This window comes from Coregonus clupeaformis, chromosome 30 (assembly GCF_020615455.1).
Source record: "Coregonus clupeaformis isolate EN_2021a chromosome 30, ASM2061545v1, whole genome shotgun sequence".
Classification (NCBI taxonomy): Eukaryota; Metazoa; Chordata; class Actinopteri; order Salmoniformes; family Salmonidae; genus Coregonus; species Coregonus clupeaformis.
Genome location: NC_059221.1, coordinates 52,991,459 through 53,056,763, shown reverse-complemented (window position 1 = coordinate 53,056,763; position 65,305 = coordinate 52,991,459). Strand labels below are relative to the sequence as shown.

The 65,305-nt window shown below is 44.2% G+C and overlaps 4 protein-coding genes and 1 pseudogene across 7 annotated transcripts; 2 read left to right on the top strand and 3 right to left on the bottom strand.

Moving 5' to 3' along the window:
• Window positions 1-13,697: 13,697 nt before the first annotated feature.
• Window positions 13,698-20,866, top strand: LOC121570537. Of its 3 annotated transcripts, XM_041882007.2 has the most exons (11): window positions 13,698-13,793; window positions 14,000-14,089; window positions 14,933-15,963; window positions 16,088-16,158; window positions 16,331-16,474; window positions 16,742-16,816; window positions 17,012-17,129; window positions 19,361-19,497; window positions 19,659-19,843; window positions 19,937-20,062; window positions 20,173-20,866. In XM_041882007.2, the coding sequence occupies exons 2-11, from the start codon at window positions 14,063-14,065 to the stop codon at window positions 20,518-20,520; spliced, it is 2,262 nt and encodes a 753-aa protein (XP_041737941.1). In that variant the 5' UTR covers window positions 13,698-13,793; window positions 14,000-14,062; the 3' UTR covers window positions 20,521-20,866. The 3 variants fall into 3 exon arrangements, with proteins under 3 accessions (XP_041737941.1, XP_041737942.1, XP_045065297.1); XM_041882008.2 differs by having other exon boundaries at window positions 13,698-14,089; window positions 17,018-17,129; XM_045209362.1 differs by having other exon boundaries at window positions 13,698-14,089.
• Window positions 20,867-27,578: 6,712 nt separating this feature from the next.
• Window positions 27,579-46,374, top strand: LOC121569574 (annotated as a pseudogene).
• Window positions 46,375-46,613: 239 nt separating this feature from the next.
• LOC121569573 (complement C1q-like protein 2) lies at window positions 46,614-47,670 on the bottom strand. The gene is made up of 3 exons (XM_041880652.2): window positions 47,567-47,670; window positions 47,247-47,387; window positions 46,614-47,184 (listed from the first exon to the last, which is right to left on the bottom strand). Exons 1-3 carry the CDS (start codon window positions 47,625-47,627, stop codon window positions 46,898-46,900), a joined length of 489 nt encoding a protein of 162 aa, XP_041736586.1. The 5' UTR covers window positions 47,628-47,670; the 3' UTR covers window positions 46,614-46,897.
• Window positions 47,671-47,815: 145 nt separating this feature from the next.
• On the bottom strand, window positions 47,816-54,077 carry LOC121570218 (protein HP-25 homolog 1-like). The gene is made up of 4 exons (XM_041881700.1): window positions 54,035-54,077; window positions 51,293-51,433; window positions 49,329-49,574; window positions 47,816-47,865 (listed from the first exon to the last, which is right to left on the bottom strand). Exons 1-4 carry the CDS (start codon window positions 54,075-54,077, stop codon window positions 47,816-47,818), a joined length of 480 nt encoding a protein of 159 aa, XP_041737634.1.
• A 1,649-nt stretch (window positions 54,078-55,726) lies between these two features.
• LOC121569575 (coenzyme Q-binding protein COQ10 homolog, mitochondrial-like) lies at window positions 55,727-64,870 on the bottom strand. Of its 2 annotated transcripts, XM_041880654.2 has the most exons (6): window positions 64,690-64,870; window positions 62,952-63,104; window positions 62,502-62,694; window positions 60,709-60,807; window positions 56,674-56,727; window positions 56,467-56,557 (listed from the first exon to the last, which is right to left on the bottom strand). In XM_041880654.2, exons 1-5 carry the CDS (start codon window positions 64,767-64,769, stop codon window positions 56,680-56,682), a joined length of 573 nt encoding a protein of 190 aa, XP_041736588.1. In that variant the 5' UTR covers window positions 64,770-64,870; the 3' UTR covers window positions 56,467-56,557; window positions 56,674-56,679. The 2 variants fall into 2 exon arrangements, with proteins under 2 accessions (XP_041736587.1, XP_041736588.1); XM_041880653.2 differs by lacking the exon at window positions 56,674-56,727 and having other exon boundaries at window positions 55,727-56,557; window positions 64,690-64,868.
• Window positions 64,871-65,305: the final 435 nt, after the last annotated feature.

Genomic DNA, 65,305 nt, shown 5'->3' with positions numbered 1-65,305 from the left:
TTTTTGTCCTGAATACGTATGGGGCAAATCCAACACATCACTGAGTACCACTCTTCAAATGTTCAAGCATGGTGGTGACTGCATCATGTTATGGGTATGCTTGTCATTGGCAAGGACTGGGGAGTTTTTAAGGATCAAAATAAATGGAATAGAGCTAAGCAAAATCCTAGAGGAAAACTTGGTTCAGTCTGCTTTCCAACACACAACAGACACTGGGAGACAAATTTCCCTTTCAGCAGGACAATTACCTAAATCACAAGGCCAAATATACACTGGAGTTGCTGGAGTTTTGGTGGGCGGCCCTCTCTTGGCAGGTTTGTTGTGGTGTCATATTCTTTAAATTTTTTAGTAATGGATTTAATGGTGCTCCATGGGATGTTCAAAGTTTCAGATATTTTTTTATAACCCAACCCTGATCTGTACTTCTCCACAACTTTGTCCCAGACCTGTTTGGAGAGCTCCTTGGTCTTCATGGTGTCGCTTGCTTGGTGGTGCCCCTTGCTTAGTGGTGTTGCAGACTCTGGGGCCAATCAGAACAGGTGTATATATACTGAGATCACGTGACACTTAGATTGCACACAGGTGGACTTTATTTAACTAATTTTGTGACTTCTGAAGGTAATTGGTTGCACCAGATCTTATTTAGTGGCTTCATAGCAAAGGAGGTGACTACATATGCACGCACCACTTTTCCGTTATTTATTTTTTAGAATTTTCTGAAACAAGTTATTTTTTAAATTTCACTTCACCAATTTTGACTATTTTGTGTATGTCCATTACATGAAATCCAAATAAAAATCCATTTAAATTACAGGTTGTAATGCAACAAAATAGGAAAAACGCCAAGGGGGATGAATACTTTTGCAAGGCACTGTATTGACTCAGGGGGTTGAATACTTATCTAATCAATATATATTAGTGTTTTATTTTCCATTAATTAATTTATTTTAGAATTGTCTTTCTACTTTGACATTACAGAGCATTTTGTTAAGATAGTTGACAAAAAATGACAATGAAATCAATTTTAATCCCACTTTGTAACACAACAAAATGTGGAAAAAGTCAAAGGGTGTGAATACTTTCTGAATAGCCCCTGCACGTAAGAAAGGGATAGAATTGGATTACCAATTTCTCACCTAATCTACATCAAGAAATGTACAGAGGTAGACTTGATGATGTGCAGGGCTTGAACAGTTTGTACTCGCTGAAGACCACTCTGAATATTTCTCCTTGTCAGATAAGATCTATCGTTTGTCTGTCTTGTAGGCTATCTCGAAGAGAAAGAGGGGGCAGTGTATAATAATAATATGCCATTTAGCAGACGCTTTTATTCAAAGCGACTTACAGTCATGCGTGCATACATTTTTTGTGTATGGGTGGTCCCGGGGATCGAACCCACTACCTTGGCGTTACAAGCGCCGTGCTCTACCAGCTGAGCTACAAAGGACCTCATGGCATGGTACAGTATAAGTACTAGGATTGTAACAACTGACAGGTACAGTATGTGTGATTTAGGAGAGCAGAAGAGACCATGCCTTGTTGGGGAAAAAATACATAAATCTACCTGTCCCACTTCTGCTCTGTTCCTCCACACCTCTTTGTGCCTCAGCCCTAGTTCCCCCTGCCTTTTTCCTCCCTGCCCCCCCCCTTCTCTTCCCCTCTTCACTCAGATGAATGGGGGGAATGCAGTGAGTCAGTGGAGCAGCGTCGGGCCTTGGCCCAGTGACAGTCTCCTGTGAGCTACCTCACTTCAAAGGGCCGCTGAAACCCGACTAGCTCCTTGTAAACAGGGCTGCCTGGCCTGAAGGCCCGCTTCCTGCGCTTAACTCAACTTAATGGCTGGCTTGTTTGGCTTTTCGCTGAAGCAGAGAGAGACGAATGAGGAGAGAGAAAAGAGAAGGGGGGAGGTGGGCGGGGAGGGGTGGTGGCAGGTAGGGTCTAAGATTGTTACAAGGGGTGGGCGGGGAGGGGGTTTGGAAGGTATTTTGGAAAATTCAGTTTAATAGGGGTGCTTTTCTTCTTCCTCCCAAGGTAAAAAATAAGGGTATAAAAGGAGTATCAGGATAGGGAAAGATGTTGTTGCCATATTGTGAATCTGTAGAAGAAAAACTAATATTTTCGGAACCTGAAAACTAAACAGAAACAGATGCCCAGATTCACTTTTCAGAATGTTTGAGTTTCGCCGGCAAAGCTCGGTTCAGGAAACCTGATGTCTGATAGCGTGACCCAGCAGGGAGACTGCAGACCTTTACATGGTTTATACCTGATGGCTATTGCACATTTGTCCTTTTGTACTATATGCAGAGGTATGATGACTATCACCCTGTACACGGGTCTCACATTTACTAGATAGAGACACAGCTATCAAGCTGCATTTATTACCGACACAAAACAGTTGCAATCTATGTAGACCTGATATTGTCTGTTTTTTGCGCGCTATTGACCAAGTCTCTTCTAGGTGGTCTCAGCTAAGCTTGTCTATGCTGTGGATTAGCTCTCTTTCTTTGTTGGTCTGAGAGTGAAATCTGCCATGCTGCCATATTCTCTCCTCAAGGGCAAGAAGGGACAAGCAGAGGATTGGGCAGAAAGAAAGAATGCTCTTCCAGAAAATGTTAATAATGTGATCTCATATCACCCTGAATGAAAGAAGCCCTCGGAGTCTGTTAACAAAGATGGATCATGTTGTTTGTCTGAAAAAATTGACAAATAATGGGAGTGAAAAAAGTAGCTCTCTGTGAAAGTTACACAAGAAAAAAGATGCAGAAAAGGTACAAAAAAGACCTAGACTTGGGTCTGTTACTAATCAAGTCTTGCTCTGATCTCAAAGAGGAGTATCATGCTCTGAGCGCTTATGCTCAATTAGTCATAGTCAGACATTAGCCCTGCTAAATGAGGGCAGTTTAGATTTTCCAGCGCTCCCTCCATATCTCTGGATCTCGTTTTCCCCTTGAAATCAAAACAGGAAGTCCAATATGTTCCCTCTCCTCCTATCCCCTGCATGGATTGCTTCCTGAGGCCGCCATATAGATTTGGGGGAGGGGGAATCAGAGAGTTGGCAGGAGAAAGTAGGTTAAAATGTGCATTTTCAGTTTCTATGTTACAGAGGCCCTCCGCTTCGATATAGTGATATCCTGTTCGGTCACGGTGCTTCTCTTTGGGCAGACCCATTGCAAATTGCCATGAAATACAGTTCAACATAATGAGTGTTTTGAATGTCCTGTCCTGGTTTTATCAGTATGCTGTGAGAGTCTTTGTGAACATAGTTCTAGATTTATTAGGCAGCAGTAGAAAAGTTCACAGATTCCTTGGCTGGACACTATCAGGGGGAAAGACACACAGAAAGTGAGGGGAATGGATATTTGGAAAGCCTACTCTCAACTCCCCGACTTTGGATGATCTTACCGACTGGCCACTCAGTCAAGATAGTCCATGGTCTGTTCTGGGCTCAGAGGATTTGTAACTTAACTACAGCAGTAGGGAAGGGAACGGAACAGAAGCGGACAACAACTGTGGTGGCAGAGCCTCTGTTACAGCCAGACTCACTTCCTCCACCCCCTCCTTGGCTCACTCTCATGCCCCACACACACCATTTGTCTAGGGTTTTATGACCCACAAAGGCCATTCAGAGGTTGCTTCAGTGAGATAGATGGGTGGGGCCCAGGCTAGGCACACATACACAAACAGAGAGAGAGTTAATAAATACAGAGTACTTTAAAGGGGCCAACTCTTCCTCTGTGCGTCTGGGTGTGGTAGAGAGACGGTCGAGAGAGAGAGAGAGGGAGTCTGGGTGTGTGTGGTAAAGAGAGAGAGAGAGGGGGGGAGTCTGGGTGTGTGTGGTAGAGAGAGAGAGATCCACGAAGAATTTGAAAACAAACCCAATTTTGATAAACTCCCTTATCTGCTGGGTGAAATCCCACAGTGTGCCATCACAGCAGCAAGATTTGTGACCTGTTGCCACAAGAAAAGTGCAACCAGTGAAGAACAAACAACATTGTAAATACAACCCATATTTATGTTTATTTATTTCCCCATTTGTACTTTAACTATTTGCACATTGTTACAACACTGTATATATACATAATATGACATTGGAAATGTCTTTATTCTTTTGGAACTTCTGAGTGTAATGTTTACTGTTAATATTTATTGTTTATTTCACTTTTGTTTACTACCTACTTCACTTGCTTTAGCAATGTTAACATATGTTTCCCATGCCAATAAAGCCCTTAAATTGAAATTGAATTGAGAGAGAGAGAGAGAGAGAGAGAGAGAGAGGGGGAGTCTGGGTGTATGTGGTAGAGAGAGGGTAGAGAGAGGGTAGAGAGAGGGAGTCTGGGTGTGTGTGGTAGAGAGAGGGTAGAGAGAGGGTAGAGAGAGGGTAGAGAGAGGGAGTCTGGGTGTGTGTGGTAGAGAGAGGGGGAGTCTGGGTGTGTGTGGTAGAGAGAGGGAGCGCCCCGGAGCTGCTCCATCTGCTGCACAGAGTGGTGCTGACAGCTGCGTTACAGATATTTTGGGAGCCTGGAGTTCGCCTGGGATAATAATGGGCTTGATTTGGAGGAGAGAGGGGGGTTGATACACAGCCAGACACCACACTCTTTACATAACCATGCCACTCTTAGCTAAACTCCTGGGGCCATGGCACGAGTATAGGTTAACAATCAGGTGATGAGAATACAAACAGAGCAATAGGGATAATTCTTCTAGTCAATTTCATCATCTTCTATTGTGTTAGTGCCACTGACTGTGAATTATCTCCTATAATATGAAACTCCAACAACTCTCAACATTTAACTGTTTTGCTCCTGGCAGTACATGAAACAGTCGTATACAACTCTAATCCAACCTGTATACGACCCAGCCAGTTCTGTTTGACTTGGTTTCCAGCTCAGATTGTTGTCCTGACTCCCGTGGCACAGAGCCCTTGCAAAGACAAACACAAACACCAGTGGTCAATTGGGTTGAAGGATTGGGGTGAAAGCACTTACTGTCCCACCTCAGTTCACAGGAAGCCCCCTGTCTGACGTAGCTGGGGTCACTGGTTAGAGCTCACTGCCTGGCCTTCTGAATCAGCCCTTGTCTCTATAGTAGCTGTGTGGTATAGCACAGAGAGCTACTATGGCAACTCCACTGACCTGCAGACCTGAAACTGAGAGAGGGCGGGGTTCACGGGCTAGAATAGACCTCCACGACTGATGTTAAGATTTAGGCATTAGTTAGAGTGTAGGTTTAGGCTTAAGGTTCCAAAACATATGAAATGGAGCAAAGAGAAGATTTGTTTATTTTTTTTAGAATATATCCAAATAATTACATTAGAAAACATTGAAATTTGACATTGTAGTTAAATGTCACAATTACAACACTCATGTCATCTAATCACAACACTTTCTTGGCATCTCAACTTAGTTAGTTCTAAGTTGTATACATCTGAAATGAAAATATATGTTCTATCCCTTCTATTTCTACGGTTCCTCTCCTCTGTGATTCTGCAGGCTCTGGAACCCTTCAGGCTCCAGGTGATCACTAATTTCTCCGGCTCCTTTCTGGCGAGCGCCAATCCCTGTTTTAATGGGAGCCTTCTTAACTGCTCTTTCAGAGGAATTTACAACCTTGGCCCTCACCGCTTGCTCACTTGGCCCACGAGAGGTGAGGCAGGAGAGGGAGGGGAGCACACTGGCGCATTGTCCTGACACAGCCAGGAGTGGAAATGTACCGCCAGAAGCAAGGTGGTGGACTGGTGGCAGTGCTCATGCATGTGTTTCTGTGCATGTGATTGCATGAGTGTGTGCGTGCCTGTATGTGTAAGTGAGTGAATGAGTGAGTGAGTGGATAAAGGAGAAGGGCTGGAGCTCTGTAGGTTCTCTGTAATTTCTCCCTCCCTGTGCAGCGTAATCACTTCCATCTGGGCCCTGCCCAAAGAGAGAGAGAGAAAGAAATGGTGGAGTGGCCTCGTCAAGGAGGTGAGAGTTAAATACACACACCCATATCATATGCACACACTCATAAATAACCCATATTCTAGCAGACACACAACACCCACTAATATACACATCCAGTCTACATATTCTCATTCCAAAAACACTCAGCATAAGAGTTACTAACAGTAGCACAGTCACTTTCTACAGTTTTCAGACAAGTAAAAAACACCCTAACAGTCATGCCCAGTCTCACACCACTCATAAAATCGTTCTGTGACATTATTACGTTTGCTACTATTAGCCCTCTGATCCAGTCATATCAGAAGAAGAAAAAACATTGACTCTCATTGAAAACTTTAGCCCACACTATCAATAGAAATTGATTGAACAAATCTTAGCATTGTGTGGTTATGGTAAGGGCATAAGACCGCATTTTCTAATTTCCTTCCATCAATCCTGAGGTTTTTCCTTCCTCTTTTTTGGGGTGGTTCCGTCTGTCCTGCTGCACATGTTGATCTGTATGTTGGAAGGCCTTGGGGACAGACAGACAGGCTCTCCAGACCAGATGTTCATGGTCAACATGCAGCGTAACTAATAATAATGAAATATAAAACAGGCCCTTCTGCACGCCAACCCGTCTGCCAAGCGGACCGCTCAGATAGATCTCAGCTGTACCGCTGACCACAGGGACACCTAAAGCAGGCCAATCCTAATGCTGAATGAGGTCTTATCAGTTCTATGTCCTCCTTTACCATCCTTCAGATAAGAGGCTGAATGAGAAAATGAAAGTAAAAAGAGAAAAATAAAGGTGAAAGGAGAGATGCCGTGTGATCTTATCAGACAGAGAGAGAACGAGAGAGAGAGAGAGAACACATTCCTGAAGCGACTGCAGGCTACATACAGACAGTGAATAGAGGCCCCGAAGGCTTGGATTTAGTGGTGTGTGCTGCCTGCCAGTGCTGCTGGTTTGAACATTTCCTCTAAAACACAAAAAAAGAGCAGCAAATATCCTAAATTACTCCATGCCCCCTTGGCCCACATTACAGTATTAAACATTATGAGGAGAAGGGGAGGGGAGATGTGTGACTTTACATAAGAGTTATTCTACCTCTAGTGAGCAACACCCCCTGCTGTTCTCCCATGCCCAGTCAGTCACACTGGGTTAGCTCACTTCTACATGTCCTGTTATCCTTGGTGACACAGGGCAGCCACTCTTGTTATGGTTTAAGTACAGATACAAATGTGTGCTAGTGCTGATCATTGTTTTTCTTCTGCTGGGTCAATATGTCTAATTACTAATAAGGGTCCTGAAATCCTACAAATTGGGGTCGCTGGCCTGGGTGTTGGCTGAATGTGTTTGACAGCACAATCCTCAATAACAGAAGACTTACTGGGAGCACATCCAATTTCCTGGGGATGCTGAGTACTACTACTGACCTAGTTACTGACATTGCAGGGCCAGGTAGAGCAGGAGGCAGGCCCCACAGCAGACAGACAGCAGTCTCCTGTCTCCATCGAAGCCAGCCAGAGGCCCAGTGGGCCTGTTTCACTGCAGGCCAGGGAGGCCAGCCTTCAGCCCAGCCTGCCGCCATGGGAGAGGTCAGGGGCCAGCATCTGGCTGATGTGTTACACTTGGATCCATTGACAGGCAGGGTGGGGTGCAGTAAGAGTGCTTGTAAACACCCGGCATAAAATGTGAGTTTGTTATTAAGGCTGCTGTTCAGATGGGGGTGGGGTGTGCTTGGATGGAGAGCGATGGTGGTGGTGGAGCTATAGCCTTAGCTGATCCCAGCTGTCTGAATAAACTCTAATTATCACCACCACCCCTTGGAGGTGTGGGGAGAAAATGTTCCTAGTGAACCACCCATGAACAACAGCCTCACAGCCTAAACAACATGGGAGACTGACTGTGTGTGTGGCAGGTGACTGCCTCACCTCCTGGGCCAAATGGCCTGGTAAAACATGGCAAACACGGAATGCAGACAATCAAAACGACAACAAAAACAAATCAACTCAACAATGTGTGAATTCAAGCTGCAGTGTTATTCCTTCATCCTCGCCTCCACCACCATAAAAATGCTGAACATTCCAGAATGAAAACAACAACAAAACAACCAATCACTGATAACAATTCAATATTGGGAAAAACAATAGGCTGCACAGGATCTAAACTGCATTATGATGAAGCATGGTCACAAGTCACAGCATTCTCCCCCTATTTACAATAGTATGGGCATTGTCATGGGTAAATGGTTTTAGCATCGGTCTGGATCGTTCCCTCCCTCCTTAACTGAAATTCTCATACACCTCTCTCTTCTTGACGTCCCGAAAGAGCTTAATTCCCATGATGCATCCCACTAACTGATGATAAAAATGATAATAACACAGTAAGTACAATGATGCAACATGTGACCTCAGTAGGACACCTTATATGTTTTTTTTTTTGTCATTTAGCAGACGCTCTTATCCAGAGCGACTTACAGGAGCAATTGCTCCTTGCTTAAGGGCACATCGACAGATTTTTCACCTAGTTGGCTCGGGGATTAGAACCAGCGACCTTTCGGTTACTGGCACAACGCTCTTACCCACTAAGCTGTTGTTGTACCTCTATGAGCCCCAGTACAATGCAGGCGGCACACACACACACACGCACACGCACACGCACACGCACACGCACACACACACACACACACACACACACACACACACACACACACACACACACACACACACACACACACACACACCACACACACTCTAGCACAAAGTGTTGTGAAACCTCTCTTCCAGTGACTTAATGAACTATGTCTGTCCTTCTGGGGCCACAGTGTCTGCAGTCAGAGAACCAGCTGATAAACATCAGGAGTATATTGACCGTGTTTACAGTTTTTTTCAATTGTTTAAGCACAATTTTGAAAACAGGGCCCGGTTTCTCAAAACACTACACACAATTAGCACAACCCTACACCATAGTAACACAACACTTCAGATCATTTGCAAAATGGAACACTTTTGTCAAAACTATACACGACTTCATAAAAACAATATTTTGTTACCATACGAAACACACACATTTCATATGACTTCAATCTTTTTGAACCAGTTACACACTGCTGTTGCTAACCTAAAACACTTTTAGCAAGTCTAATTCTCAGTGATTAGAGTACTGTAAATGAAGTACACAGAGAAAGTGCAACTATACAAACACTACACAAGACCAATGCTGCAGACTGAGGAAAATATCATTTATTTCTCTCCATATACCCAAATCAGTCAACATGTCAACATGGAGAATCACAACAAAACATGTCCCAGTTTTCATGCTACTACAGTAGTGCGCATAACACTGTTAGCTCAGCAAACAACAGACAAACGTAAAATACTGTATCCAGTACAGGTTACAATTACAGTAAATAACAACAACAACAAACATAAAAAATAATCTGAAAAAAACTGACAATATTGTACAGAAAATACTACAGTAAACATGCTATACATTATCTCTTCGCCTAGCTGGATCTGGCCAAAGAATTTTATCAACATCACAAGCAATATCCTTATTAGCAAGACAACGCGGGAAGAACCGTCTTGAATGTCGAATCCATCCTTGCACAGCTGCGGCGTCGACTTGGTCACAGGCGTCCTCCATGGCCTGAATGAGGGGTACCTGAGCCTGGGGCTGGAGATCGTAAACCTTCCACCGCCGTGCAGAGAAAAACTATTCGATAGGGTTTAGAAACGGAGAGTATGGTGGAAGGTATAGTACTGTCAACTGTGGATGGTGTTGAAACCAGTTCTGGACCAAAGCAGAGCGGTGGAATGACACATTGTCCCAGATGACAGTGTATTGCATCTGGTGCATTTCATTACCTGCTGTGACGATGTGGTGCAATCGGTCCAAAAATACGAGAATGTGAGGTGTGTTGTAAGGGCACATTTTGGCATGACGGAGGAGAACCCCATGCTGTGAAATGGCAGCGCAAAGGGTGATGTTACCCCCACATTGCCCTGGGACATTGATTATAGCCCTGTGGCCAATGATATTTCTGCCTCTCCTTCTTGCTTTTGTGAGGTTGAACCCTGCCTCATCAATATATATGAATTCATGCAGGATTTCCTCAGCATCCATCTGCAAAACTCTCTGAAATACAGTGAAAGACAAGATTGTGTAGTTCAGGATAGGTCTAGTATACAGTCAATGTAAAAAAGTAATGTGTGCAGTATGCAACATCACAGTGCTAAAGTGAACAATACAAACCTCCACATACTCATGCCGCAGCCGTTTGACCCTCTCTGAATTCCGCTCAAAAGGCACTCGATAAAGTTGTTTCATTTGAACCTGATGTCTTTTCAGGATGCGTGCCAGTGTTGACTGAGAGACTTGATGGACATTATTGAAAATGGCATGGTCACCGATAATGTTGGCTTGTAGTTCTCTGAGCCTGATAGCATTATTGGCCAAAACCATGTTTATTATCTCTCTCTCTTGTTCTTGCGTGAATATGGGCCCCCTTCCTCCTTGTCGTTCCCGACCCTTAATCCTATGTAGAGAATAATACATGTAACTTACTCTACAGGAAGGGGTATCACAAGTGCTGATATGGTGCATACAATAAACGGCTGATTACTGTAACTGTAGACAGATCTTCTTTTACCTGTTTTCCCGTCGAAAAGTCCTTATGACAGATGCCACTGTATATCTGCTAAGATTTGGCTGAACTCTCAGTCCAGCCTCCCTCAGCGTCAATCCGTGGTTCACAACATGGTCCACTAGTGTTGCACGAATGTCATTTGATAAGTTTGGTCCTCTTCTTCTTTGTGCACGTTCTCCTCCTGCTTCAGGTCTTCCTCGACCTCTGGCTCGGCCTCTGCCTCTTCCTCTACCTCCTTCTCCTCCTCTGTGTACTCCTCCTCTCACCCTCACTCTTCTTCTGACTCCTTCCATTTTGGTTGAAGGCAGGTGAACCTACCTGCTGCATTTTTATAGAGCTTAAACCTGTTTGGTGTGTCTACAATTTAGCAATCATTTGTTTGTGCACCTGATGGCTGTGTTTAACAGATTGGCTCATAGGTGTGGTAATTTGACAGTCAGTGCTTTGGAATTGCAAGGACGTGACATCATGATATACTTCTGTGTCTGATGTATACAAGTGTGTTTAGTGTTTTGCAAATCACTGTGTGTAATGTTTTAAAAATAGTGTGAAGCTGACAATGTGCTTACAGTTGTGCAAATCTAGCCTTGTGTTTTGCTCCTTGAGTGTAAGGTTTTGCTAATTGGGGAAAAGTTTAATTTTAGTGTGTAAGCAATCGTAAAAAACTGTAACTTTATCCTCCCAAGTCACTGCTTGTCTTACCTGCTGAATTGCAGACCTCCAGGATCTGAGCTAAGCATGACTAAAACCTTGTTATTATGGGTTTTAGTGAAAAGACTCAGGGCATTTTAAATAAAGCCTCATTACTCTTTAGGGCCCTTAAAATGTCTCATCATTGTCACAGCAATTCCCATGTAGGAAATCACGATCACTTTTTTGTTAACCTGATCTATGGCCTTTGTAACCCCCTCGCCCTTCCCTGTGCTGGTTAATACTGACCCTCTGGTAGATGTTGTCTGTGGTGACGACTTTCACACAGGCCACAGAATCCACATGGCAACAGGAGTGTGGCAAAACACTAATATTCCCATGAGAGCTCTGCAGGAGCCAGTCAGTGTAGTTCTCTGCACCACAACAATGGAACTGAAACACACATACGCACATAAACAAACTTTGATAGTGTATCTCACAGACACCATTCCCCTGGTAAGGAGTGAATAGCACCCTACTTACAGCATCCTGTAGGTCATCGATGGCAACCTTATCCCTGGGGCTGTGCTTCATGATCACCTCTTTGGCTTTCAGTGTGATCCTTCTCTCCACCTGCAGAGGGTGCAAATGACACACAAAGCATTTTCACCCTTGTCAATCAAGCAATACTAGGTGAATTCCCTGGAAAACATACAGTGATCATCCAAGACTGCAGTAGGTTGAGACAGCCGAACAGAGTCATGTTCACCTTGTTTCTGAAGACATAGAAGAGAATCCCAGACACTATCTGCAGGCTGAGGATCAGCATCCGGAAGCCTAGAGTACCAACAATTAAGATGTTACTCTCCAAAAGCATAATGCAAACGTGGCAGAGCTAGGACAGGTTATGATTCAGTATGTGAAGATGGAACTTGGCATATTAACTGTTCTCCAAAACATGAAGCCCCAAGTTACCATATCTCACACTGTGCTGTACTTCCCACCAATCCAAGGAGCAGACGGCTGTCGGACCACGCCCCAATGCTACCCAGGAAGACCAGCAGGGAGACGATGATGCCCACCACTATGAGGAGGATGGAGGTGTGAGACAGGCCCTGGGACATGTGGGTGAAAGACTCCACTTCAGTGTAGGTGGGACATTAACACATATAAACACATGCCATATAATCACAGGTTAGTCAAATAACTGTAGTTTTCTCAATACAACCTTTAAACCTTTTTAAAGGTGCACTCTAGAGCAATTGGAGTCAGTCAGGCACATATGAGTCAGCGGTCTAAATACCAGAGCACCTGCCCAAATGTGTTCTATGAAAGTGCCCCTGGAGTGATCAGGACAGGTAATGGTGTATATTTGAGGACATTGTGCATGTAAGAGGGGAATGTATGACTTACCCAGAATAGAGTGTTTAGGAAGATAAAGATGAACTTAATGCAGGAGAAAATCATTCTTCAGAAATATTTTGTTCCAAACTGAAAAGTATACAGACATTTTGAAGTCAACATTCAATATTTCTCATTTCATAGTCACTTCTCTACTTTTGCATTACTTCTACAACTTTGCCTCTACCTACTTACCATTTGTTTTGTACTAATAGGCTAAAGAAAATATCAGTTAGGGTAGGTACACTGGAACATTTTGTATTTCATTGAGAGTTTTGACATATATGCATGCCAGTATAGATATATAACACACGAAAACCACGAGACTCACCTGAAATGTGTGCAAACACCTGGAATTCTTTAATAGGAGGAACAATTAACATGACATTTCTGTAGCTTCAAATGTCTATATTACTTGTCAGAGAGAGAGAGAGAGAGAGAGAGAGAGAGAGAGAGAGAGAGAGAGAGAGAATATGCAAAATAAGTTATTTGGATAAAGCAAGCAGACTGCATCAGCTAGGCCTATCCTTGGAATGATTCGGTTGACATAATCACTACAATGAACTGTAAAACAAACTGGATATGATGGGTGTAATTTCGTGACACTGTTACATGTCAGAGAGAGCGCTGAGTCTCGAGACGTTGATCTAATTGAATTAAATAGAAACAGAAATAAAAGAGAACTAGGAGGGTATTCACGATTGTTCTCCTCTGTCTCGTTTTATTTCGGACTGTTATTTCTGACGGATTGTTTTTGTCAACAGTCCGTGATGTCCTATCGAAACAAATTGTTTAGGCTGGGTAAAGTTGCCCCTAGACGTTGATCTTGGGCCAGTTTCGCATTTCCCCTACTAATGGTTAATGTTAGGATTGGTAAAGGGGAAGCTGTTGATCCTACAGCAACGATGTAGCCTATTGAGCGATGCAAAGAGCTTTTAAACAGTTTCACCAGGCACCAAGTCGGACTCAGAACTGCAGAAAATAGCAGTAAGAGATACGGTGCGTCATTGTTGCTACTTAGGTCACAGTTGTTGCGCGTCATATTCCCCACATATTCACTTGGAAATTCCATCCTTTGTCCATTTGGTACAGGGTGGAATTCGGGATCAGAGGCCCTGCCACCGCTGTTGCCGGAGCCTCGGTTATTTTTCCATCTCTGGCCTATGGCGTATTGGTGATCATGCTCTTTTAAGAGGTTTGTTAAAGCTATGCATTGTATAACAATAATCCCCCTTGTTCCACAATAGCATATTCGTTTACCAATTCCAAACATGTTTTCAAAGTATTCTTTTGGGAAATTCAGGAATTTGTTTGGTAGTGGTATTGGGTTATGTGAGATTTTAAATGAGAGCACCACCTGAAGCCTTATTAGTAGTTTAGTAAAGGCCTATCACTTTTTAGTTCAGCCCTCAGAGGCAGGTGCAGCTCAACTATTTTCCTACCAAGCAGTCATATCATCAAACAATGGAGGAAGATTGGAGCTGGAAAGAGGCAAGTCAAGTCACATACACCTGTAGGGCATGATATATCACAAAGCTATGTTATAAGGTTACATTCACATTATGTTTTCTACATCTTTGTACATAATATCTCAATACCTTATTCTGGGATGGGTCTTACATTTACCTCTATCACCCCTCCCCCTCAGCTATATTGATATATCAATGAGTGTTGTATGTTTGGGTATGTTTACCAGTGGGGGAAAAGTACCCAATTGTCATACTTGAGTTAAAGTAAAGATACCTTAATAGAAAATGACTCAAGTAAAAGTCACCCAATAAAATACTACTTGAGTAAAAGTATTTGGTTTTAAATATACTTAAGTATCAAAAGTAAATGTAATAGCTAAAGTATTCTTAAGTATCAAAAGTAAAAGTATAAATTGTTTCAAAATCCTTATATTAAGCAAACCAGATGGCACCATAGTTTTATTTTTTATTTTTATTTGTTTTACTGATAGCCAGGGTCACACTCCAACACTCAGACATAATTTACAAACAAAGCATGTGTTTAGCGAGTCCACCAGGTCAGAGGCAGTAGGGATGACCAGGGATGTTCTCTTGATAAGTGTGTGAATTAGACAATTTTCCTGTCCCGCTAAGCATTCAAAAAGTACTTTTGGGTGTCAGGGAAAATGTATGGAGTAAAAAGTACATTATTTTCTTTAGGAATGTAGTGAAGTAAAAGTAAAAGTTGTCAAAAATATAAATAGTAAAGTACAGCTACCCCAAAAAAACGACTTAAGTAGTACTTTCAAGTATTTTTACTTAAGTACTTTACACCACTGATGTTTACTTTGCTAGTGACATTTATTGGAGTGTTTTGCTCTCTCAGGAGGCCCAGAAGAAGGTGTCAAGGTTCCTAGTGAAGCTGAAGCTGAAGAGTCATTCTAGGAGCTCTGATGACAGGTCCCGTTTGGCTTCAGAGCGAGCTAACGCTGAAGTCCGCCAGTGGGCAGTCATGCAGCCTTCGGCAGAGGGCAAAGCTCACCACAGCTCGCAGGGAACTATCCATAATAACTCACCGCAGCGCTCCCCACCCACCGGCACTAATAAGAGTTGCAGAGGGGCAGAGGGATCTACGTCCCCAGAAAACACTGACAGCGGCAGGAAGAAGATCAGGTTCCCACTCCTCTTCACCAAGACAGCCGTGGCTGTGACCACCACCAACCCCCTTGTCACTCAGAATGACCGGCCCAGCGTGAAGCTTTCTGCCAAGACAGAGAAGGCACGTAAGATGGTGAGGGGGGCCAGTATCCCAGAGGAGATTGGTGTTGGAGCTAAGATCATGCAGAAGACCTTACCGGCCATATCCAAGTTCAGCTGGTCACGGCCCAGTCCAAGTGAAGGAGATGACAAAGTCCAGGGCAAAGTCAAAGACTTCCGCAAGACCAAACTAGGTAAACAGGAAGAAGATAACATCCCGCCAATAGCCAAAGAACCCAGGAGGAAAGGGTCCTTCCATGGAGCAGAGCAAGGCAGAGGCAGGGACTACAGCAGGAGGAGGGCGCCCCTCTCCTACGACATCCAGCACAGACTCAACCAAGCCATGACAGATTCAGACAGACTCAAACCTAGAGAGGTCACCAAGAGAAGCAGAACCATCCAATGTGAGAATCTCCAGCAAAGGCCCAACCGACAGATGCCAGAGTTGGAGCGATTCAAACCCAGGGATATCACCAAGAGGAGGGGCATCATTCACTGTGATGAGCTGCACCAAAGGCCCAACCAGCCAATGCCAGAGCCAGATAAAGCCTCCCTGGTTAAACTCCCAGCGATTCCACGGCGGAGGGGCTCCATCTCATATGAGAAGTACCAGAAGCTGAACCAGAAGATGCCAGTCAGCACCATCAACACATCATCACTGTCAGTACCTACCCTCTGCTCCGTACTCACCATTCATACCTCATACCTATTATATTTTCTATTCCCCACAACTGTCACTGTTATTCCCGAACACCACTATCTGCTTGTGCCTGTTTGCTTGTAGGGGAATTATTCGTATTGAAGACCTGGCAACTATGGTGCCTGACGAACCCCTGATCGATGCCCAGTCTGATGGTAAGTAGCATGCATACTGTTAGCCTGTCTTATATTGTCAACTAATACTACAAATACTACCTACGAATACAAAATATTTTTTTTTATTAATGATGATCTTCTACATGTATTTTAAAGTGATGTTCCTATGTTATGTGCAACAATCATCTATTGTATTTTCTACCCCATGTAGCCTTCAAAGAAGTCTTTGAGCAGTTTGCGAAGAACAGTGATGGCTATATCAATGAGGAGGGCCTGGCATCCACGCTGGACAGAGTGGGGATCAGTATCAGTCCAGAGGAGGTGAAGAAAGCCCTGCAGAAGGCTGACTACGACAGTATGTTTCTGCCTCAGTATCTGGAATTACACCCAAATATAATAATGTGCTTTCCTTATAAACATGTTAGAACAGAATACATAAAAATCGTTTGTGTCCCAAATGGCCCCTTGTTCCCTATATAGTGCACAACTTTTGTACCCATATAGGGCTCTGGTCAAAAGTAGTGCACTATAGGGAGCCATTTGAGGTGCAACCATACATATTCCCTTAGTTGACATGAGTTGACAGGCTGGCTGACTGGCTGTTTTTGTTTCTTGGCTTCAGAGGATGGCGAGGTGGGGTTAGAAGATTTCCTGCATGTGATGGAGGACAGCCAGCACTTCTCCAAGTGTGTGAAAGGTGAAGATCCCCGACTAAGATTTTGCCTTCACTAAACATATCTGGATTCAAATATAAATATGAACATATGACTCACAGAGCTGCCATAGCGTTTGTGAGACTGTATTAAGATGGTACTTACTTTCCGTTCTCTCACCCTCACACTCCCTCTCTTTACCTCTCTCTCACTCCATTCTTTCCCTCTTTCTCTCTGAGCTGAAGGAGCGGACCCATCCCAGTCTGTTAAGGTGTGTGAGACAGTGTTTTACAAGGCCCTGACCAAGATGCTGGCTGCTGGTATCCTGTCCAGTGGTACTACAAGAGAAATAGTACAGTAAGCCATTCGAAGTCATTCTACTTTCTTTTCGCATATGAATATCCGACCAACATCATGTGAAGTGTACATGAGTGTGTCACGATCGTCTAATGAGGGAGACCAAGGCGCAGCGTTGCGAGCGAACATATTTACTTTAATAGTTAAAGCACAACACTCAAAATACAAAACAATAAACAACGAATGCGTGACGTCTATGGTACAACACGAAACCACACGAACAAAATCCCACAACCCGAAAGAAAAACATACAGATTAAATATGGCTCCCAATCAGAGACAACCAGCCGACAGCTGACACTCGTTGCCCCTGATTGGGAGTCACACCGGCAAACATAGAAAATAGACAACCTAGAACACCCACCAAAAAAACAGAAAACATAAAATGAACACACCCTGGCTCAACATAATGAGTCCCCGAGCCAGGGTGTGACAGTACCCCCCCCTAAAGGCGCGGACTGCGACCGCGCCTAAATACGAGCAAAAACAGGGGGGGGCTGGGTGGGCATTCCTCCTCGGCGGCGGCTCCGGCTCCGGGCTTGATCCCCACTTCCTCTCCAACCCCCCAAAGTACCCCTGGTCCTGTCTAGCCCCGCTGGCCGGAGCCGGACTGACGACACGCGCCCCTGGCTTGGTGCGTGGAACAGGAACGGACCGGACCGGGCTGACGATACACACCCCTGGCTTGGTGCGTGGAGCAGGAATGGACCGGAATGGGCTGGCGACGCGCACCACAGACTTGGTGCGGAGAGCAGGAACGAGCCGGACAGGGCTGACGAAACGCACCACAGACTTGGTGCGAGTAGCAGGAACGGGTTGGACCAGGCTGGCGACTCGCACCCCTGGCCTGGTGCGAGTGGCAGGAACAGGCTGGACCAGGCTGGCGACTCGCACCCCTGGTTTGGTGCGAGTGGCAGGAACAGGCCGGGTCGGGCTGGCGACGCACACCGTAGGCTTTGTGCGTGGAGCAGGGACAGGCCGGGCTGGGCTGGCGACGCACCCCGTAGGCTTTGTGCGTGGAGCAGGGACAGGCCGGGCTGGGCTGGCGACGCACACCGTAGGCTTTGTGCGTGGAGCAGGAACAGGCCGGGCTGGGCTGGCGACGCACACCGTAGGCTTTGTGCGTGGAGCAGGAACAGGCCGGGCTGGGCTGGCGACGCACACCGTAGGCTTTATGCGAGAAGCTTGGATGGGCCGAACTGGGCTGGCGACGCGCACCACAGACTCGGTGCGGAGCGCAGGAACGGGCCGGGCTGGGCTGTCGACGCACACCGTAGGTTTGGTGCGGGGAGCAGGAATAGACCGGACCGTACTGGGGACACACACCACTGGCTCTACACCGGGATCTGGAACGGGCCGGACCGGACTGGCAACACACGCCAGTACCTCTCGCCGTGCCTCTACGCCTTCCATCCCCTCTTCTACCAGTGGCCCCCGTAACCTGGCGGCCTCCTCTGCAACCCCGCTGGACCGCTCCATAGCGGCCTCCTGCTGCCCCGACGTCGTGAGCCCCCCCCTAAAAATTTTCTGGGGGTCTCTCCTCCCCGTGGACCAGGCCTCCAACATTCTCGCCCACCTCTCGCTCCTCTGTCTCCAACCCTCTTCACTCAGCTCCTCAATGGGCTTGACCCAGTCGAAGCTGCCACGGAGATCTATTAGCGATGGCTCCTGGACACGCTGCTTGGTCTGGTCTTGGTGGGATTTTCTGTCACGATCGTCTAATGAGGGAGACCAAGGCGCAGCGTTGCGAGCGAACATATTTACTTTAATAGTTAAAGCACAACACTCAAAATACAAAACAATAAACAACGAATGCGTGACGTCTATGGTACAACACGAAACCACACGAACAAAATCCCACAACCCGAAAGAAAAACATACAGATTAAATATGGCTCCCAATCAGAGACAACCAGCCGACAGCTGACACTCGTTGCCCCTGATTGGGAGTCACACCGGCAAACATAGAAAATAGACAACCTAGAACACCCACCAAAGAAACAGAAAACATAGAATGAACACACCCTGGCTCAACATAATGAGTCCCCGAGCCAGGGTGTGACAGTGTGTACTAACTGTATGTCATCAAAGATTATGTAAGGTTATCAAGATAATTTTCATGGAAAAACAGCATCTTAAGAATTTTCAGTAAAAGTTATCTGTTTAAACAGAATAATACATTCTTGTGGTCAGCTGTGTCAGCCATATTTGACTGTCCCCTACCTCTGACCAGGTACTACCATAAAAAGACTCTGAGGCTGATCCGGCTGGCCGTACGACCAGATGGGGATGTTCTCACCTACTACACCAAGGGAGCTCATCTGCTAGGGCTGAAGAGCAAGCAGCTCCTCAAGTACATCCAGCCAGTGGGTGAGCTAACATATGATAACACCCAGCACATACAGTACTCCTTTCTCCCTCCTCCCTATATTCATATTGAACTGCTTTAGCTTTCATACTCTCCTAGTCAAATCTACTGTATATTGATTGGCAGAGGAGTGATGAGGGACTGTTGTTGTTTTGATGTGCAGAGACAATTGCCCAGAGCCAGAAGGAGAAGGACAGCCCGTACCTGAGGCGTCCCAGCCTGAACGTGACCTACACCTCCTGGGACCCCCGACGCATGTCCCTGAACCCTGCACAGAGGGTCAAAATGGGCCGCATGAAGTCTGTCAAGACCTGGAAGACCGTTGAGATCGAGGATCGCATCAGACAAGTAATTTTCGAAAACATTTTCACATATTGAATTATGTGAGAAATATAGAAAGGCAGCGAAAATATGTTGCTAATCTTCTTGTATTTGTACCAGCTGTCAATCAAGCACCCTGGGATGGAAAAAATGGAGATGATCACACCTGTGAAGATGAAGGTGAACATGTCCATGAAGGAGAGGGACCACCTCACTTACAATGAGATCAACCAGATCACACAGAAGGTAAGACGGGATGTGAACTGAATGTATGACGATATTGATGCAGTCAGTCTCACATTTAAGTTATCTCTGTCTCTCTGTCTCTCTCTCTCTGTCTCTCTCTGTCTGTCCAGTCTAAATCAGGTCTGAAGGGGTACCTGAAGGACCTGACCCAGCTGAAGCGCAGGAACATGTGGAACTCTTGGGGCTCCCTTCAGTGTTACTGTGTCCTCCACAGCCGGAAGGACTTCCCCAAAACCTTCACCACCTACTCCTGGTCCTGGAGCGGCTGTTGCAACATGATGGAGACTGGAGACCTGGGCGCTCCCTGTAGGTCCACCCTACGCCCCCGTATAGCCAACCACTGGAACCCATCGTCAGGAAGCAGCACACCTCGTCCAATCATGGCGGCCAAAAAGAGAAGACCCCGGCGGCGACCCCCGCTGACAGGAAGAGCAGTACCCTGTAGAAAAGAGGAATAACACCAATAGCAATCATAACAATATTGATATGATCAATTACTCTAACCACAAAGATCCCACGCCCCACTTCCTCTGACCACAGTATCCACTCCCCCACCCCACCCCTCCTGATCCCAGTCCCTATGATGACTTCGACCTGAGCAGCTATAGCTATGAGTGCAACAACCCCCCACGCTATGTGTACAAACAGGACCGGCCCCCTAGCTGATCTGTTGCCCTGGCCCTAACTGACATTAGCCCCACCCTGAGGCCCATGAGAGAGGGAGGAATGGAGGAGAGGACATGCAGTGTCTCCCTGCTCAGCAGAAATAAACCCATCATCTCTGAATAAATAGGAGAATGAGTCAAACAAGTGTCACTGGTTTGTTTTTCGGTCTGCTAAACATGGGAAAACTGCACCATGCAAAGGTGAGGAGGAGGAGGGATAGATAGGGAGGGATCTGGGGTCAATGTGCATGAAACCATGAAGGTAACTGAAAGAGTGATATGGACAGGGGGAAGTGGCTGTGCTTTAGGTGTCCAATGTGAATAGCAAGATAATGGGTTAAGAAAATATGGTTCAGAGCTAAAAATAGATAAATATTGCCTGGATGTTGTGTCCAAACAGTCATTTCCAATAACTCCCACGTCAACAGCCACTTCTCCACTCCAGACATCACACATTAACATCAGGCTATGCCTAAATCTAAGGGTCCTACAAGGCCAAGGCATTGAGCCTAGGAGGAGAGCCAGAACTACTTATCCCCTTGGCCTGCTCCAACTGGCTGAGGTACAGTATAGTCTGCTGATTAAGTCCCTGACTGGTCCAGGTCCTGATAGGGTTGAGTACTCTGATATCAGGCCCAGTTGAGGAAGGGGTCAGTGCTGGTCGGATCCATTCATTATGAACAGTCTCAGTCTAATGTTAACCAGATATGCCTGAGACACACACAGAGACACAGTGTACGTTAGCCCTCCACCCGGCTCCCATTAAGAAGATGATGGGTAATAAAATAAACCACAGTGAAACAGGGAGCTCTGTTGTTAAAGCTGTTGTGCGTGCATGTGTCTGTACATTTGGCGATATTACAAATGAGCAGTGACACTGTTTACTCAAACTAAGCATACTTGGCCTGATGGCCCCAGTCATCCTGTAAACCAGATGCTTTGGCTTCAGCAGTTTCATTTTCCTCTCTTCTGTTTACTGTATGCTGAGACCAGATCAGCACTATTATGGCAAATACAACAGTTTGGGCTCAATATTTCTCAACTAATTGGATAGTAGGACATTAGTCCTGCCTGGGAATTTCACCATCTTTTTCTCAAAATAAATCAATAATTGTTTGGAAATCTAAAACTAGGCAAGGCTGGCCTGTGTCTTTCTCTGGATGTCATGGGGAACGAGAGAGGGCCCCCTGGTGCCTTTGACTGGTTCCTAAAGGATTATTGTTGTTTGACTGAGACAGCCTAAAATGGTTTACCACAAGGTGGTGCCAGTGTATCAGCCCATATTGTCTGGTTCATTCACATCACTTCCTCTGATAAGCTCATTGACTTGATAATGACTTTCATTTTTCTCTGTCTTGTTATAAAGAAGATATACATTTTAGGTCTAATGAATCTACCCTTTAGTATAGTAGTTTATTACTGTTGATATGAAGTAATAATATACTGTAGTAGTACTCAAAACTCTTTAAAATGTTACGCTTCATCAAACTCCTGTTGACAGATCTGTCAATATCTAACATCCCTTGTTTGTAACATGATCTTAATGTTGTTAATGATGTTCACACCAGGCTATTGACTTCTGAAACCACTTCCTTATCCTCACCAGATGTTATTTCCACAGAGGAAACTTATATTGATGTGTTGTTCACTAATCAGAGGTGAAGTCCAAGCAACATCAGCCTTGTGTCGGGCTTCCACCTATTCATCTGTTCTTTCTCAGCTTTCATTATTGCACTCTGTATCTGAGAATGCAGGAAGGTTTCAGATCTTTAGTATTATTCGGTTTCTCTAATTTTCAGTTCTCAGTTCTCTCTCTGTACCTATTTAGTTAACTCATTTTCTTTTTGTGGGTGTTCCTTGACTTAGTAAATGGAGACAACATATATCACGTACACATTTCCAAAAATGTGAAAATACCAGATTCTTACCCTCAGCTGCGTATCTGGCATCTCTCTTTAGAGATGTTCCTTTCAAAGTGACTGAAAGCAGCACCCGCTGCATGTTTATCTCCAGCCACATCTAGATGATGTTTAGACTGAGGAGACACTCAGCCCCCCCAGGAGAGATATAAAGGCCATTTAGACTTATCACTGGAACTGTACATTTAGATAGCGTGAACGTTAAGAACCTGCATGCCAGGTGGGTGAGGACAGACATAACAAATGTAAACCATTTAAAAGTAATTAGATCAATTGGTGTCATTGGTGCTGTAAAGTTTATATTGTCTGTATGGATGTGGCTCCTCCCATGAATTACCCAGGAGCCTCTCTGTCCTGTGTCGTTAGAGGCTCCCGCTGATGAATGAAGCATTATCACCCTCTGTTCTCATAACGAGCTGCTTACAGCATGACTTGCCAAATGTTTATCCAACTCTGTACTGTATGCTATCCATCTATCAACACTGCACTGATTCAAACTCCTGTGTAGGCTTTTGTTAGGGAGCCCAATTTTGTTAGGGAGTACAAATAGTGTTTTTTGTGTGGATTCTGTCCTGCATAATAGGGCCTATATGAGTGGTCCTGTGTAGTAGCAAAAAAAAGCGTATAAATCGGATGCCAAATTAGACGTGTGGATGTGTGCACGGTCTACTCTGTGTGTGTCTGTGTGCGTTTGGCCTCACACTGAGTGTGTTGTAGCTGTGTTGTGGTTGGAGGAGGTAAAAAGTTTAGACAAGATGTTATTTTATGGATTTATCAAAGAGCCCATATTACCTAGTCACACTCTCGAATCTGCCTGCAACCTGGACTCAGGAGTAGACGTAACATAGTAAACTAAAATCCAGACACCGAAATTAATATGATATGTTACGTTTGGTATGTTATGTATTAATTTGTGGATGTCCATCATCCATTTCGTATGATATGTTACAAATCACAATTCATATTATATGTTACAAATTGCAATTCGTACAATATGTTCAGAATATGCAATACGTATGATATGTTACGAATTCCAATTTATTGTGGCTAATGTTAGCTAGGTGGCTAGGTGGCTTACGCTAACGTTAGCTAGGTTAGGGCTTAGGGTTAAGGTTAGGAGTTAGGTTAAAGGTTAGGGGAAGGGTTAGCTAACATGCTACGTAGTTGCAAAGTAGCTATAAACTAGTAAGTAGTTGCAAAGTTGCTAATTAGCTAAAATGCTAATGTTGTCCGTGATGAGATTCAAACACGTAACCTTTGGGTTGCTAGACATTAGCGTTATACGCCAACACATCCACCCCGACCAACCACCCTCCTTTCATTTTTGCCTTAAGCAACCTTCTGTCTTATGTAGCCACACCAAATGTAACAAATCATACTAATTTTAGTGTCACAGATTTTCCTTTACTATGTTACATCTAGTGTATTAGACCAGCCTGGGAATATTTACTGTCCTTCTAGTAATGCATCTCAGCTTCATTCTCAAATTGGCTTGTGAAATAAAACGACAGACTGCCTCATCTATGAGGACTGAGGACACAGTGTTGCATAATGCCATTCACATTAATCTTGTAAGTCTTAAGTCTAAGTCCTAGTGGATCCCACTAGAAGGGATTCTAGGGATTCCTCCCTGCCTGTACACAGGGTCTGTTTTTACTATAGTGCTGTCATTCTAGTAGAAATGTGATGGTTAACAGAGTAGAGTTTAGCATGCACCTCCTAGCAGCGCATCTTGAAACATGCAGACCATCCATAGTCTTTGCTTTATTTCAGTTACTGTACCAATGGGTTGTTGCAATATGACATGTATTGCAAGTGGTGTAATTCCAATTTTGTCTTGGGTTGTCAAAGTGTAATCTAGCAAGAATGTACTTATATCACAACATCGTAGCTAAACAGCACCTCCTCACAATGTCCCCTCTCTCTCTCTATCAAATGTGTTTGCTTTGGTAATTCTTATCCCAGATTCTACAGAAACCCAAACAGCCCATCTCATCATAGACCTTGAACATGGCAATCTTTCTGTGTGGTTAATGATGTGGAATTTGGGAGGGCAGGAGCAGGCAGGGGAAGAGAGGGGATCAGAGTGATATTGAGTGAATGATCTACTACAGTATCACTGCATAATGGTATTTGAAATCAGGGCAGTGAAACACAAATGCTCTGTGTGTGAGAGGGATGCAGAAGCATTAAGGAAGGTATTAAGCAACTATCAGTAAAGGTATCAACAGTTCTGGGAACAGTTTCAATAACTATGCTAGACAACCATCTGTTGTATTTGTTGTTGCCAGTGCAGTACACAAGACTGCAATACAAGACTTACTGTCGTCAGGTTGACATATTGTAGTGTAGTTTACTGGCTTACTGTGCTGCATGAGAGAACTGACTAGACCTAGATCTACATAGGTCATATTACTATTACCAGGGATGCTCATAGTAATACTGTCTGCATAGTGAGGCTTCTTCTCTACTGAGCCATGAGGAAAGGGAACGCACCCAGAGAGCTGCTGGTTGCTTTAGTAGCAGCCGTTTGTTCTAGCGCCTGTGTTACCATGGACACGACTCAATGTGGAGAGATTTAAAGTGGCTGTCCCTCTGGGGTTTATATTTTGTTATAGGGGCGAGGCTGTTGTGTTCAATGCTCTCACCTACCGGTGTGAAATTATACATACAGTACCAGTCAAAAGTTTGGACACACCTACTCATTCAAGGGTTTTTCTTTATTTTTACTATTATTCTACATTGTAGATGTCACGCCCTGGCTCTGGGACTCTGTTATGTTGAGCCAGGGTGTGTTGTTTCTATGTGTTTTGGGTGCTAGGGTTATTATCTAGTTCATTTGTTTCCATGTTGGCCGGTGTGGTTCTCAATCAGAGGCAACGTGTATCAGCTGTTGCTTGTTGTCTCTGATTGGGTACCATACTTAGGCAGCCTGTTTTCCACAGTGTGTTGTGGGATCTTGTTCCGTTTGGTTTGTATTGTAACCGTAGGACTTCACGTTTCGTATCGTTTGTTGTTTTGTTTTGTGTGGTGAAAATAAAAGTATGTTCGCATTCCACGCTGCGCCTTGGTCCTCTGTGTATGACGATCGTGACAGTAGAATAATAGTAAAGACATCAAAACTATGAAATAACACATATAGAATCATGTAGTAACCAAAAAAGTGTTAAACAAATCAAAATATATTTGAGATTTGAGATTCTTCAAAGTAGACACCCTTTGCCTTGATGACAGCTTTGCACACTCTTGGCATTCTCTCAACCAGCTTCATGAGGAATGCTTTTCCAACAGTCTTGAAGGAGTTCCCACATATGCTCAGCACTTGTTGCCTGCTTTTCCTTCACTCTGCAGTCCGACTCATCCCAAACCATCTCAATTGGGTTGAGGTCAGGTGATTGTGGAGGCCACGTCATCTGATGCAGCACTCCATCACTCTCCTTCTTGGTCAAATAGCCCTTACACAGCCTGGAGGTGTGTTTTGGGTCATTGTTCTGTTGAAAAACAAATGATAGTCCCACTAAGCGCAAACCAGATGGGATGGCGTATCGCTGCAGAATGCTGTGGTAGCCATGCTGGTTAAGTGTGCCTTGAATTCTAAATAAATCACTGACAGTGTCACCAGCAAAGCACCCCCACACCATCTCCTCCATGCTTCACGGTGGGAACCACACATGCGGAGATCATCCATTCACCTACTCTGCGTCTCACAAAGACACGGCGGTTGGAACCTAAAATCTCAAATTTGGACTCATCAGACCAAAGGACAGATTTCCACTGGTCTAATATCCATTGCTCGTGTTTCTTGGCCCAAGCAAGTCTCTTCTTCTTATTGGTGTCCTTTAGTAGTGGTTTCTTTGCAGCAATTCGACCATGAAGGCCTGATTCACGCAGCCTCCTCTGAACAGTTGATGTTGAGATGTGTCTGTTACTTGAACTCTGTGAAGCATTTATTTGGGCTGCAATCTGAGGTGCAGTTAAAGCTAATGAACTTATCCTCTGCAGCAGAGCTAACTCTGGGTCTTCCATTCCTGTGGCGGTCCTCATGAGAGCCAGTTTCATCATAGCGCTCGATGGGTTTTGTGACTGCACTTGAAGAAACCTTCAAAGTTCTTGACATTTTCCGGCTTGACTGACCTTCATGTCCTAAAATAATGATGGACTGTTGTTTGTCTTTGTTTTTTTTAGCTGTTCTTGCCATAATATGGACTTGGTCTTTTACCAAATAGGGCTATCTTCTGTATACACCATACCTTGTCACAACACAACTGATTGGCTAACACATTAAGAAGGAAAGAAATTCCACAATTTAACTTTTAATAAGGCACACCTGTCAATTGAAATGCATTCCAGGTGACTACCTCATGAAGCTGGTTGAGAGAATGCCAAGAGTGTGCAAAGCTGTCATCAAGGCAAAGGGTGGCAACTTTGAAGAATCTCAAATATAAAATATATTTTGATTTAACACGTTTTTGGTTACTACATGATTCCATATGTGTTATTTCATAGTTTTGATGTCTTCACTATTATTCTACAATGTAGAATAATAGTAAAAATAAAGAAAAACCCTGGAATGAGTAGGTGTGTCCAAACTTTTGACTGGTACTGTACGTAACAGAGATGTCACACACATCCAAATTTCAGTCACTACACTGATAAGTGAGCACTCAAACAGTAAGACAGGTGAATGTGAGTAAATCAAACACTTGACAAAGCGACCTTTAGCTGTGTGTGTGTATGTGTGTGGATAATCTCTCTCTTTCTGTAGGTGTGTGTTTCTATTGGCTGTGTGAGAAGGGGACAGAGATACACAGACACACTGATAGGGACAAAGTGAAAGGGAAGAAGAGATAGAGAGAGGGGTTTGAGGGAGGAGACTAACTAAGACTAAACTATGAGTTGGCTGTGAGTATGAAAGAGCAGCAGTGAGAGAGAGAGGGAGAGGAAGCTTGATAAGCGGCTTGGGAAATGACTGTTGATGTTTGTGTGTTGTATGCAGAGACATTGTGGTGCCGGACATGAGCAGTGACAGCAGCTCCAAGAAGCGTTATGTATCAACCCTCAGGATGTACATCGGACCCACCAACACTTCCCCTGGGCAGGGAAAAAACGTCTTGGCAGCCAGGACCACTTCTGCTACTGTCACTAGGACTGGGATAGACACAGTCTCTGGTACAGGTAAGAGACAGCCATAGTGTGTGTGTGTTCAGTCTGTGTGCATGTTCAGTGTGTGTGCGTGTTCAGTGTGTGTGCGTGTTCAGTGTGTGTGTGTGTGTGTGTTCAGTGTTAATGCGTGCGTGCGTGCGTGCGTGTGTGTAATGTATGTGGTGGTGGTGGGGGTGGGGGGGGGGTCTAGGAGTGTAACTATTGGCATTACTGTCTAGTTGTTCGGGTCAACATTGTAATAAACAAGTTAGAACAGACGTTTATCTCAGAGATTGCACAGCTGAATGAACCCTAACCACACACCATGACAAAGCATTCACTTTCATTTTCAGACAGCTTGTTTTACATGACAATGATTTTTATTAGTTTTGTTTCTGCTTACCAGGTTGATATTGCAGATGTTAACATCTTCTATTGTGTTTGGACTCTGTACTTCTTGAGTACTGGCTTTTGTTTTGTCGTTGTTTATAGTTACAGTGCAGAACTTCCACTGCTATCCACCTAACAAAATGTTTGAACATGTATGTATTGAGATGTATTATGTGTACTTCCTTATACGTGCACCATCAAAGCGCATAGCATGTACAGTATTTAATGTATTTTCTGATTTTCCTAATTAGCATTGGCTTCATGCCCATTACCTGAGAAGTGAAGGGTGCAGGAATCTACATGCTCAGTTGTTTGTGAGTGCATTTAAAGGCCATGCTGTTAACGGTTCTCGTTTTGAACAACCTGAGGGAGGGGTTTGGAGAAAAAACATGAGTCCCCCCGCCCTCAGCCTCCTTTATACATGTTTTGTGATTGTGTTTCTCTCAGAGTGTAGTATCCTAAAAACCTGTGATGGTGTATGACATTACTGTGACAGTTCCATCCACACTTGAAAGTAAAAGAGGCGTATAAGCAGAGTGCAAATTATATCGTTACATTCGGGGGGCTCAATTATTTATTACATTCATTGATGATGTGATAATCACAGCTAAGTCAGTTCTAGAAGGCAGATGGATTTTGGAGGATCTGGAAGAGCTCACCAAATGGGCCAGAATGGAGTTCAAGCCTGAAAAAGGGAAGTGTCCAGAAACGGTACCAATTCAAGATTGGAGAGGAGACCATCCCCACCGTCAGGATGGGTATGGTCCTGGGGAAGTGGTAAAGTTCTCTGGTCTAGAGGCACCAAGGTGGTCCACCTCGAGCCTGGGGAAGTGGTACAGGGCTGAGCTCAATGACAAAGAGAGTGTGAAGGAGATGCTCTTGCAAGCCGACACGTGGATGACATCTCTGAAGAAGAGCGGCCTACCAGGCAAGTTTAAGGCATGTGGCTACCAACACAGGGTACTTCCCAGACTCCTCTGGCCACTGCTTGTCTATGAGTTACCTCTTTTAACAGTGGATGCACTAGATAGGAAAATTAACAACTTCCTCAGGAGATGGCTGGCGGTCCCAAGAAACTTCTCCTCCATCTTCCTGTACAGCACAGACAGCAAGCTGCAGCTGCCATTTTTGGTAGAGGAGTACAAGGCAACAAAAGCACGTCAGGCTATGATGCTGCGGGACAGCAAGGATGAGAGGGTTCGCCAGGCAGAGATTGAGGTCAAAACAGGTCGCAAGTGGTCAGCTAGCAGAGCGCTCACGGAGGCGGAGGAACGGCTGCAACACGCTGACATCGTTGGGTCGGTAAACCAAGGCAGGCTGGGTCTGGGATGCACAACCAGGCCAAGCTGGAAGAAAGCAGGTCCAGAGGAGCTTCGTGGCATGGTGCAGAGGGAGGTCCAAAAGGCTAAGGAAGAAAGCAGGTCCAGAGGAGCTTCGTGGCATGGTGCAGAGGGCGGTCCGAAAGGCTAAGGAAGAAAGCAGGTATGTCAGAGCTGTAGCCAGGAAAGAAACAGGGCAGCTGGACATGCGTGCGAGAGAGGGCACTCACCTGGCAAGACATCTGGAATATGGAAGGGCAGCGGATTACGTTTCTGCTTCTCTCTGTGTATGATGTGTTGCCCACACCAACAAACCTCCACACATGGGGGTTGGCAGAGAGCCCCACCTGCACACTATGTGGATGACCAGCCAACCTGGAGCACATTTCCTCTTGACAAGCAGGTCTGACCGATAAAAAATTCAGGTGGCGACCAAATACCTACTCAGGACTGGTCACGGGACTGGAGCAAGCAAGGAGAAAGCCGAAACAACTCACTCAGGGCACCTGTTTCATCCACTTCCTGTTTCAGGAGAGAGCGCAGCAAAGGGAACAAGGACCAAAGGGATCCTTGTCACAGCAGGTGACTGGGAGATGTGGGCCAACTTCAAGAAGCAGCTCCAATTCCCAGAGATGATAGCCAGCACAAGCCTCAGACCAGATATTGTTCTCTGGTCTACAGGCACCAAGCATGTGGTCCTCATCGAGCTCACAGTGCCCTGGGAGGAGAGGATAGAGGAGGCACATGAGCGGAAGCTTGAGAAATACCAGTTCCTCATCATTGAGTCAGCAGAATGGATGGAGAGTCTGGAATCTACCAGTTGAGGTCGGCTGCAGGGGCTTCGCAGGCCAATCACTCTGGAGAGCCCTGGGGCTGCTCAGCATGGAAGGAGTGGCAAGGAAGAAGCTAGTGGCTGACGTCAGCAAGCAGGCAGAAGTGGAATCCCGTTGGATCTGGCTGAAGATTAATACCAGGGATCAATGTTAAGATGGAAATCAAGATGAAAGTTAGGTTGTTGTCAATCAATATGTATTGTTGCATAACACATGGCAATGCACAGAACGGATTTACAGTTCAGATACTGTGAGATGTTTTAGTGCCGAGATGTTGGCTGTGTGCTACTGCTGTCTTTATACTAATTTGGTGGTCTGTTGGAGAAACACAGAGGAAGTGTTTCAGTGTTTCGGTTGCAGTTGTTTTTGTTCAGGCTTATTTTCCCAATATACTGTACATGTGTGGGTTTGGGCTATTTGTGTCTGTGTTGTAGACAATGTAGTAGGTGTGAAGGCATGCTGGAGTCTTTCCTGTAACAGGCAGAGCTGATAAATACACTTCTAGATGAGAGATGTGGTTAGCACATTAGAGCAGAGGAAGAACAGAAACACAAAAGCAGTGATGAGGAAACGTTGTCAGTAATGCAAGATGACAGGCCTGGCTGAACACCCCGCTGTTAGTGCCGGCAAGCTGACCAAAAGTATTTTAGCAGCTGTTTTCCTCCTGTGTGAGAAAACAGAGTGGTCAAATTCCACCCAAATTAGTAGGTCTATCGGTATCCAAAAACAAAGTGCTGAGTGTTGATTGATTAATTTCAGAGCACATGCACAAAGACGTTACATGTACATGTGGTTGTTTCACATGCCAGAGCAACACAGCTATAGGAGCCTGCTTATCAGGCTGTCATATAACAGATGGCCTGCTGTATGAATTTCAAATGTGCTTATGATACTCTCTGTCCCTGTCTCTCACCCCCTTGTCGCCGGGCCCTGCACCATCTCATCCAGGGGACAGCTGCCCCACACCAACCCCACTCAGAGGTCTGGATCCACCCCTGTTCACAGAGCCATTGGAGGACTGCTCGGTGGATGAAGGAAGTGACATCACACTCCGAGGGGTTATCACAGGAAGTCAGCCGATCAGTGTGTCCTGGCTGCACAATGGTGAGCTGAGAACAGGCCTTATTCTCCATGTCCTGTACAGAGTTTGGCTCTATGCCATTAGAATTCAACTTTATGAATTTGACTTGGAATTTGAATAGAAAATGTCATTAAAATCAATGTCCAATATGACATTTTATATCCTTGAACACCCAAACAACTAGCTAATTTGAGGTAAATAAAAAACACATTTGCGTCACTCTGCTGCCCTGCCCTGCTGCCCAGGTCGCAGTTGTAAATGAGAACTTGTTCTCAACTGGCTTACCTGGTTAAAGGGAGGTAGCTCAGTTGGTAGAGCAAGGCGTTTGCAACGCCAGGGTTGTGGGTTCGATTCCCACGGGGGGCCAGTATGAAAATAAAAAAGAATAATGTATGCACTAACTGTAAGTCGCTCTGGATAAGAGCGTCTGCTAAATGACGTAAAATGTAAATGTTAAACAAAAGTAAATATTGCAAATTAGTACAACCTTGTGATGTTTTTTAGTTCTTTATATATCACAACATTTTAGTCATTTAGCAGACGCTCTTATCCAGAGCAACTTACAGTTAGTGAGTGCATACATCATTTTTTAATTTTTCATACTGGCCCCCCGTGGGAATCGAACCCACAACCCTGGCGTTGCAAACGCCATGTTCTACCAACTGAGCTACATCCCTGCCGGCCATTCCCTCCCCTACCCTGGGCCAATTGTGCGCCACCCAATGGGTCTCCCGGTCGCGGCCGGCTACGACAGAGCCTGGATTCGAACCAGGATCTCTAGTGGCACAGCTAGCACTGTGATGCAGTGCCTTAGACCACTGCGCCACTCGGGGGGGTCTAAGGATAAGAAACTACTTTCAAGTGACACTGCTCACGCTCCGTTAACACCTTCATTACATTTTCATTTTAGGACAGTGGGTGTTCACCCTCCCACATACTCTGTTTTTCTCTCTCTATGCTTCTCTCTATTTCACATTCATACTCTCTGAGACGAACAGACACACACACTGAAGCTGAGGACTAGTGGCAGTGGCCTGAGCTCTGAGAGAGTGTTTCATGTTGCTGTATCTGGGTGTTCCTGTGGGCAGGTGAGGCTGTGTTTTTTGGGATGCCCCTCTTCGATGGCAGTGAGACTAGGCTGGTGGTGAGGGAGTGCCTACCTGAGGACGCGGGCGCCTACACCTGTGTGGCAGAGAACCGAGCGGGCAAGACCTCCAGCAGCGCAGCTGTGTGTGTGAGAGGTAAGACAACACACACACACAATGCTGAAATGAGCTCAGATCACTGGCGTACCACACGCAGCCCCGCGAAACTGTAGTATGCCACTGGCTCAGATGGTACAGCCGGTGGCTTTATTTTGCATGAACACCAACAACACAAAGGGTTAACTGCACTGCAGTAAGATTTTAGATTCTGATGTTGTGGTTTTTTCTTTTGTCCCTTCTGTAACGGGATACGAAACTGAAATTGTCCCCTGATGGAAACAATCCAGACTTTGAGACCATCTGCGGAGTCCTAAACTCAACTTCACACACTTCCCCTCCCCTCAACAACAGCATTGTGGAAAACAGAGGCTCAAAGTTACTTCTGTCATCCAACAATGACAGTGTCTTCAGACCAACTAGCTCGAACACCCCGAGCCCAGGAGGAACCCGAAAAGGTAAAACATGAACTCATTAGAGACGATCTCTTATACACTGAGTGTACAAAACATTAGGAACACCTTCCTAATATTGAGTTGACCCCCTTTTGTCCTCAGAACTGCCTCAATTAGTTGGGACATGGACTCTACAAGGTTTCAAAAGCGTTCCACAGGGATGCTGGCCCATGTTGACTCCAATGCTTCCCACAGTTGTGTGAAGTTGGCTGGATGTCCTTCGGGTGGTGGACCATTCTTGATACACGGGAAACTGTTGAGCGTGAAAAACCCAGCAGTGTTGCAGTTCTTGACACATTCAAACTGGTGCACCTGGCACCTACCATACCCCGTTCAAAGGCACTTAAATATTTTGTCTTGCCCATCCACCCTCTGAATGGCACATACACAATCCATGTCTCAATTATTATTTGAAGCGGATTTAACAAGTGACATCAATAAGGGATCATAGCTGTCATCTGGATTCACCTGGTCAGTCTATGTCATGAAAAGCGCAGATGTTCATAATGTTTTGTACACTCAGTGTATATATCTTTCATATTGTATACATCTCTTTAAAGCAGGCAAGGTTATTTTTGCAAAAATGCTACATTTACTTTTGGCTCATTTTCAAAGACATGAATATGCTTTCTGTCCAACACACTATGGGTTATTACCTGGTTATGGTTCACATGAACCACATCAGTCATATTTGGCATTAATCACTTCAACCAATCAATGCTTAGTTCAACAAAGGAGTGTCTGTATGGAAGTCCCATCCAGCTGACTGCCTTTGCACCGTTTCCCTTGTTCTGTATTACAATGCTGCTTTGATCTGCTCTCTCACTGCTCTCTGTACAGCACCATGTAGGGGAAGAGACAGTCCACTGTAGCATAGTTAAACCTAGAGACAGTGGGTGTGTCCGAATACCCATACTAGCGTACTACAAACTAAAACTGCATACTCATTTCGACGTTTCAACTAGTAGAATTCACTCATCTTTACCGACTCATGTGTTTGACAACAGCTGATAATCAAATAAATTGACCTCGCTGTACCAAAGTGAACGAATGACGAGAGTCAATGCAATCGCGCATTAGATGACAAAATGTCACATACTATAAGACATTATTTTTTTAGGAAACTATTTAGTACGCTGGTATGGGTACTACAAAAACTGTAATTGCTAATTTGCTACGTGAGGCTTATTTGATCGAATAGTAGTTTTGCAATGGTTAGGTTGTTATGAATCCACTGATAAGTGGACACACGTGGCATTTTCGGCAACTCACCCCAAAATTACCAGTTGTTCCTGTTGTCATAGAGATAAAGGACTCATCATGGAAATAACCCATTTTAGCATGGACGTTGCCATTGAGGGCTTCCACCATTTTAAACTAGTCAACTGGGTGGGGATTCCTATGCATTGGGAGCAATCAGCCAATGATGAAGGAAATGTACTACTTTAAAATGGAGATGCCAATGCTGTCACAGACACTATAATGGCACAGATAAAAAGATGAGCCCTCTATTTATCTCTATGGCCTGGTGTTCACACGCATATCTGCCTTCTCATTGGCTAGAATGGTCCCACCTGATCTCGCCTCCTCCCGTCTGCCTTCCATATTTGAGGACATCTATTTCCATTGTTAGAGCGTTCACTCGAATATCTTGTCAATATAATAGACAATCTTTGGTAATGGTCCAGAGAGAGCTTAGCCACGCCCTCCCACACCCCTATCACTAACTACCTGCACCTGTGATCTCATCTCGCCTCACCTCCGTTCCACCAGTCTCCACAGAAGTCACGCCAAAGAAGAGAGCCAGCTCAGGGACAGGTAAGATACACACTAGTCTTTCTCTCTCCCTTCCTCTGTGAGCAAGCCAAGAGCTGCACCTGTCTCTGGTTCAATGCATTTATTCTGTATGACATTTCCAGTTGCTGTCCTTGCTTTCATCTATTGTGTTTATATCAACCCACAGCTTTTAAATCATATTGTCGTCCAGCCTCAGATACTAGAACTACACATTTAGTTTGACCCTTTGTACTCTTCTGTATTGTCAGGGTGTGTTGTGTTGCTGTAGTGAGGGACTTCGCTCTGGTCTGGGTAAGGCTAGAGTGTTTTTGTGTATGAACTGGGTAAGGGTGTTACCAGGTAGACCCATAAAAGCATGTATAGTTCACGCGGGCCACCAGTTGCCCATCCCTGACTTAATTGCATACGTTTGTGTAGATAACTTGTAACTTTGTCACTAGATGGTGTAGGTTTATGTCGTTCAGTGGATTGCACAGAAGCTGATTTGTTATAACTTAATGTATGCTGACTGTCCACTCTTATCAGTTGCCTCTAATCTGTGTGTAAGAAAGAGGAAAGTTGTTTACAAGTAGACCGGTAACTGAATAATTTTATTCAATTTGAAATGGAGTGATTAATATAGAGCTATTTGTTAGGCTAGATGGACATCAGTTGAATGCATTCCATGGGAGGTTTTGTGACGTCAGTCCTACTTGTCTCAAAGAGAAAGTGCTTTATACACTCACACCAATTAAAACACAAGTGCAGCTTTATCTTAGTGGTTCTAGTCAAATCTACCATACTGATTTGACTACTGACTGGAAAGAGGCTGTATCCACAAAGCCCTTCGGGCTTTGCTCTTAAAAGGAATTATCTTCTGTAATGTAATGTCAGGGTTATAAGGAAGTTATCTGTACGTGGTTATGAATTATATCTAACCATTTCTATCTTCAGCATACTTGATAACAGTATTGACAATTCATTTACATTGAAAATGAGTGTTTGGTCTGTATGCTTGACCATGTTATGTACTAGTGTGTAGGCGTTTGTAGTTGAACTTGTTGGATACTCATGGTCTCATAAGGACTGCTCCTACTTGTGTGGTATGTCATCTGTGTTTGGTCATGAAATCCTGCCTTTGTTTTCGGTTGATACATCAGGCCCACCATGAATCGTGGTAGTAAGGGTTGCTAGTGATGAGAGGAACTTGCGCGCGTGTGCACAGACAGACAGACCTACAGACAGACGTAACCACGCACGCACACATACACAACAGTCGTACTAACAAACAGAACCACTCACACACATACAATAACACTTACATGTACAAAAACAAACATAGTTGTTCTCACACACAGTTAATAATGTTTTGTACCCAAATCATTCTTGTGGCCCCTAGTCAAAACTCTGAAGTTGGTTTTACCCTGTCTTTCACAGCCTCGTTGCAGTTTAAAGATCCCCCGTCCCTCATTGAGGCACGGCTAGGAGAGACAGCCCATCTGACGTGTGTGTTCAGTGGCAGTCCACCTGTGGTGTCCTGCTGGATACGAAATAAAGAACCGGTACCAATATTATTTTATTATTATATAATTTTCGAATGAGTGAACAAATATCACTAGCCTTCTTTTCGCAGCCTTCTGAACATGTGAGTGTACAGGTTGTGTCTTTCTTTGTCTAACTCACTCTCTCTGTAGGTTGTAGATGGGTCTGAGTTGTGGGTAGAGAGCAGTGATCAGAGCAGTACGTTGGTGATAGCAGAGCCAGGACCTGAGCACGCAGGACGCTACACCATTGTAGTACGAGACCGCAAGAGCTCGGCGCAGCACACCGTCGTTCTTTCTGTCATACGTAAATAACACTCGCAAAACATTTCTGTGCTTTGTGTGTTTTTCTGCCGAACCTGTTTGTAACCTGTACCGTGTCTTCCTGGTCCCAGAGCGGCCCCAGTCCCCAGCCTCCAGCCCTGTGGTGTCTCTCCTCTCTGTCTCTCCTCTCTGTTTGGTCCTGTCCTGGTCTGGGCCCTGCTACGACGGAGGCAGTGCTGTCCTGGGCTATGTGGTAGAGGTGAGGAGAAAAGGCCCCGCTGAGTCTGGGGACTAGAGTGAGCTCACAGCCCATTGCAAGAGCACCTCTTACAAGGTGCGCTCCGGGCTTGAGCCCCAGGCGGAGTACTGCTTCCGGGTGAGGGCCTACAACGTGGTGGGGGTGAGCGAGCCCAGTGAGGAGTCTCAGCTTATCAAGATGGAGCAGAAAGGTGAGCCATGTCAGTGTCTAGTTGATTGGTTCCAGCAGCAGTAGTATAGCATGTGGCTCAGTTGATAGAGCATGGCGCTTGCAATGCCAGGGTTGTGGTTTCGATTCCCACGGGGGACCAGTACGAAAGATGTATGCATTCTCTACTGTAAGTCGCTCTGGATAAGATGACTCAATGTAAAATGTTAATCTAGCTTGTTTATCACATGGACTTCATGCCTTCAGCTGCAGACAGGAACACATTGACAGGATTTTTCGGTCTGTTTCCTATAGATTTGTATCAACAGCGTGCAATAGGTGCATCGTTTCATGCTGCCTATCTGATGACTGACAGCTCAAATGTCTGTCTCTGTGTGTGATCTGTAGCTGAGCCACAAGAGGAGGAGTCTCCTCGGACATATGAGGACGTCACTATCGACTCCACCCACAAGGTCACTGATCACTACAATGTACTGGAGAAACTGGGAGTGTGAGTATCTCCCATGAAACATTACACAAAACACACATTGAATACTTTAATGTTCACAACAAAACACACACACATGCCTGTGTGTGATGCAGTGTAGCTAACAAAATGAGTTAAACTTACTGCCCCCAGATCGGCAGGTTAGCGATAATCTCTCTTATTCTCATGTAGGTTCATTGACAAAAACAAAAATGTATGTTCATCTACAGGTAAGGAACACTCACTATCTTGTTTAATGCCAGCTCTTGTTCACAAGGTTTTTCAAGCGAAACAAATGGTTCCCTCCTCTCTGAAATGTCAAAGGCATGGCTGATCTGGCCTTGACAAAAACACTTGTTGATTCAGTGTTCAGTGAACAGAGAGAGGAGAGGAGAATATCGCTGGGCCTGCCAAGTCACAGAGCATGGAGGAGAGAAGTGTTCAAACAGACAGACCATATAGCAACCCTGATCAGCTCCGTTTAGTCAGAATGAGGGATGTGGTTTAATTTTCTGACCCATTCACTCTACCATTTCTTTACATGTGTATGTATCTCCACTAACACCTAACTCTAGCTCTCCGTCCTCTGAACTCATACAGTATGAAGGCAGAGAGTTGTCTAAGTGATTTAGTGGTTAGGACCATATAAATATAATCTCTTCATTCTAGTTCTGTAGTTGAGACCCTGAGTTTTTCCTGACAATGACCTGACCAGGAAAACCCCAGAGTTTTTCCTGGTCAGGTCACATGGTCAGGGAAAACTCAGAGAAAGCAACCCTTCCTCTACATTCCTGAGTAGATCTAGGTCAGATCTCTAGTTAGCTCAGATCTCCAGATGGAGGAAGTGGGTCTGAAGCCATGATTATACATGGGCTTTACAGACGGTTTGGCACCGATTACCATTGCATTATGGTCCATGGGGTTCACAGCTCTGTGTGTCTATGTACAGTACCAGTCAAAAGTTTGGACACACCTACTCATTCAAGGGTTTTTCTTTATTTGTACTATTTCCTACATTGTAGAATAATAGTGAAGACATCAAAACTATAAATTAACACATATGAAATCATGTAGTAACCAAAAAAGTGTTAAACAAATGAAAATATATTTGAGATTCTTCAAAGTAGCCACCCTTTGCCTTGATGACAGCTTTGCACACTCTTGGCATTCTCTCAACCAGCTTCATGAGGAATGCTTCTCCAACAGTCTTGGAGGAGTTCCCACATATGCTTAGCACTTGTTGCCTGCTTTTCCTTCACTCTGCGGTCCATCTTATCCCAAACCATCTCAATTGGGTTGACGTTGGGTGATTGTGGAGGCCAGGTCATCTAATGCAGCACTCCATCACTCTCCTTCTTGGTCAAATAGCCCTTACACAGCCTGGAGGTTTGCTTTGGGTCATTGTCCTGTTGAAAAACAAATGATAGTCCCACTAAGCGCAAACCAGATGGGATGGCGTATCGCTGCAGAACGCTGTGGTAGCCATGCTGGTTAAGTGTGCCTTGAATTCTAAATAAATCACTGACAGTGTCACCAGCAAAGCAACCCACACCATCACACCTCCTCGTCCATGCTTCACGGTGGGAACCATACATGCAGAGATCATCCGTTCACCTACGCGGTTGGAACCAGAAATCTCAAATTTGGACTCATCAGACCAAAGGACAGATTTCCACTGGTCTAATGTCCATTGCTCGTGTTTCTTGGCCCAAGCAAGTCTCTTCTTCTTATTGGTGTCCTTTAGTAGTGGTTTCTTTGCAGCAATTCGACCATGAAGGCCTGATTCACGCAGTCTCCTCTGAACAGTTGATGTTGAGATGTGTCTGTTACTTGAACTCTGTGAAGCATTTATTTGGGCTGTAATCTGAGGTGCAGTTAACGCTAATGAATTTATCCTCTGCAGCAGAGGTAACTCTGGGTCTTCCATTCCTGTGGCGGTCCTCATGAGAGCCAGTTTCATCATAGTTCTTGATGGTTTTTGTGACTGCACTTGAAGATACTTTCAAAGTTCTTGAAATTTTCCAGATTGACTGACCTTCATGTCTTAAAATAATGATGGACTGTCGTTTCTCTTTGCTTATTTGAGCTGTTCTTGCCACAATATGGACTTGGTCTTTTACCAAATAGGGCTATCTTCTGTATTCCCCCTTACCTTGTCATAACACAACTGATTGGCTCAAACGCATTAAGAAGGAAATAAATTCCACAAATTAACTTTTAATAAGGCACACCTGTCAATTTAAATGCATTCCAGGTGACTACCTCATGAAGCTGGTTGAAAAAATGCCAAGAGTGTGCAAAGCTGTCATCAAGGCAAAGGGTGGCTACTTTAAAGAATCTCACGAGCCCATTCAATTTGAGTATTTATAAATGTTTTGGGGAAATTATTATTATGGGTTAAAAAAACACTCCAGGCTACTCTTGAACGTCTAAAACTAGATAGAAAGTTTGTAGATGTCACGCCCTGACTTATGGGACTCTAGTATGTTGAGTCAGGGTGTGGAGTTCTATGTTGTATTTTCTATGTTTACGTTCTAGGTGTTGTAGTTCTATGTTTGGCCGGGTGTGATTCCCAATCAGAGACAGCTGTCGCTCGTTGTCTCTGATTGGGGAGCATACTTAGGCAGCCTATTGGCAATCATTAGTTGTGGGATCTTGTTTTGTGTTTAGCCTGAGGACTTCGCGTTACGTTGTTTTGTTCGTGTGTTTATGTTGAAATAAACATGTATGCATTTCACGCTGCGCCTTGGTCTGACCCGTCCTTAAACGAACGTGACAGTAGAAATTATAATGGACCTATATATTTTCAAGTAACTGCCCTTTTTCTGGCCTGCATATTGATTTTGACAAAACAAATCGGTCCCCCAAAAATCTGTGCGGCCCTCTGTTGAATTTCGAAATCCAGATGTGGCCCTCGAGACATTTTCCCACCCCTGGTCTATAGAATGTGTATATGAAGATTGTACACACATTCATGTCATCATAGACTGATTCTGCTTTGTATGGACAAAAGTGTCTTATCAATCCATGGCATGTATGGCAATATTAATGCAAAGTACTCTACTAGCTCTGTGTATGTGTAAAGCAGTTCAACTACTCTGTTGTCCATACTTATTCTTCTGTTGCCGCCTGTAGTGCCAAAACCGTAAAAGCTACCGACACCAAAACAACTTTAAAACGTGTCGGCTGACCCTCCGCGGTGTGCTTGGAAAACCTTTTTTTTATTCCACTTATACTTTTCAGCGCCATAGGCTTGAATGGGAAGTATTTGGCTAAGCCACTGCTCTTGTACCGTTAAAGCTACCAATACCAAAATAACTTTAAAATGTGCAGACTGGCACTTGTACTGTTGCTTGAGCAAAACAATTATACTACTTATACTTTGCACACTACCACAATATTTGCATTAATCCCAATGCATTTCAGAGGCAATATATTTGAATAGGAAAAATTACTACTAGTCCTCCACTGTTTTCAGCTAGAAACGTCATTCAAACTTTAAAACGTGCAGACCGGTCTGGAATAGGTTGCTTGTATACTGACCGCAACTGCTGACCACACAACTACTGACAACACAACTACTGAATCATACAACTACTGACCACAACCACCCAACTACTGACCACAGCTACAAACACCACCCCAACGTTGACATGTGCAGACTGACTCAATTTAGATGCCTTCAACACAGCTTTTTGCTGTCATTCCTACTTCATAAACTATAAAGCTGGTTGTATTCCCATTCATTTCAATGGCGGAATGCAGGCTTCAACATTCAAAACTGAAATCACTGCCACAACTTTCAGACAAAACATTTTAAGAGCTTAAAAACACATTATATGGCTTATGATGATAGTACTCATTCTAGCCTACTATACCAGCCTACTATAACCCATTATAATAACTCCACACCTACAACCATTCCAAAATAGGTCACTATCACTAACCCGTAGCCTATGAAAACCCTATTTCTACCATTATTACTACAGCCTTCACTACAACTGCTTTCATTACCATGAAAAACACCTAAAGAGGAGCAAGCAAACCACATTTTATTCAGGAAATGTCCTTTTCTAGTTAACAACGTGTATCTGCTGTGACACTCCACAGGGGGAAGTTTGGCCAGGTGTTCAAACTGACCCACAAGGAGACGGGCCGTGTGTGTGCCGGGAAGTTCTATAAGGGCCGGCGTGCCAAGGAGAGGGAGGCAGCCCGTAAAGAGATAGAGCTGATGAACTACCTGCACCACCCCAAACTGGTCCAGTGTATGGGGGCCTATGATCTCAAGCCAGAGATGGTCATGGTCATGGAGTTGTAAGTACAGTATCTAGACAACAACCATTGACCACAATACATGGCAGTGGAAGCCATAGAGCCCTGTAGAAGTAAATGCATGAGGTCCGGTGTCACTAATGTGAATTGAGTTAAATTGAATTGAATACAACTTAAATTACAACCTTATTGATCCTGTGATTGTTTGTGTATGTGTGCAGCATTGCTGGAGGTGAGCTGTTTGAGCGTATAGTGGACGACAGCTTTGTGCACACAGAGCCGGCCAGTGTGCGCTACATGCAGCAGATCGTGGAGGGGATCGGCTACATGCACCAGCAGAACATCGTCCACCTGGACCTGAAGCCTGAAAACATAGTGTGTGTTGACCACACTGGCACGCGCATCAAGATCATTGACTTTGGCCTGGCCAGCAAGCTGGGTGAGTGTGGGGCTGACTGAGGGACATAGCCAAGGGTGTTGAATGGTGCTGCATGTTTTGGAAGCATTGTTGGTTTGCATTGCAACACCTGGAAAATGAATGATGTCCCTGAAAAGATTTAGAGCTCAAATTTCTGCCTCTGTGTTCACTGTGATATATGGGCTGTCTCAAATGGTACCCTATTACAGTGCTATGAAAAAGTATTTGCCCCCTTTCTAATTGTCTCTACCTTTGCATATTTGTGATACTGAATGTTATAAGATCTTCAACCAAAACCTAATATTAGATAAAGGGAACATAAGTGAACAAATAACACAACAATTGCATATTTATTTCATAAACAAAGTTATGCAACACCCAATTCCCCTGTGTGAAAAAGAAATTGCCCCCTTACACTCAATAACTGGTTGTGCCACCTTTAGCTGCAATGACTCCATCCAAATGCTTCCTGTAGTTGTTGATCCGTCTCTCACGTCGCTGTGGAGGAATTTTGGCCCACTCTTCCATGTAGAACTGCTTTAACTCAGTGACGTGTGGGTTTTCAAGCATGAACTGCTCGTTTTCAAGTCCTGCCACAACATCTCAATTGGGATTAGGTCTGGACTTTGACTAGGCCATTCCAAAATGTCAAATGTGTTGCTTTTTAGCAATTTTCATGTAGACTTGATTGTGTGTTTTGGATCATTGTCTTGCTGCATGACCCAGCTGCGCTTCAGCTTCAGCTCATAGACGGATGGTCTGACATTCTCCTGTAGAATTCTCTGATACAGAGCAGAATTCATGGTTCCTTCTATTAAGGCAAGTCGTCCAGGTCCTGAGGCAGCAAAGCATCCCCAAACCATCACACCACCACCACCATGCTTGACCTTTGGTATGATGTTCTTACTGTGGAATGCAGAGTTTGATTTTCACCAGGCATTACTGGAACCATGTTGTCCAAAAAGTTATACTTTTGAATCATCTGTCCATAGAACGTTCTTCCAAGAGTCTTGATGATCATCCAGGTGTTTTTTGGCAAACTTGAGTCAACTTTTTGGATGAGATGGGTCCCATTATGCCTGGCGAAAACCAAACACTGCATTCCACAGTAAGAACATCATACCAAAGGTCAAGCATGGTGGTGGTGGTGGTGTGATGGTTTGGGGATGCTCTGCTGCCTCAGGACCTGGACGACTTGCCTTAATAGAAGGAACCATGAATTCTGCTCTGTATCAGAGAATTCTACAGGAGAATGTCAGACCATACTTCTGTGAGCTGAAGCTGAAGCGCAGCTGGGTCATGCAGCAAGACAATGATCCAAAACACACAATCAAGTCTACATGAAAATTGCTAAAAAGCAACAAATTGGAAGTTTTGGAATGGCCTAGTCAAAGTCCAGACCTAATCCCAATTGAGATGTTGTGGCAGGACTTGAAACGAGCAGTTCATGCTTGAAAACCCACACGTCACTGAGTTAAAGCAGTTCTGCATGGAAGAGTGGGCCAATATTCCTCCACAGCGACGTGAGAGACTGATCAACAACTACAGGAAGCATTTGGTTGGAGTCATTGCAGCTAAAGGTGGCACAACCAGTTATTGAGTGTAAGGGGGCAATTTCTTTTTCACACAGGGGAATTGGGTGTTGCATAACTTTGTTTATGAAATAAATATGCAATTGTTGTGTTATTTGTTCACTTATGTTCCCTTTATCTAATATTAGGTTTTGGTTGAAGATCTGATAACATTCAGTATCACAAGTATGCAAAAGTAGAGAAAATTAGAAAGGGGACAAATACTTTTTCATAGCACTGTACCTATATAGTGAATAACTTTTGATAAGGGCCCATAGGGCTCTGTTAGAAAGGCCCTGGTCAAAATTAGTGCACTGTGTAGGGAATAGGGTGCCATTTGGGATGAAGGGATGCAACCTCATTATCCTGAGGTGTTGTCTGTCCTCCAGACCCCTCCACTCCCCTGAAGGTGATGCACGGGACACCAGAGTTTGTGGCTCCAGAGGTGATCGGCTATGAGACTGTTAGCTTAGCTACAGACATGTGGAGCATTGGAGTCATCTGCTACATATTGTGAGGACTAAGGCACTTTTCTGTTTCATTCATTCTCAATTAGACATCCTTCTTCTCTGCCTACAACAGGGCTTGACAAACTGTAGCTTTTCTGCCACCTAGTGGCCATACATTTCTATTGCTCATATATCAAGTTCAAACGCGTGTGTGTGTACATGCGTGTGTGTGGTGTGTGTCTGTGCATGCGTGTGTGTGTTCAGACTGAGTGGCGAGTCTCCCTTCCAGGGTAACAGTGAGGCAGAGACCCTGGCCTTGGTAACTGGTGCTCAGTGGGAGTTTGACGAGGAGAGCTTCGAAGAGATCACTGACCAGGCCAAAGACTTCATTAGCTCCCTGCTCAACAAGGAACCAAGGTCTGGGACAACACCATATACCTGTACCAATATATAGTCTCTGGGTGACTGTCTATGGATGAGCCTAGCCCTCAAGGACCTGCCCTCGATGTTTTGCCTCTCAACCTCCCTGTTTTGCCTCTCAACCTCCCTGTCTCCCCTCTAACCCTCCCTGTCTGTCCCCACCCAGGCGCAGGATATCCTGTGAGGAGGCTCTGGTCCACTCCTGGATAGCTGAGCCCATCTCAGCAGACCCCAGGACCACCAAGTGTCTCTCCAAGGAGAAGATGAAGAGGTACCTCGCCAAGCAGAAGTGGAAGGTAGGTAGTGGGTTCCCCACCAAAATTATACTTTGTATTTTAGTACATTTTAGTTCTTTCATTATTTCATCATCCCCCGGTAGGTGTGTGAAACCCATTGACTGAAGCCTCTCTGTGTATCTCCTGTAGAAAACAGGGAAGGCCCTGCTGGCGCTGAAGAGGATGGCTCTGTTGTCTAAAGCCGATGGGCCTGGCTCTCCCACCGCCCCTGCAGAAGGTGAGACCTCCCGCCATACTTCCAAAGCCTGCCATACTCAATCCAAACCATGTCACTTTTTCTCCTATTATTTTAGGCTCGTAACCCTACCATTCCTCATGTGATAAATGACCCTGTTTGCCCGGTCAACCAGATGAGAGCTACGCATACCATTGGTTCACTTGTGCTCAGTCTGGCTGACCAGTCTATGACTCTGCTGTGAGCCTTGACCCTGTGTCTGACCCCTGACAGACAGTCCCCTGAGTCCTGAGGCAGAGCAGGCCCTGCGGTCTCTAGAGGTCAAACTCCAGGGGGTGCCCCAGTTCTCCCTGACCCTAACGGACCAGACAGCCTCCCAGGGCTCCACCGCCCGCCTCTCCTGTCACCTCACAGGTACCTACCTATACACTGATTTACACTACAAAAGGCTTCCACATGTTTGGTTGACCGAATTATACATTTTCACTAAGTTTCAGCTGGTGCTTGTAAAGATTTTAAATGCTTTGTTTTAAAGTTGGACATTGATTAAGAGCAATCATGCCTAATTAACTCCCTTGCTCAAGGACGCACAGCTGCATCCTGCTGTGTAAAACACTTCAAGCTTTTCAAGTAGTTAGTGTGTAAGTGTTACATTCCATTTCCTGAGCTCTTGTCATTGGCTGTTTCCTCTCTCTCTCCCCCCTCTGATCCCTTCTCTGACCTCTCCTTTCAGGGTACCCTGACCCAGAGGTGGTGTGGTTGAAGGGTGAGGAGCTTCTGGAGGAGTCATCCCGGGTGCAGATAGAGTATGAAGAGGATGGGCTCTGCACCCTGGTCCTGGCCCAAGTTGGGCCAGAGGACTCTGATATTTACACCTGTAGGGCCACCAACGACCAGGGGGAGGCACTGTGTTCAGCCAAACTCATAGTAAAGGAATATGTTTGGTCAGAACTGTGAATACATATCGAAACACAAACAAGCAGAAATTCAGACACCCATGTTTGTGAAATGTCTTTCAAACATTCCAGAAAATGTTGTATAGCGCTTGAACCACTAAACTCTGTACATTGCGGCTCTTGTGAAACAATTCTCTGATTTCAGATCGAAAAACCTCTAAGTCCTACTAGTTATTTTGGACATATGTACGGTTTTGAAAAGAATAACCCTGTGAATTAAGACTACTGTGAATAGAGTAAGTGTCTTAATAATAAAGGAATATTTTTGCACCAAGTATGGATGGTAAACATTTGACAGATGTAAGTTTAATGTGCATGTATTGTAACCGCTATGAATTTGGAAGTCTTTTTTTCTTTATCTCAGTGAAAGATTACTGTACAAAAAATGTTTAGTTGCCTCTAAGACCAATGGCTTTTTATTTTGACAGTTACTTATGTCCACCAGATGACAGCATATTCTTTTGTGAAAGAGTATGGCTTGTGGTGGAACAGCAGCCTTGTGGGAAGTGTGACAATAAAAGATAGGAAGCATATAATTCTACTGCATTATAACCTCACTGTGTGCTACAGATTACTATTTTATGTCTACTAACTTAAGGACTGGATTCAATCCATATCGGTGAAAATCTGCGCTGTAGCGTGCTTGAAATTATGCAGTGTTTGCTGTAAATGCAGCCGCCGCCGCGGGAACATTGCCTTTAAATGTCAACGTGGTACTTCGGCGATATGGCTTGAATACAGCCCTTATATAAAAATTAAGTAATATCAACCAGTTAGCTGTTGAAATGTGTTCCATGTTTACATGGTGAAGAGCAGGAAGCCACTGAAGGTGTTGTAGTTCATGCCGTCATCATAGACCAGCCTGTTAGCCTGTAACTCAACATAGACATTATCTCCCACCTCCAGAGGAATGACCACTGCGTTGCTGCCACTGTCTTGGGCATCGGTTCCTACAGTGTCCCAGACAGACACCAGCCTCTGGCCATTCTTGGTCAAGCACACCACAAAATTAGGAGTGTCATTCAGGTTGTTCATCATCGAGAAACGGAAGTAGTACATTCCTTTGACCGTGGCAGTGAAGATACCTGTAGGGGCATAGCTTTTAGTTTCACAACATGATGCAACACACACACAGAATATCTAGTACCTGTGGCAGGGTTATAGGAGCTGCCAGTGTTTGAGAAGACCTTCTTGTACTGCAGGGGAATGGGAGTGGTGAAAGGTCCAGTGTTCCCAGCGGCATTGCCTGTCTCCCGGAGAGTTGCGGAGAAGGCCACCTGAGGCCGGCCTAAGAGAGATACAGGATGGATAAGATTATCTATATTGAACTGTATATTATATCAGTTGTAATAATGTATTCAAAGATCAGAGGCTGTTAGAAAGTTAAATATAGGATAATCCCTATAATAGACAGAGAAGCAATGGGTGGATAGGAGGCTGGGACAAATGTGAAAAGGGCTACATTACCTCCAGTTAGTCTCTTCAGCTCCTCCACTTCATTCTCACTGGTTTGTAACCGGGTCTCCATGAGTCTCAGGTTATCCCCATGGGGCGGCAGGTAGCTTAGTGGTTAAGTGCGTTGTGCCAGTAATCGAAAGGTTACTGGTTCTAATCCCCGAGCCGACTAGGTGAAAAATCTGTCGATGTGCCCTTGAGCAAGGCACTTAACCCTAATTGCTCCTGTAAGTCACTCTGGATAAGAGCATTGCTAAATGACTAAAATGTAATAGTTCCCAGTTTCTCCCCCATGGCTCCTAGTTTCTCTCCTATAGATATCAGTTATTTCATCAGAGAACAAGGGTCAGATGGGCAGCATGCTTTCTGGTCCTCGTGGTCTCCCAGACAGACAGCAGCATAGTGCCAGCAAAAAGACTGCAATACCCTTCATTCTCAAAGCCTTCTGAAACCTTTCCTGCAGCATCATTCTGTATTGTTTCTCAGCCCAGTCTTTCCTTTTAAATTGTGCACTTGTCAAATATTGCACAAGATGCTGGAAACTTTTGGGTGGTTAACAGAGAGGGAAAATACAGACTTGCGCAAAAAGACTAAATAAATGGACCTGCTTTTAAAAAAATTGAGTAAAGAGAAGTAATGACGTTAAAAACAGAAGCTTAAAGACTGCAAGGCATTTAAAGGTCACTTAAGAAATGTAAACGTGTTTAGCATTTAGCTTATAACATAATCATAAACTATGCAGATCTCTATGCTTTATGTGCCCCCATGACCTCTTCCCTCTGTCTCTCCCTACATTACTGTTCTTCCATGATGGTACATGGGAAACACTTATTTCAGATCTGAAACCCCTATCCACAACTAACTTTTTTGGCGAATGTATGATTGAAATAAAGACCCTGTCAATTGAAACTCATATGATAACAGGACATTATTTGACGTGACAATCACTATTTTTCACTTAGTTACATACACATTAAATGTGATTGACAGGGTCTTCATACATTGAGTTTACTTTGTCAGTATCTTGGAAAATCCATTTTGAAATGCGTGTATCTTCCTTTCAAATGTACCACAAAATGATCAATATAATACCCAGTTCAGTTAGGGGGAATTCAGACATGAGTTATGGCACTGTGCACATACTAAGAGTAAGTATCTTAATAGTAAATTAATGTTTTTTCATGAATGTTTAAAAGTTTATTGACAGATGTAAGTTCATGTAGATATAGTCAAAGTTATTACATTACTGTACAAATATGTTTAGTTACGTCTAGAATCAATAGATTTTGTATATATTTATACAGTTACATGTCCACCTGATGACAGCATATTCTTATACATTATTGCACTGCATTTTAACCCCACAGTGTTCTATGAAGCACAGATTACTATTTTATGTCTACTAACGAAAATAAAGGAATTTCAACCATTTAGCCGTTGAAATGTGTTCCAGGTTTACGAGCAGGAAGCCACTGAAGGTGTTGTATTTTTTTTAGTCATTTAGCAGATGCTCTTATCCAGAGCGACTTACAGTTAGTGAGTGCATACATTATTTTATTTTATATACTGGCCCCCCGTGGGAATCGAACCCGCAACCCTGGCGTTGCAAACGCCATGCTCTACCAACTGAGCTACATCCCTGCCGGCCATTCCCTCCCCTACCCTGGGCCAATTGTGCGCCGCCCCATGGGTCTCCCGGTCACGGCCGGCTACGACAGAGCCTGGATTCGAACCAAGATCTCTAGTGGCACAGCTGTGATGCAGTGACTTAGACCACTACACCACTCATAGATGAGCCTGTTAGCCTTCAACTCAACATAGACATTATCTCCCACCTCCAGAGGAATGACCACCGCGTTGCTGTCAATGTCGTTGGCATCAGATCCTGCAGTGTCCCAGACAGACACCAGCCTCTGCCCATTCTTGGTCAAGCACACCACAGAATTAGGAGTGGCATTCAGGTTGTTCATCATCGAGAAACGGAAGTAGTACATTCCTTTGACCGTTGCAGTGAAGATACCTGTAGGTACATAGCTTTTAGTTTCAAAACACACACACACACACACACAGAATATCTAGTACAGTTGAAGTCGGAAGTTTACATACACTTAGGTTGGAGTCATTAAAACTTGTTTTTCAACCACTCCACAAATTTCTTGTTAACAAACAATAGTTTTGGCAAGTCGGTTAGGACATCTACTTTGTGCATGACACAAGTAATTTTTCCAACAGTTGTTTACAGAGATGATTTCACTTATAATTCACTCTATCACAATTCCAGTGGGTCAAAAGTTTACATACACTAAGTTGACTGTGCCTTTAAACAGCTTGGAAAATTCCAGAAAATGTATAGACCTCCACAAGTCTGGTTCATCCTTGGGAGCAATTTCCAAACGCCTGAAGGTACCATGTTCATCTGTACAAACAATAGTACACAAGTATAAATACCATGGAGGACTGGCCACCCCTCATAGCCTGGTTCCTCTCTAGGTTTCTTCCTAGGTTTTGCCTTTCTAGGGAGTTTTTCCTAGCCACCGTGCTTCTACACCTGCATTACTAGCTGTTTGGGGTTTTAGGCTGGGTTTCTGTACAGCACTTCGAGATATTAGCTGATGTAAGAAGGGCTATATAAAATAAAATTGATTGATTGATTGATGGGACCACGCAGCTGTCATACCACTCAGGAAGGAGACACGTTCTGTCTCCTAGAGATGAATGTACTTTGGTGCGAAAAGTGCAAATCAATCCCAGAACAACAGCAAAGGACCTTGTGAAGATGCTGGAGGAAACAGGTACAAAAGTATCTATATCCACAGTAAAACGAGTCCTATATCGACATAACCTGAAAGGCCGCTCAGCAAGGAAGAAGCCACTGCTCCAAAACCGCTATTAAAAGGCCAGGTTTGCAACTGCACATGGGGACAAAGATCATACTCTTTGAAGAAATGTCCTCTGGTCTGATTAAACAAAAATATAACTGTTTGGCCATAATGACCATCGGGGGGTGGCTTGCAAGCCGAAGAACACCATCCCAACCGTGAAGCACGGGGTGGCAGCATCATGCTGTGGGGGTGCTTTGCTGCAGGAGGGACTGGTGCACTTCACAAATAGATGGCATCATGAGGAAGGAAAATTATGTGGATATATTGAAGCAACATCTCAAGACATCAGTCAGGAAGTTAAAGCTTGGTCGCAAATCGGTCTTCCAAATGGACAATGACCCCAAGCATACTTCCAAAGTTGTGGCAAAATGCCTTAAGGACAACAAAGTCAAGGTATTGGAGTGGCCATCACAAAGCCCTGACCTCAATCATACAGAAAATGTGTGGGCAGAACTGAAAAAGCGTGTGAGAGCAAGGAGGCCTACAAACCTGACTCAGTTACACCAGCTCTGTCAGGAGGAATGGGCCAAAATTCACCCAACTTATTGTGGGAAGCTTGTGAAAGGCTACCCAAAACATTTGACCCATGTTAAACAATTTAAAGGCAATGCTACCAAATACTAATTGAGTGTATGTAAACTTCTGACCCACTGGGAATGTGATGAAAGAAATAAAAGCTGAATTAAATAATTATCTCTACTATTATTCTGACATTTCACATTCTTAAAATAAAGTGGTGATCCTAACTGACCTAAGACAGGGAATTTTTTACTAGGATTAAATGTCAGGAATTGTGAAAAACTGAGTTTAAATGTATTTGGCTAAGGTGTATGTAAACTTCCGACTTCAACTGTACCTGTGGCAGGGTTGTAGGAGCTGCCGTTGTTTGAGAAGACCTTCTTGTACTGCAGGGGAATGGGAGTGGTGAAAGGTCCAGTGTTCCCAGCGGCATTGCCTGTCTCCTGGAGAGTTGCGGAGAAAGCCACCTGAGGCTGGCCTGAGAGAGATACAGGATGGATGAGATTACCTATATTAAAAAGTACACTGAGTGTACAAAACATTAGGAACACCTTCCTAATACACCCCCTTTTGCCCTCACAACAGCATAAATTCGTCGGGGCATGGACTCTATAAGGTGTCGAAAGCTTTCCTCAGGAATGCTGGCCCATGTTGACTCCAATGCTTCCCACAGTTGTGTGAAGTTGGCTGGATGTCCTTTGGGTGGTGGAACATTCTTGATACACACGGGAAACTCTTGAGCGTGAAAAACCCAGCAGTGTTGCAGTTCTTGACACTGCTCCTGGCACCTACTACCATACACTGTTCAAAGGCACTTAAATATTTTGTCTTGCCCATTCACCTTCTGAATGGCACACATACACAAACCATGTCTCAGTTGTCTCAAGGCTTAAAAATCCTTCTTTAACCTGTCTCCTCCCCTTCATCTACACGGATTGAATTGGATTTAACAAGTGACATCAATAAGGGATCATAGCTCACCTGGTGTTCCTAATGTTTTGTACACTCAGTGTATATCATCAGTTGTATGCAATAATGTACTAAAAGATCAGAGGTTGTTAGAAAGTTAAATATAGGATAATCCCTATAATAGGCAGAGAAGCAATGGGTGGATAGGAGGCTGGGGACAAATGTGAAAAGCGCTACATTACCTCCAGTGACTCAAATCAAATCACATTTTATTTGTCACATACACGTGTTTAGCAGATGTTATTGCGGGTGTAGCAAAATGCTGGTGCTTCTAGTGCTTCTGCAATAATATCTAACAAGTAATATCTAACAATTTCACAACATATACCCAATACACACAAATCTAAGTAAGGAATGGAATTTAAGAATATATACATGTATGGACAAGCAGTGACAGAGCGGCATGGACTAAGATACAGTACAATAGTATAGAATACAGTATATACATATGAGATGAGTAATGCAAGATATGTAAACATTATTAAAGTGACTAGTGTTCCATTTCCTAAAGTGGCCAGTGATTTCAATAGGCAGCAGCAGCCTCTAGTGCGCTACTGCTAAATGGCATATTATTATTATTATTATTATGGCTATTTAGCAGTCTGATGGCCTTGAGATAGAAGCTGTTTTTCATTCTCTCGGTCCCAGCTTTGATGCACCTGTACTGACCTCGCCTTCTGGATGATAGCGGGGTGAACAGGCAGTGGCTCGGGTGGTTGATGTCCTTGATGATATTTTTGGCCTTCCTGTGACATCGGGTACTGTAGGTGTCCAGGAGGGCGGGTAGTTTGCCCCCGGTAATGTGTTCGGCAGACCGCACCACCCTCTGGAGAGCCCTGCGGATGCGGGCGGTGCAGTTGCCGTACCAGGTGGTGATACAGCCCGACAGTATGCTCTCAATTGTGCATCTGTAAAAGTTGTTGAGGGTTTTAGGTGCCAAACCAAATTTCTTCAGCCTCCTGAGGTTGAAGAGGCTCTGTTGCACCTTCTTCACCACACTGTCTGCGTGGGTGGACCATTGAAGTTTGTTAGTGATGTGTACGCCAAGGAACTTGAAGCTTTCCACCTTCTCCACTGCAGTCCCGTCGATGTGGATAGGGGGGTGCACCCTCTGCTGTTTCCTGAAGTCCACGATCATCTCCTTTGTTTTGTTGACGTTGAGTGAGATGTTATTTTCCTGGCACCACACTCCCAGAGCCCTCACCTCCTCCCTGTAGGCTGTCTCGTCATTGTTGGTAATCAAGCCTACTACTGTTGTGTTGTCTGCAAACTTGATGATTGAGTTGGAGGCGTGCTTGGCCACGCAGTCATGGGTGAACAGTGAGTACAGGAGGGGGCTGAGCACGCACCCTTGTGGGGCCCCAGTGTTGAGGATCAGCAAAGTGGAGATGTTGTTTCCTACCTTCACCACCTGGGGGCCACCCATCAGGAAGTCCAGGACCCAGTTGCACAGGGCGGGGTTCAGACCCAGGGCCTCGAGCTTAATGATGAGCTTGGAGGGTACTATGGTGTTGAATGCTGAGCTATAGTCAATGAACAGCATTCTTACATAGGTATTCCTCTTGTCCAGATGGGATAGGGCAGTCTGCAGTGTGGTGGTGATTGCATTGTCTGTGGATCTATTGGGGTGGTAAGCAAATTGATGTGGGTCTAGGGTGACATGATCCTTGACTAGTCTCTCAAAGCACTTCTGAGGGCTATGGGGTGATAGTCATTTAGTTCAGGTACCTTTGCTTTCTTGGGTACAGGAACAATGGTGGCCATCTTGAAGCATGTGGGGACAGCAGACTGGGATAGGGAGAGATTGAATATGTCCGTAAACACACCAGCCAGCTGGTCTGCACATGCTCTGAGGACGCGGCTAGGGATGCCGTCTGGGCCGGCAGCCTTGCGGGGGTTAACATGCTTAAATGTCTTACTCACGTCGGCTACGGAGAAGGAGAGCCCACAGTCCTTGGTAGTGGGCCAAGTCGGTGGCACTGTGTTATCCTCAAAGCGGGCGAAGAAGGTGTTTAGCTTGTCTGGAAGCGAGACGTCGGTGTCGGCGACGTGGCTGGTTTTCCTTTTGTAGTCCTTCATACTCTCTTCAGCTCCTCCACTTCATTCTCACTGGTTTGTAACCGGGTCTCCATGAGTCTCAGGTTATCCCCCATAGTTCACAGTTTCTCCCCCATGGCTCCTAGGTTCTCTCCTATAGATATCAGTTCTTTCATCAGAGAACCAGTGTCAGATGGACAGCATGCTTTCTGGTCCTCGTGGTCTCCCTGAGAGACAGATAGACAGCAGCATAGTGCCAGCAAAAAGACTGCAATACCCTTCATTCTCAAACTCATGTTCTTCTGAAACCTTTCCTGAAGTATGGTTCTGTATTGTTTCTCAGCCCAGTCTTCCTCTTTATAAATATGCCATCAGGAAGTAGGAACTATTTGTCTGAGAAGTGCTTAACAATAGGGGCTCATAAAGGAAGATAGTTCAGCTCTCAGTTAAAATGGAAAAAGTTCAAACAAAGCCTTTTGTTTATGGATATTCATGCTCTTGAGTGTCATTCTTTCTGCATTGGATATATTTGGTAAAATCATTTTAGGACAAAAGAATGCAGCCCATGCTGTGATAATATAATTTACATGCCTTTTATGGTGCATATTATAATTATAGTATCAACAAATAGCAAAGACATATAAAAGAGGGTTAACCATGTTGGGGTATATTGATGGTTGTAGTTAGTATTTATTGGGCCATTGTGTAGCAATTAATTGAAATAACTTTTCATTAGATAAGTTGTATGTTTTGATGGAAGTAGTTGATTTTGTGTCATGTATTTAATGTTTTTATTCTTAATGCATTTAATGCACCATGATCATTATGTCCACTAGAGAGCAGCCTATTCATCAGAAGAAAAGTCAATGTGGGGCTTTTTCAGAGGCTTGATATGACACATACTGGCTGAGAAAAGTGGATTCTAACAGTACAGTCCTGTACTTGATACTGTAGAACTACATAATGTTATTTGAACCAGTTATGAGAGGATGAATGTGTAATTATATAAAGACACTGGGGTAGGGAGGGTGTGATGCTTGTGATAAATCGGTTGTAGCTGACTACAGAACAACTGAGCTAGCAGCATCTGAGTGTGACTGAGGCACTGGTCTGGCTCACTACCAGCCTGGGTGTCCATGTCTCTGCCAGCTTACATGAAAGGCAGACCTAGCACTATAGGGGGCCTGTCCCGTGGCATTCCTAAATCACAAGCAGTAGACTCACTGATATCAAGTTGTATTACTTCAAGGACTAAAAAAGACAAAATGCAAACTAAGAGTATGGTCTTTAGTTACCCCCGGAGCACTTTCTCAACTGAAAACTAACCCAACTGCCAAGGCAAGCCAGTATCCACATTCTCACAATTTGATACACAACAGGAGAAAGCTTTTTCTGAAAATGTTCATAAGTCTGGATTGGCTGTGGTTCAACTGTGAGGAAGCGGGAGGGAGGAGTTGACCCTGTCTTCAGGTCTTTTGTGTTGTGTTCCTTCCTGGCTCTTACTTAACTAATTCTCAAGTCATGTGCCTTCCTGGAACTGTCCTGACGCAACAGAACATTGGTAGATAGTAAGAGAACAGGTCTACTACAGGACAACTTTCTCTAACTGGAGCAGAGTTGTTCCCTTTGCTATTGAAACAATACTTTCTACACATCTGTGATCCTACCAACTTTCACCTAGCTCCGTCTTGACGATTACAGTAATCAACAATGAACAGAAGACATGCAGTTGACAACACATACAAAATAAATTAGGCACAAAGAGTTTAGCAAAATATGAGCTTTTTAATTTTCCATTCACACACCAAAATAATCGTATTAGTGTCGGAGAAGGAAAAGCTGACCTCTCAGATGTTTTTGAACACCGCAAAGGAGTCACTTCATCTTCTGTAACTTCAATAAGAAAAAATACGCTAAAATGTATGCACACATGACTGTAAGTCGCTTTGGATAAAAGCATCTGCTAAATGACATATAAGAAGGTCCCTTTCAAACATGAACATTTGATAACAAACATCCACTTCCATCCCAAATAAAAATAGTATGTACATTCAAGTAAATCCTTGGTCCTCTGTAGCTCAGCTGGTAGAGCACGGCGCTTGTAATGCCAAGGTAGTGGGTTCGATCCCCGGGACCACCCATACACAAAAATGTATGCACGCATGACTGTAAGTCGCTTTGGATAAAAGCGTCTGCTAAATGGCATATTATTATTATTATTATTATAAATAAATTAAAGTTTCTGTAGTGCAAATAAATAAGTGCTTTTGTGTACATAAGAACAAAATCCAAACGAGAAGACCCAGTCTCCTGCATAAGGCACTACCATGTTGAAATTGAGTGGTGAGGGGTTTCAGGTGGTGATGGTGGTAGTGAGCGGGTCTTATTTCAGTCCATTGGTCGGTGAGTGGGGGGCCAGGTAGGGGTCTCCTTATGCTGCTTGCCTCCTTGCTAGCGCCTCCTGGAGGGGGGCGTGGTGGCACCCGTATAGTTTGGCTGCCCGTGACTCAAAGGCGTTCACCATCTGCTTCACCACCTTGTCAAAGAACAAGGTGGCCAGCTTGGAGTGCAGCAGGGACCTGAACTCGAAGGATACCTGAAGAGTGAAGGGGAGAAAATAATAAGTACTCTCAAATGCCATAACCATGCTGCTGACACAAGTGTACCTATCCATCTGAGGAATATTGTTTCCTTTTTTTTTTTTTTTTTTACCTTTATTTAACCAGGTAAGCCAGTTGAGAACAAGTTCTCATTTACAACTGCGACCTGGCCAAGATAAAGCAAAGCAGTGCAATAAAAACAACAACAACACAGAGTTACATATGGAATAAACAAAACGTACAGTCAATAACACAATAGAAAATCTATATACAGTGTGTGCAAATGTAAGAAGTTATGGAGGTAAGGCAATAAATAGGCTATAGTGCAAAATAATTACAATTTAGTATTAACACTGGAGTGATAGATGTGCAGAAGATGATGTGCAAATAGAGATACTGGGGTGCAAATGAGCAAAATAAATAACAATGTAAATAACAATATGGGGATGAGGTACAGATGGGCTGTGTCCAGGTGCAGTGATCGGTAAGCTGCTCTGACAACTGATGCTTAATGTTAGTGAGAGAGAAGTGTCTCCAGCTTCAGAGATTTTTGCAGTTCGTTCCAGTCATTTGCAGCAGAGAACTGGAAGGAATGGCAGCCAAAGGAGGTGTTGGCTTTGGGGATGACCAGTGAGATATACCTGCTGGAACGCATACTACGGGTGGGTGTTGCTATGGTGACCAATGATCTAAGATAAGACAGGGATTTGCCTAGAAGTTATTTATAGATGACCTGGAGCCAGTGGGTTTGGCGACGAATATGTAGTGAGGGCCAGCCAACGAGAGCGTACAGGTCACAATGGTGGTTAGTATATGGGGCTTTGGTGACAAAACGGATGGCACTGTGATATACTACATCCAATTTGCGGAGTAGAGTGTTGGAAGCTATTTTGTAAATGACATCGCCGAAGTCAAGGATCGGTAGGATAGTCCGTTTTACGAGGGCATGTTTAGCAGCATGAGTGAAGGAGGCTTTGTTGCGAAATAGGAAGCCGATTCTAGATTTAACTTTGGATTGGAGATGCTTAATGTGAGTCTGGAAGGAGAGTTTACAGTCTAACCAGACACCTAGGTATTTGTAGTTGTCCACATATTCTAAGTCAGACCCGCCGAGAGTAGTGATTCTAGTCGGGCGGGCGGGTGCAAGCAGCGTTCGATTGAAGAGCATGCATTTAGTTTTACTAGCGTTTAAGAGCAGTTGGAGGCCACGGAAGGAGTGTTGTATGGCATTGAAGCTTGTTTGGAGGTTTGTTAACACAGTGTCCAATGAAGGGCCAGATGTATACAAAATGATGTCGTCTGCGTAGAGGTGGATCTGAGAGTCACCAGCAGCAAGAGCGACATCATTGATACACACAGAGAATAGAGTCTGCCCGAGAATTGAACCCTGTGGCACCCCCATAGAGACTGCCAGAGGTCCAGACAACAGACCCTCCGATTTGACACATTGAACTCTATCTGAGAAGTAGTTGGTGAACCAGGCGAGGCAGTCACTTGAGAAACCAAGGATATTTAGTCTGCCAATAAGAATGCAGTGATTGACAGAGTCAAACGCCTTGGCCAGGTCAATGAAGACGGCTGCACAGTACTGTCTTTTATCGATCGCGGTTATTATATCGTTTAGGACCTTGAGCGTGGCTGAGGTGCACCCATGACCAGCTCGGAAACCAGATTGCATAGCGGAGAAGGTACGGTGGGATTCGAAATGGTTGGTGATCTGTTTGTTAACTTGGCTTTCAAATTCTTTCGAAAGGCAGGGCAGGATGGATATAGGTCTGTAACGGTTTGGATCTAGAGTGTCACCCCCTTTGAAGAGGGGGATGACCGCGGCAGCATTCCAATCTCTGGGGATCTCAGACGATACGAAAGAGAGGTTGAACAGGCTAGTAATAGGGGATGCGACAATTTCGGCGGCTAATTTTAGAAAGAAAGGGTCCAGATTGTCTAGCCCAGCTGATTTGTAGGGGTCCAGATTTAGCAGCTCTTTCAGGACATCAGCTATCTGAATTTGGGTGAAGGAGAAGCGTGGGGGGCATGGGCAAGTTGCAGCGGAGGGTGCAGAGCTGGTGGCCGGGGTAGGGGTAGCCAGGTGGAAAGCATGGCCAGCCGTAGCAAAATGCTTATTGAAATTCTCGATTATCGTAGATTTATCGGTGGTGACAGTGTTTCCTAGCCTCAGTGCAGTGGGTAGCTGGGAGGAGGTGCTCTTTTTCTCCATGGACTTTACAGTGTCCCCAAACGTTTTGGAGTTAGTGCTACAGGATGCACATTTGTTTGAAAAAGCTAGCCTTTGCTTTCCTAACTGATTGTGTATATTGGTTCCTGACTTCCCTGAAAAGTTGCATATCGCGGGGGCTGTTCGATGCTAATGCAGTACGCCACAGGATGTTTCTGTGGTGGTCAAGGGCAGTTAAGTCTGGGGTGAACCAGGGGCGATATCTGTTCTTAGTTCTGAGTTTTTTTAATGGGGCATGCTTATTTAAGATGGAGAGGAAAGCACTTTTGAAGAACATCTAGGCATCCTCTACTGATGGAATGAGGTCAATATCCATCCAGGATACCCGGGCCAGGTCAATTAGAAAGGCCTGCTCGCTGAAGTGTTTTAGGGAGCGTTTGACAGTGATGAGGGGTGGTCGTTTGACCGCGGAACCATTACGGACGCAGGCAATGAGGCAGTGATCGCTGAGATCCTGATTGAAGACAGCGGAGGTGTATTTAGAGGGTAAATTAGTCAGGATGATAACTATGAGGGTGCCCATGTTTACGGATTTAGGGTTGTACCTGGTAGGTTCCTTGATCATTTGTGTGAGATTGAGGGCATCTAGTTTAGATTGTAGGACGGCCGGGGTGTTAAGCATATCCCAGTTTAGGTCACCAAGCAGTACGAACTCTGAGGATAGATGGGGGGCAAGCAATTCACATATGGTGTCCAGGGCACAACTGGGGGCTGAGGGGGGTCTGTAGCAAGCGGCAACAGTGAGAGACTTATTTCTGGAAAGGTGGATTTTTAGAAGTAATAAATAATTGTCCATGCTAGAGCTGGCTGGTAGGTAGTGCATGCCACGGACAGTGTTGAAGACCGCTAACGGTGGCGGCGGGTAGCTTAATGGGTAAGAGCGTTGTGCCAGTAACCGAAAGGTCGCTGGTTCTAATCCCCGAGTCGACTAGGTGAAAGATCTGTCGATGTGCCCTTGAGCAAGGCACTTAACCCTAATTGCTCCTGTAAGTCGCTCTGGATAAGAGCGTCTGCTAAATGACTAAAATGTAAAAGTAATAGCAAGTAGCTAGTTAGCTGGCTAGTTTCAGCCGTAGGTTCTTGATAAAAATAAAGAAATAATAGAATCCGTTCCACATTGGGTGAGGCGGGTTGCAGGAAAGTATATTTAGTTAAAGGATGGAAAGTGAGATGGAGAAATATATACGAATAAAAGACAAAAAAACTGGCTATTTACACGAGGACACAACACAATACACGACCGCACTATAACGCCATCTTGGACATATCCTTTGAGGACAGTCCTCATATCCAAACGAGGGACCACTGTCTGTATTCCTGATTTATTGGCTGGCTGACTGACTGAGAATGAACTCATTCCACTACACACTATTCATTATTCCTGCCAAGTCATCCTAAGGCCTTTCCTAATGAGCCTGTCCAAAAGACAGTCTGTCCTCCATCTCCCAAATCCCTCGCCCCATTTCCACTACAGGTAACCTGTCCCAATATTTGGGTCACAAAGTCCCTGAGGAGTAGAGAGGGAGAGATATCGCTATGACCTCTCTGGACAGCTATGTCAAGAGGCTAGGAACACTAACACAACCGTACTGGATATAAATAAAACCTAATTGGCTTTACTCAACCTCTTCCTTCCAAAAAATAATATCTTTAGAGGTTGAGAGAAATGCAAGGGCTGGTGTAAAACTAACCCCCTGGCAGGCAATTTGATCTCAAGCCCTGAAGTTCACTAGTAATCATTCATATTGGTGTGAGTAGACCGATGTAACACTGGTGTATCATTCATGATTGTTAACTACACTAAGACGATGTGTACTTCAGTGGGCTATTATCTAACCTGGCTGACTTTTAGTCTCAGGCTGACACCAAATGAAAGTGAACTGTTCTGGTGGACAAAATGGTGGTACTCACATGGAACTCGATGTTGCAGGAGTCTGGTTGGTCCTCGGCAGGGGAAAACCTCCATATCGTCTCCAGGTGGCTGAAGAGGGATCCGTCTGTACACACGGCCTGTGAGACAACATGCACACTCATCATTACACACTGCTCTTGTCCAGGACATGGCCCCAGACAAAGCCTCTCTAATCCTTGCTCTATGGACGGAGGAGCAAAATGTTAGCAGCTAGGTGATCAAAAAAACTATTTTGTATTTATCCCCTAGAAGGATCTAATCAATGTATTACAGACGATTTAACCCATTAATCTGGTCCCATAGTACATTGAAATCCCATAAGTTACAGTATTGAAATTCCACAGTACACGATATTCTTCAGAAAGTATTCACACCCCTTGACTTTTTCCACATTTTGTTGTGTTACAGCCTGAATTTGGAATGGATTAAATTTAGATTGTGTCACTGGCCAACACACAATACCCCATAATGTCAAAGTAGAATTACGTTTTTAGAAATGTGTACAAATTAATAAAGAAGGTAAAGCTGAAATGTCTTGAATCAAGTATTCAATCCCTTTGTTATGGCAAGCCTAAATCAGTTCAGGAGTAAACATTTGCTTAACAAGTCACATAAATTGCATGGACTGTGTGCAGTAAGTGCTTAACATGATTTTTGAATGGCTCCTTCATCTCTGTACTCCACACATACAATTATCTGTAAGGTCCCTCAGTCAAGCAGTGAATTTCAAACAGATGAAACCAAAAAGACCAGGGAGGTTTTCCAATGCCTCACAATGGGCAACTATTGGTAGTTAGAGAGTTTAATGGCTGTGATAGGAGAAAATGGAGGATGGATCAACAACATTGTAGTTACTCCACAATACTAACCTAATTGACAGAGTGAAAATAAGGAAGCCTGTACATAATACAAATATTCCAAAACATGCATCCTGTTTGCAATAAGGCACTAAAGTAAAACTGCAAAAAGTGGCAAAGAAATGAACTTTATGTCCTTAATACAAAGTGTTATGTTTGGAGGCAAATTTAACACAACACATCACTGAGTACCACTCTTCATATTTTCAAGCATGGTGGTGGCTGCATCATGTTATGAGTATGCTTGTCATCGGCAAGGACTAGGGACTTTTTTAGGATAAAAAGAAATGGAATAGAGCTAAGTACAGGCAGAATCCTAGAGGAAAACCTGGTTCAGTCTGCTTCCCAACAGACACTGGGAGACAAATTCACTGATCACCAGGACAATAGCATAAAACGCAAGGCCAAATATACACTGGTGTTGCTTACCAAGAAGACAGTGAATGTTCCCGATTGCCCGAGTTACAGTTTTGACTTAAAATCGGCTTGAAAATCTATGGCAAGACTTGGAAATGGCTGTCTAGTAATGATCAACAACCAACTTGACAGAGCTTGAAGAATTTTAATAATAATAATGTGCAAATATTGTACAATCCAAGTGTGCAAAGCTCTTAGAGACTTACCCAGGTTTCACTGCCAAAGGCGATTCTAACACTTATTGACTTATGTAAATGAGATATTTCTGTATTTCATTTTCAATATGTGCAGAAATTTCATGTTTTCACTTTGTCATTATGGGGTATTCTGTGTAGATGGGTGAAAAAAAAAATGTTTATCTGTTTTGAATTCAGGTTGTAACAACAAAATGTGGAACAAGTCAAGGGGTATGAATACTTTCTGAAGGCACTCTAAATAGGGCACAATTTTCATATTGATACAGGATGTTTACCCTCTCCTAGCTATAAACCGTGTTGTACCATGTTATTGGGGCTTACCCTGACTTGGTGGTTTGGGACAATTGTGACCTCCGAGGTGTAACGCTCCACGATGGGGGGGAACCCAATCTCCAGCTGGGCCCGGACATCCCCGTTCCTTCCCTTCACGACCCGGGACTTCTTACACCAAGGGACAAAGTGCTGGTACTGGTCCACACTGGCCACCACACTGTACATCTGCTCTGGAGTGTACCTGGATGGGGAAGGAGAGGGGGATCCATCAAGAAGATGCTCATAGGACTACTCAGGTACACTTTAAAAAAAGAAGCTAGGAGTAAACATTGGCCTGTGATATAGTAAAGATACAATATGCTCAGGTCTATTTCAATCCAACCACATTTTAACTGAAGGTTATTGGAGTTGAGAATAGGAAAGTGGGGCTTTAGAATCACCTCTGGTCAAAAGGGGCTGACAAGACAGAGAGGAGTTGTGTGTGTGATGATGTCTCACCCTAGTATGCGGCTCTCAGAGTACTCCATCCTGCGGGCAGTGATGGCGGCAGCCAGGTTAATGAAGCTGCGGGAGGGTGTAGACCGGAGGAGGGGGGAGGACAGGAGCAGGGTGGCACGCCGTTCTGACAGTGCCCCACAGGTGCCCAGGTGTCTGGGAGGAGGAGGAGAGGGAGAAAATTATGTGTTAATCTGTGGTAAAGCACACTGGTTTTATGCTCAGATAGGTTTAGCCGCCTGCTGTGGTGACTTTTTTGTTTGATAGTCAATCTTTTCAAACTCCAGAAGAAAATAACAGTTTTAAAGTATTATAACAAAAACAATCTACATTATTTGTCCCAGTTTGGTGAAAATAGTCTGATAGTGTGTTTAAATTCCAGACTTAAAACAATGAGATTGGACCAAACCCTTTCAAAAGCTCTATAACTTCCACTATGTAGTAGGCCTATCTAAAATGGTTACTAAACTCAAAGACAAATTTGATGGATAAAGTAAGACACCTGAGGGTTATGAACAGAGCACGTTGACTGCACATGTGTAGGAGCCTAGAAGACCTGCCAGAGGGACCCCCTTCCTCTCTCAGTCCTGTGACTCAACATTCCAATGCAACATCTCGCATGGCCCGCTCAAAAAACACTGCCATACGAAATATCTCACTGCTTCAAAAATGAAACCACCAGCTTCTAGCCGAATTGATAACCTTCCCTACATAATCACCTAGGCCAGTGCTTCCTAAACTCTTTCACTCATGCCCCCATAGCCGCAGGAAGATGTTTGGGGGGGGAGCTGCAGATGGCTGTATCGTCTCCTAATAATACAGGAGTAGTAAAGGCCTAGTGCACTACCTTTGTGAAAATAATAATATTTTTGTTTTAATTATTAATATATATTTTTAATTCAAAAATGTTCAGGGGGCCCTACTTCCCGGCCCTATGACCCCCTTTCATCATGAGGGTACATCTCCTGCCGCCCACAATTTATGCCTTCAACTTTGTATTCTAAACATAATACAGAGGATTGATTGATTCTGCTGGTCAGAGTCTGGGAGACAGGCAGGCTGCCTCTTACTGGGGAACATACTTTTTTTAGCCTACTGCCTGACACAGAGAAACAGCCATTTTCCAAATCTGTACCCTACTAGAAACCATATATTCTAAGGTTTATAATGACGCTAAAGTTGTCTTTTAGCTCTTAAAAATGTACGCCAATATAGGCCAAAGCGTTATCAATCGCGAGATGTGCATCGTCACTTCGCAATAGAAACTTTCTCCATTTGGAAAAATATAATTTTCTATATAATTCTTATTCGTGCTTATGCATTTAACATGTTCAATTGTACTGCACTATTTTATTTGTTCCAAACTAGCTCAGATTTAACCAACTTTAATTGTAACCGGAAATCCAGCTTAATTTTCTTGAATTATATATATATATATATATATATATATATATATATATAAAATTGTTTCTTATTTTGTTCGTTTATCCCCTACCTCTCTGCTGCACCATGCAGACCCTAGGGAGGAGCGTCCTATAGGCCTACATTTTACACCAACGTCTCAGATTCAAAACGTATTTTTTTATGTACAAAAATTAATTTGCGTTGTATTCCACAGATTCAACCATTGTGAAAAATAAATCAGCCACAGGCTACAGTTGGTAAATGATCAAAATAGCCTACACGTCGCCGGTTGCTGCAAACTTGCTGGAGGATTGCTCACCGGCATTTTTGCTCTTACCTGATATTTGCTTTGTTGGGATTTCCTTCAGACATCTTAACCAGTGCCCGGAAAAGAAGAGGGGTGGTTTTGTTGGCCATACTCGAAGTTTGTGGTAATGCACCTTCTCAAAGTTTGAAGAGAAGCGTTGACTCCCTGCGTAGCCCGGCTTTGTCCAAGGTCTGCTATAAAATCATGTGGCACTCAGGTTGCATAAAATGGAGCCATAATGTGTGACGGGGGGGTTCTATGTCAGACGACCAATCGGAACGAAATATAGGAGTGTTATAGGCTATTGAGGATTCATGATTGATCAATCAGTCATCAAGCTGTAAATTCCCATACAGACCATTCATTATTTTGGGTAGTTTCAGTTTTTTCTATTCGCTATAGAGAACTGTACACACACACACACACACACACACACACACACACACACACACACACACACACTCATTCAGTTGCCTACTGCCTGTATGAAAACTATATATCATGCTGTGTATTACCTAATTGACTTGACATTCAGATACACTATTATTATATTTCATATTTCAATATTTTAGAGGAGATGGATTGATATTGTCAACTAATTCTCAATGTCACTGCCAGCAGCATAGGCAGACATTTATGTGTGGCT

What these genes read in the sequence shown, in the direction of transcription:
- LOC121570537 (XM_041882007.2), top strand. Translation starts at nt 14,063, where the DNA reads ATGGAGGAAGATTGGAGCTGGAAAGAG. An exon ending in GATCGATGCCCAGTCTGATG is followed by an intron (nt 16,159 to 16,330) that starts GTAAGTAGCATG and finishes TACCCCATGTAG; the next exon opens with CCTTCAAAGAAGTCTTTGAG. An exon ending in ACTACAAGAGAAATAGTACA is followed by an intron (nt 17,130 to 19,360) that starts GTAAGCCATTCG and finishes ACCTCTGACCAG; the next exon opens with GTACTACCATAAAAAGACTC.
- LOC121569573 (XM_041880652.2), bottom strand. Translation starts at nt 47,627, where the DNA reads ATGGAGACCCGGTTACAAACCAGTGAGAATGAAGTGGAGGAGCTGAAG. An exon ending in GCTGAAGAGACTAACTGGAG is followed by an intron (nt 47,388 to 47,566) that starts GTAATGTAGCCC and finishes TATCTCTCTTAG; the next exon opens with GCCGGCCTCAGGTGGCCTTC. An exon ending in CTCCTATAACCCTGCCACAG is followed by an intron (nt 47,185 to 47,246) that starts GTACTAGATATT and finishes ATGCCCCTACAG; the next exon opens with GTATCTTCACTGCCACGGTC.
- LOC121570218 (XM_041881700.1), bottom strand. Translation starts at nt 54,077, where the DNA reads ATGGGGGATAACCTGAGACTCATGGAGACCCGGTTACAAACCA. An exon ending in GGAGACCCGGTTACAAACCA is followed by an intron (nt 51,434 to 54,034) that starts GTGAGAATGAAG and finishes TATCTCTCTCAG; the next exon opens with GCCAGCCTCAGGTGGCTTTC. An exon ending in CTCCTACAACCCTGCCACAG is followed by an intron (nt 49,575 to 51,292) that starts GTACAGTTGAAG and finishes ATGTACCTACAG; the next exon opens with GTATCTTCACTGCAACGGTC.
- LOC121569575 (XM_041880653.2), bottom strand. Translation starts at nt 64,769, where the DNA reads ATGGCCAACAAAACCACCCCTCTTCTTTTCCGGGCACTGGTTAAGATG. An exon ending in CCCAACAAAGCAAATATCAG is followed by an intron (nt 63,105 to 64,689) that starts GTAAGAGCAAAA and finishes TCCTCCTCCCAG; the next exon opens with ACACCTGGGCACCTGTGGGG. An exon ending in CCTGCAACATCGAGTTCCAT is followed by an intron (nt 56,558 to 60,708) that starts GTGAGTACCACC and finishes TTCACTCTTCAG; the next exon opens with GTATCCTTCGAGTTCAGGTC.